Source organism: Molothrus ater, chromosome 28 (assembly GCF_012460135.2).
Source record: "Molothrus ater isolate BHLD 08-10-18 breed brown headed cowbird chromosome 28, BPBGC_Mater_1.1, whole genome shotgun sequence".
Taxonomy (NCBI): domain Eukaryota; kingdom Metazoa; phylum Chordata; class Aves; order Passeriformes; family Icteridae; genus Molothrus; species Molothrus ater.
The window spans coordinates 870,576-942,262 of NC_050505.2; the positions used below are offsets into that span (position 1 = coordinate 870,576).

Below are 71,687 nucleotides of genomic sequence, written 5' to 3' on the forward strand. Positions count from 1 at the left end.
TGAAGAAGGGTGGGAAATTGGAAAATTGGGTTATCCCAGAGATGTTGTGGATTCCCCTGGGTCCCTGGAAGTGCCCAAGGCCAGGCTGGACAGGGCTTGGAGCACCCTGGGACAGTGGGAGCTGTTGGGGCTGGAATTGGATCCTTCAGGGCCCTTCCAAGCCAAACCATTCCAGGATTCTGTGATTCTGTGAATTCAGAGGTTGAAAAGAAACAGGAAAAAAGACATTTTTGTTTTCCCATGGAGTGAGGGAGGAGGAGGAGTAGTGGAATATTCACTCAAACCAAAACCAACCTGTCAATAAATGGCTTTTGGGGGGCTGAGGGCAGGGAAAGGTGCAGCCCACGGCTCCTGCCCAGCAAATTCCAGCTGATTTGGGGATCTTTTCCTCCTGCAGTGGAGGCTTTTGAGCAGCAGATGTCACATTTGTACAACACAACGAGAGGTTGTGGCTACACACGGAGTAACCACGGGTGTCCCGGGGCAGGAGGGGCTGGAAATCAGAACCTGCTCTGGGTGGGAATAAATCAGATATAAAATGATAGAGAAATTATAGAAAAATAGAATATTTTTCTGAAGTTTCTACTCCCGGTCACTCTGAAGGAGAATTTTTGATCTCAGTCCTGGGCTCGCCCTCTGCTCAGGGCTGGGAATGGAGGAGTTCAGGTATGAGCAGGTCAGGATTTGGTTTTCTGCAGGAAAAGGCAGTCCAGGCTCCTGGTTTGGAGCTGAATCTCAGAAGATAATTAAGAAAAAAACAATTGTCTAGATTTGCTTCCAATCTCACAATTCTTGGAAAATTCTGGCGTACTCCCAAAGGTTGGAAATCAGGAAGAAACAGATTTGAAGATGGCAGAAAAGCTGTGTTGGAATATCCTGTGAAGCCTCATTATAAATGGAATTCAGCTTTCCTGGCTGACTTGGCAGGGCTGACAACACCTGGGAATGATCTTTTTGCTGCAAATTGGGAGTTTTAGGGTTCTGGCAATGTCAGAAATGACCCCACTTCACCCTGGTTTTCCTGTGCTTCATGATGGGTTTGAAAGGACACAACAATTACTTCCTGTTCAGACAGAACTTTAATACAGAAATCTCTGTAAATACATTAATTACAGCTCATAAAAAATAACTTCTGGATTTTTACACCCCAGTCAAACCCAGGTGGAGATTCCAATCTGTTCCTGGCTCAAATAAAGCAGCAGTTATCCAAAGAGGAAGGAAGCTCTGCTCTTCCAGTAACATCCATCCTCATCCAACACAACCTCAAAGGAAGAACTGAAATTCCATCACATCCCTGTTTTGCAGGGAATGGCATCCTCAACAGGGAATTTAAGGATTGTGGAGAGAATCCAGAGCAAAGGATCTTCCCAGAACCATTCCCAGTGTGTCTCATTACTTATTCCATGTCCAGCTCAGACCCTGGGGACACAACTTCTCTCCCCAGGGCAGGATGGGTTTGTTTTTCTCCATGACTTGCACATGAGGGAGAAATCTTTGTATTTCTGAGGGCAGAAAGGGCTGGAAAAGATCCAGAAATGGAGCCAAAAAAAAAAAAAGTTTGCAATTCCCAAACCTGCAGCAGCCACACTGTCCCTGCTCCCCTCAGCTCTGGTCCCAGAGGAGCAGAGGAGGAGCAGCCTCATCCCACAGTGCTGGCCCAGCAGCTGGGGGTGTTCAGCAGCTTTTGTAACTTACTCCCAGTTTACACCTCGGTGCAAGTGGTGACTCTGCTCTGCCTCCCTTGGACAGCAGCTCCATGTCACCACCAGAGCTCCTCACTGCCTGAAATCCCAAATCTTTCCAGGCAGCTCTCAGTCAGTTCTTAAGGAGGAGAGGGAGATGGTCCAGGATACCTTTGCCAAAAGTGGAGGAATCGAGGGATGAATTGTCCCTGGAAACTTCAGGTGGCCCACCCAGCTCTGCCTGGGAAGCCTCAGACTCTGGGATTCATGGGGGGCTTTAAAGCCTGCAGGGAAAAGGAGCAGTTAAATCCCAGCAGTTTCAGGGAATTCCATCCCCAGAGAACTGATGGGAATTCCACCCTCAGAGAATGGATGGGAATTCCATCCCCAGGGAACTGATGGGAATTCCATCCCCAGAGAACTGATGGGAATTCCATCCTCAGAGAATGGATGGGAATTCCACCCTCAGAGAATGGATGGGAATTCCATCCCCAGAGAACTGATGGGAATTCCATCCTCAGAGAATGTATGGGAATTCCATCCCCAGAGAACTGATGGGAATTCCATCCTCAGAGAATGTATGGGAATTCCACCCCCAGGGAACTGATGGGAATTCCATCCCCAGGGAACTGATGGGAATTCCATCCCCAGGGAACTGATGGGAATTCCACCCCCAGGGAACTGATGGGAATTCCATCCCCAGAGAACTGATGGGAATTCCATCCCCAGAGAACTGATGGGAATTCCACCCTCAGAGAATGTATGGGAATTCCATCCCCAGGGAACTGATGGGATTTCCATCCCCATGGAATTGATGGGAATTCCATCCCCAGGGAACTGATGGGAATTCCACCCTCAGAGAATGGATGGGAATTCCACCCCCAGGGAACTGATGGGAATTCCATCCTCAGAGAATTGTTATTCCCACCTGAATTACCTGGGGTGGAGGAGTGGGTTTGCCTTTGGGAACAGGCACAGGAGGAGCTTTTCTCTCTGGAGCCTGGAACAAAATGGGGTTTAAATGTCACTGGGGTTGTCTGAGCAGCTGCAGAACCTCCCCAGCCCCAGCCACCCTCAGCCTGCAGCATTTTCCTGCTGCAAAATCCCAGGAATTCCCATCTGTCCATGTGCAAGGGGGCAACAAAATACAAATACAAGGGGGCCAGGTCTGTTTCAGAAGACACTGAGCTATTCCCAATATTTAAATATCGATATCCAAGCTCACACAGTGGGATTTAAATGTGGCTTATAATTGATACATGGGGATATTTTATATCTTATATTTTATATATTACATTTTATATTGTCCTGGCCCATGTTTGTGCAGGCAGCACCCCAGAGTTGTATCACCAGAGTGAAGATGGATTTTACACCCTCCTGCTAGGGGGGCAGGGGGCTCAAATGCTGAGATGGTGAACATTTGAGGCAGGTGTTTTCTTTTAATTAGGATGGTTTGTGTTTATTAATGAGAAATAGAACCATTCCTCTGGGTTCTTACAAATGTAAGACCGACCACATCTCTGCCACATAGGAACCCTCACAGGCACCTGCAATAGCAAAGTTACTCATCATTTACATTGTGTTTACACCTGAAATGCCTCTTGGTTTAAACTCCAGCCACTGAGTTTGCTTCTGATGCCTTGGAGGACTCCCTGGCTGAGGAGGGATATTTGTGCAGTTTAGGATTACATGGCCAAAAAGGTGATTCCTACCCTAAAAGTCTGCACTTTGAATAGCTGCGATTTTAAATTTTTACTTTAAATCAGAAGCTGCAAATATGAATTGGGATCTGATAGGGATGTGGGAAGCTGCAGGGTTGTACTCACAAACTTCTCCTCGGGGTGGGAAGAGCCAGGTTTGGGGGCAGGAATGGGAGGTGGGGGACCCTTGGGCCTCAGGGCAGGCTGGAAAAAACAGAACATAAACCACTTTAACCCTCTGTGTGTGCATCCACGCGTTCCTTGGGAATGTGCAGGCTGGAGCTGGATATGAAAATGCTTTAACGGGCTGGGGGGGTGCAGGGATGCTGTCTGAGAAAACCGAGCCTGCTCTGGAGCTCAGGGATGTCCCTTTGGGATCAGGGGTTTGTGATGTTCCCAAATCCCGCAGGAAAGCAGGGACATTCCCAGAAATACTCACACTCTGACGCTGGGGTTTGTTCTCCTGAGGTGGAGGCACGGGAAGAACTTTCTTATCAATTACCTGCGAATGGGAACGGTCACAAATGGGGTGGAGCCCTTATCTCACCTCCTGCCTTATCTCCTGCCTTATCTCCGGCTGGCCCTGCCCTGCCCCGGCTCACTGGGGACTCAGAGCCCCCCTCGTGCCGGCTTTCCCAGCACTGTCCCTCCCATCAGCATTTTGGGAATTTGTGCTGGGATTCCTCCCCTCATAATTTTGGGAATCTTGTGCTGGGATCACCAGCCTTGTCCCCTCAGCATTTTGGGAATCTTGTGCTGGCATTCCCAGCACTGTCCCTCCCCTCATAATTTTGGGAATCTCGTGCTGGGATCACCAGCCTTGTCCCCTCAGCATTTTGGGAATTTTGTGATGGGATTCCCAGCACTGTCCCTCCCCTCAGCATTTTGGGAATCTCGAGCTGGGATTCTTAGCACTGTCCCCTCAGCATTTTGGGAATCTCATGCTGGTATTCCTCCCCTCATAATTTTGGGAATCCCGTGCCGGCATTCCCAGCACTGTCCCCTCAGCATTTTGGGAATCTCATGCTGGGATTCCTCCCCTCATAATTTTGGGAATCTCATGCTGGCATTCCCAGCACTGTCCCTTCCCTCAGCATTTTGGGAATCTCATGCTGGGATTCTCAGCACTGTCCCCGCAGCATTTTGGGAATCTTGTGCTGAGATCCCCAGCCTTGTCCCCTCAGCATTTTGGGAACTCGTGCTGGAATTCCTCCCCTCAGCATTTTGAGAATCTCATGCTGGGACTCCTCCCCTCATAATTTTGGGAATCTCGTGCTGGGATCACCAGCCTTGTCCCCTCAGCATTTTGGGAATCTTGTGCCGGCATTCCCAGCACTGTCCCTCCCCTCAGCATTTTGGGAATCTCAAGCTGGGATTCTTAGCACTGTCCCCTCAGCATTTTGGGAATCTTGTGATGGGATTCCCAGCGCTGTCCCTCCCCTCAGCATTTTGGGAATCTCATGCTGGGATTCCTCCCCTCAGCATTTTGGGAGTCCTGTGGAAGTGCAGTCCCTTGGGCTGATGGTTTGAGCCCTGGGGACAGTCCCCAGCTGTCCCTGCTCTCACCTTCTGGGCAGGTGGCACCAGCACAGGCTGTTCTCTGCAGCTCTGCTCCTGATCCACAAACACCTGGTTGGTGGCTCCGGGTCCCCTCCTGGTCTGGTGGCTGTCAAAGATTTCAAATCATGCTCAATTTTAGTTAACTGAAGAAAAAACTGTTGAAGCCCTGCCTTGCGCCTGCTGGTGTTTTGTACCCATGTCCTTGATTTCTTTCTTCCCTTTATTCATTTGGGATTATTAAGGATTTATCAAGAGCTCCATTTCAGCTCTTCCATCCCCTCCCAACCATGGGATTTCTGATGCCTCCACAAATCTCATGGACCATCTTCCTTCCCTTCCAGAGTCTAATTCCCCCCACCTCCACTGCAAACTCTGCAGTGTTTTCCTGGCTTTGGTTTGTGGGTTTTAGGTGGATGTGGGAAGGATTTACCTCTTGTGGAAGCCTCGGAAGCGGGTGAGCAGCACGGCTGCAATTGCAGTGACAGCCAGGACAGCCAGCACGCCAGCAGCCACAGCAATGCCTGGCAGGGACAGAAACAGCCCTTAAACACCAGGGATCACCGAGGGCAGGGACAGAAACAGCTCCTGAACACCAGGGAATCACTGTGGGCAGGGACAGTCCTTAAACACCAGGGAAACACTGAGGGCAGGGACAGAAACAGCTCCTGAACACCAGGGATCACTGAGGGCAGGGACAGAAAGAATCAAACACCAGGGATCACTGAGGGCAGGGACAGAAAGAGTTCTGAAACATCAGGGATCACTGAGGGCATGGACAATCCTTAAACACCAGGGATCATTGAAGGTTGGGACAGAAACAGTTCCTACAAAATCAGTGGGGACAGAAACAGTTCCTAAACATCAGCAGGGACACAAACGGTTCTTAGAACATCCCAGAACCACTGAGGGTGGGAGAGACCCAACAAGACCCACTGTTATTAAGAAGTTTCCCATCACCACTGATGAAGGAATTTTATTATCCCTGTTCTCATTTTACGGGTTCTTCTCCTGCCAGAAATGGTGATGGAAAGGGGTGAACTCCTGCTGGTTTTGCCATGTTTGAAGTCAGTTGTTGTTGCCTGAGTTAAGCAAACCCTGAACGAACCCTAAACCATCCCTGCCCTTTCCACTGACCCTCAAAAATCCTTCCCTGTCCTTCCTCTCCTCTGTCCCAGAGGCTGTTACCCAGAGAAGGGTGCAGACCTTCAAACTGCCCTCAAATAAAAATTCTTTCACAATTTTCAACAAAACTACTCCAAAGCCTCAGCCAAGCCAGAGGTTCAGAGCCAACAGTGCTCTGGAGAAGGTGAAGAGAGGACAGAAATATTCCATATTATAAATGAAATAAAGGCTTCTTTCCCCCCCTAACACGTGAAAATCTGGACACAAATTATTTTCCCTCAGAAGTGGATCAGTTAAGGACCATGTAGATGATAAATGAACTTGTCCAGCTCCCTCACAGCAAAGCCTCTGGGATCCTGGCTCCACTGAGCAGAGAACTCGTTATTCCAAGAATAAACAGGAGAAGCCTGTTGCTCTCATCTCCAGGGGGAATCACTTGTCAGCTTAGGGAGGAAAACACCTTCTCTACTCCTCCCTGCAGGACTGAGAGGGGCTCAGAAATCAGCTCCCTGGAGATACAGCATTGGGATTTAGCATGGATATGAAGAGAAATTTCTTCATGGAAGGGGTTGTCCAGCTCTGGGACAGGCTGGAGCTCCCATTCCTGGAATTGTTCAAACCTGTACCTGTGGCAGCTGAGGACATGATTCAGTGCTGCTGGGCTTGATGAGCTTAATTATTCCAATTAACAATTGTATGAGCCACTCTGGTGTATGAGCTCCTTCTGATACCTTTTTGGGCAGATTCACAGAATTCCCAGAATCACTGGGTTGGAAGAGACCTCAAAGATCATCGAGTCCAACCCAGCCCCAACACCTCAACTAAACCCTGGCACCCAGTGCCACATCCAGGCTTGTTTTAAACCCTCCAGGGTCTGCACCCAAAATGGATAATGGGTCATGGGTTTCACACTTTTATAAGTTTGGTCCATTTGCATATTGGGGTTAATCTTCCAATTACAGCTGCAGGTCATGAAGTCATTGACCCCAAGTTTGCTGCCCCCAACTCCCTTTTGTTGCCATCTCTGGGCCCTGAGGCAGTGAGGTGTCCTTGGTTGCCAGGCCTGGAGAGGAATTGTTGTGTCTGCCCAGAGTGGGAGAGCAGCAGCTCACACTGGGTATGGAGTTCAGAGTTATGCCCTAAAGAACTGCAGGATTCCAGAGAGATGGAAAATAGAAAAGCTGAAATGCTGGAGAGGAATTGTTGTGTCTGCCCCAAATGGGAGAGCAGCAGCTCACACTGGGTATGGAGTTCAGAGTTATGCCCTAAAGATCTGCAGGATTCCAGAGAGATGGAAAATAGAAAAGCTGAAATCCTGGAGAGGAATTGTTGTATCTGCCCCAAATGGGAGAGCAGCAGCTCACACTGGGTATGGAGTTCAGAGTAAACATTAAAAAATGCAGGATTACAGAGATGGAAAATAGAAAAGCTGAAATCCTGGAGAGGAATTGTTGTGCCTGCCCCCAGTGGGAGAGCAGGAGCTGACACTGGGTATGGAGTTCAGAGTAAACATTAAAAAATGCAGGATTACAGAGAGATGGAAAATAGAAAAGCTGAAATGCTCAGGGATCCCTTGCAGCCAGGAAAGGACACATTCCAAGGTGTGGCACTTACTGGTGAGGGCTGGGGAGCTGTCACAGTTGGGGGGTGCCCAGCCCTCCTCACACTGGCACTGCAGCTTGTGGTCACACACCTGGGGGCACAAACAGGGACACCAGTGAGTTTGGGTGCTCAGAAAGTTTCTGAGTGAGGATGCTGAGAGGTTTTTTTAATCTCTCTGTTTATTTGGGCTAAAATTTAGCACAGAAAGGAGCAGTTTGGGGTGTTAAAGGACAGTCCTGATGTCATGCACCTTTTGCTTCTGCAGGGAAAGCTTCTCTACAGAGTTAATCTATTTATCTGTAGGTCTCTGAATGGTCAAATATGAGCAGAATTCTCCTCCCCAAACCAAACTAATCTAAAAGAGAAGAGCTGTGATACCATGGCTCAGGGCAGGGTCAGACACAGGGGCTGTGTCCATCTCCTGGGCAAAAATACTGATGTTCCCTCAGGTGAGATGTGTTTTCATAAAAATTTTTTAAGTTTCTGACTCCTCAAATTGGACAGATTTGTATCAATGATTTAAACACTGTCAGCGAGGAGGTCTGAGGCCGATCTGCATCATTTTCTTGGGGTTTTAAAGTGAATAACATCAAACGCTGGTGTCTTACAGCATGGCCAGAGCACTTGGCAGAGCAGTTGGTGGATCTGAAGACCTCCTCAGCCTGGACACACTCCCCACGGCTGCACACCTGAAATGAGAGCAAACCACAGGGACTTGGAGCTTCCAGGACAGGCAGAGTTTGCACTTTATCCTGTGAGGGGATGGAGAACAGCTCAGGAAATCCCTCAGACCCCCTTTAGGAGTGGGAGATGAGGGGTTAATTTTCCATTTGGGTGTTTAGCAGAAAGGGGAGTGACAGAGATGTGCAGACATCACTGCTTCCCACTCAGTCCCTCATCCCTCCTTTCAGTAGGAGTATTCAAGGAAGTGACTGGAAACAGTGATGAGGGACAGCCATTATGGAAATAATTAAATACAATAATTAAATGCAATAACACATTAATAATTTCCTAACCTCTCAGACAAAGCTGTGTTTCTGCTGCCACACATCTTTGTGTCAGTAAAGGGAACGAGGCAGCAGCCAAGCCTAAGGAAATGGGAATGCTGCCAATTCCTGTTTGCTTTGCTGCTGGGTTGGGATAAAAGTTGGGAAAACAGATCAGCAGAAGTTTGGGGTGCACTCACTCCTCCCTGTTTAAAATCTTCCCTGTACAGGGCAGAATTCTATCAACAAGACTGAAAGAGGGGGGAGAATAAAGGAAGAAGTGATTCTGCACTCACCATCCCATTCCCACACTTGGTTCCATCCAGGATCATCCCCAGGTCGTCCTCCCCACTCCTGGGGAAGCTGCCTTTGCAGGTCCTGAAGGACAGCAGGCTCCCATCCCGAGGCATCTCCCTGCCTCCAGAACAGAAGAGCTTCCCACACATTCTGTCTCTGCAAGGAGAACAGGAGCAGTTACCCCAAGGACAAGGCCCAGCAAACCCCTCTGAGCTGGGCTCTCCTGCAGCCTGAATTCCAAGGAAATGGCTGCAGCAGGGAATGCTGGTGTGGCAGCTTGGTTTGAGCAGGTGACATGTTCTTAAATCCTGCTGAGCTTAGGAGGGAACACAAATTCATTCAGAGAAATGAGCATTTAACTGATATTCCTTCACTTCTGAGGTTCAAATTCCTTATCCCAAAATCCCTGGAGTTCCCTGCACACCCTCACACTCATCTTCCCCAGCAGCCCTGCACAGATAATATAATATAATATAATATAATATAATATAATATAATATAATATAATATAATATAATATAATATAATATAATGTAATGTAATGTAATGTAATGTAATGTAATGTAATGTAATGTAATGTAATGTAGTGTAATGTAATGTAATATAACATAACATAATATAACATAACATAACATAATATAATATAATATAATATAGAAATATAGAAATATAATATAATATAGAAATTACTTCCCACAGTTTTCAGACAGAACAAGAAGGAACACAGGGCTGTGCCTCTAAAATAGGGTGTTCCTGGCTTCTGTCTCCTGATTAGAGTAGGAATGGCCTCTCTTCCCAAACCCCAGCACATCCCATGGCCCAGTGCTTACTTTCTCTTGCAGGGCAGGTAAGTGCCATGCTCCTTCCTGCAGTACCCAAAGTACTTCCCCCTCTCGTTCACATTGTAGCAGGAGGCTTCGCCCACCGTGGCCTCTGCAGGGGGAAAACAATAAATGGGGTGAGATTGGGATCCCAAACCAGAGCTGGGAATATTCCAGCTCCTTCCTTTGCTCAGGAAATGGCTTTTCCCAGCCAAGTGCCCATGGGCATAAATGACTTTCTGGAGAAGGGAAAGCTGCAGGGAGAGCTCAGAGCCCCTTCCACAGCCTGAAGGGGCTCCAGGAGAGCTGGGAAAGGACTGGGGACAAGGGATGGAGGGACAGGACACAGGGAATGGCTCCCACTGCCAGAGGGCTGGGATGGATGGGATATTGCGAAGGAATTGTTCCCTGTTGTAATATAAGTTATAAAATAATTCGTGCTGAAGGAAATTAAAAACCACAGCATTTTGTGTACTAAAGGCAGTGTTGGGCAACAAGCAGTAAAATAGGCTGAGTGATGAGGATGGAGATTCAAACACCAGGAGGACACTGTCTCCAGGGATGGATATTTCAAGGGATTTTTTCATCTGACAAGACCCCAGCAGGAGGCATTTGATAGCATCATCTCTAAGGTAATATTCGACTCCAGATGTTTATCTCAGAACATTTTCACCTGACAGGATTTCAGCAATTATTCACCAGTTCTGAGAAACGTGGCAGCAAAAAAGAAAGCTATGACAATATGCTAAAGAAGGGCCCCTTCTAGAGCCCAAAAGACTGTACAAAACAAACTCTTTAGAAATAAATGACATTTGGAGACCGATGGGGATTTTGGTGCAATAGAGGCCAAATCTGGGTTTCCCTGACTCTGATCGCCTGGCTCAGAGTCAAATTGCTTGTGGCTTTTTCCAAATTTATGCTTTGATTATTTAATAAATTTCGTTAATTATTAAATTGGAGTATTCATTTATAACACCATGAAGGTGGGGAGGGGCTGGGATGGAATTCCCAGGGAGCTGTGGCTGCCCCTGGATCCCTGGCAGTGCCCAAGGCCAGGCTGGAGCCCCCTGGCACAGTGGGAGGATTCCCTGCCATGGCAGGGGTGGCACTGGGTGGGATTTAAGTCCCCTTTCAGCCCAAGCCATTCCCCAGCTCTATGAAATGCTGCTTTCAGAAGCACCAGACGTGCCAAATTTGGCTGTTAATTTGAAGGACAGACATTTCCTCTTCCTATCTGGCCAAAACCACTTCCCCAGCTCCATTCCAAACAACTCAGACATGTTCTGCGAAAGAGGAATGTGCTCCCCACTTCCCGTTTCTCTGGAAGCACAGAGCAGCTCATGAGCCACAGCCACTGACAGTGGGAAATATAAAAATCATCATTAATTACGCTACACACTGGAGTTTATTTTTATGGATGGGCTGTCACTGTCATATTTTCTGAAAAATCCCTTTGCCAGGATTTCTTCTCTTGGGAAGATGAGAAGCCTCAGAGAAAAAACAATATTATCTCATTTACTTCTTCCTGTTTTGCTGCTTTGGAATGTGGCTGGAGGTTGTTTACCAGCAGGTGAATGTTTGATTGGTTTCATGTGAATTGTTTATACTTAAGGACCAATCACAGCCAGCTGTGTCAGACTCTGAGGGGTCAGTCACCAGTTTTTCATTATCATTCTTGTAGCCTTCTATCTGTATCCTTTCTCTATTCTGTAGTATAGTTTAGTATAGTATAATATATAACATAACATATTATTATAGTAATATAATATAATATAATATAATATAATATAATATAATATAATATAATATAATATAATATAATATAATATAATATAATATAATATAATATAATATATTACACTAATTAATTTAATAATAATATAGATATTGTTATATATTATTATATTATTGTATTATTATATATCATATATTATATATTATTATACTATATATAAAATAATTTATTAAGAAATTGTTATTATAATATAATAATATATAATATAATAATATATAATATAATGTGATATAATATAATATAATATGATATTATATGATGTAACATAACATAATGTGATATGATATAATGTAATTTAATGCAATGTGATGTAATATAATGTAATGTAATGTGATATAATAATAAATTAGCCTTCTAAGAACCTGGAGTCAGATTCACTCATCTCTCACCTCGTCCTGGGGACTCCTGCAAAAACCGCAGGTGGTGCCCTCAGACCTGCAGCCTGAGCTGAAGATCAGCCCCACAGATGGGCTGTTCTGAGGTGCAATGGGTCTGAGGATTTGATGCAGAATTCCCTCTCCTGTCTCTCACGTGCCCAAGCCAAGCTGATTTTTCTGGTGCCACGGGGTACTCACCTGGCCCAAAGACATCTTTGCACTGGCTGTCGCGGGTGGGACAGGTGCCCATGTAGCAATATCCCTCTCCAAAGCTGCAGGGGTGCCCGTTGACACGGAACCGATCCTCGGGGCAGCTGGGGGAGTGCCCCGTGCACATCTCGGCCAGGTCACACTCGTCCTTCACCGCCCGGCACACCGAGCCCGACTTCTTGAACTGGGGAGGGAGAAAATGCCACACTCAGCACCCAGCTCCTCAAACCACCCAGCTGAGGGCTGAAAACAGGCAGGAAAACCTCACTGCACAGGGGTGGGTGCAACAGCCTGCTCACAGAGTGAGAAAACGGCTTTGTGTGCTCACAGGGGACTTGGGAGACTTTTGAGGGAGTTGGAGAAAAACAATGATCACTTGTTAGTATAAAGAACCTGCAGGTTGTGTTCTCCTACTCTTTCTGTTCTTCTCAAGGACTGGTTGTGAGAGGTGTTTTTGTTAATTAGCCAATCAAGTAGAATGTGTCGAATCTATCTATAAAAGAAGAGAATTTTCATATTAAAGCTGCTCTTTTGCAAACCAGCCTTGTAGTGAATCTGTGTCATTTCTTGCTCGACGGTGACACACAGGCTGTGTGAGGAGCAGGGTCCATATCTCCCTTCATGTTGGATCTGTCAGTTCTCAGGCTTTGCCTCCTGTGCCACAGCTTTTATTGCCAGGGGAAAATGGCCAACCAAAGGGCTCATTTCTGCAGGGAGTGGGAGATTGAGGGAGGTGATGGTGGAGGTTTGGGCTGGGCTGGTGGGCAGTGACAGCACCTGAGGGAATGGCTGCAGCTGGGCCAGGGGGTTTTAGGTTAGATTTTGGGAAAGGCTCTTCCCCCAGAGGGTGCTGGCACTGCCCAGGCTCCCCAGGGAATGGGCACGGCCCCGAGGCTGCCAGAGCTCCAGGAGAGTTTGGACACTGCTCCAGGGGTGCCCGGGGTGGGATTTTGGGATGTCTGTGCAGGGCCTGGGCTGGATCAGTGATCCCACGTGTCCCTTCCAGCCCAGGCCATTCCATGACTCCATGACAGTGCCCTTGGCAGTGCTGTTAAACACAGGGGACCAGTTCTGGTGAAAGGTGAGTTCCTGCTTTATTCCAGCTGGGGTGAGGAGCTGCAGAGTGGAGGGGTCTCACCTGGCAGTTCTCACAGGGGGGCTCTCACCTGGCAGTTCTCACAGGGGAGGCTCTCACCTGGCAGTTCTCACAGGGGATGGTCTCATTTGGCAGTTCTCACAGGGGGGCTCTCACCTGGCAGTTCTCACAGGGGAGGGAGGCTCTCACCTGGCAGTTCTCACAGGGGAGGGGAGGGTCTCACCTGGCAGTTCTCACAGGGGTGATCTCACCTGGCAGTTCTCACAGGGGAGGGAGGGCTCTCACCTGGCAGTTCTCACAGGGGAGGGGGGCTCTCACCTGGCAGTTCTCACAGGGGAGGGGGGCTCTCACCTGGCAGTTCTCACAGCAGTCCCCGTGGGCACAGGCAGCTCCTGAGCTCAGCTTGCAGCTCTCGGGGTCACAGCACTCATTGGTGCACTCCTGGGACAGAAGCAGCAGTCAGAGCTGGGGACAGGGACCCCACACCACTGTCCCTGGCTGGGATGGAAGTCTGGCACCTGCCCTTGGCTTTGCTGGGGAGCACCTTCCCTAAAATGCCTGGGTTTGGAGGTGGAAGCTGTGCAGGGAACTGGGGGTTTGTGTGGTGCTGTGGGGATGGCTTGGTCCCACTCTCAGTTCCTCTGTCCTCCTCCTGACAAAGCAGGGCTTCATCCTTCCCAGCACGTCCCCAGCCACCCCAGCTCAGCAGTTTGATGACCACAATTTCTGCTTAAGCAAGAGCTTTCAGACTACAAGGAATTCATTTAGAATAATGACAATTTGTGTAGAGTTTAAGCTTTCTAACTTCTGTGTCTGGAACTGTTTTTATATACTCCAGAAGGGCCTTGCCAGCCATTCTGGATTTGCTGAGCAATGGCTCAATAGCAATTAGCAATTGCTCAATAGCAGGGTTAATTGAGTAGTTGTAGACAATAGTAGCAGGGTTAATTGAGTAGTTGTAGAATCCTACTGTTGATGTCCATTTTACCAGGCTGGCATTGCCTGTGTGGCCATGGGATCATGGTGCTATTAATGGCATTAAGATCTAAACACAGCAGAGTAGTCATGAGCCTACTGAGTTTAGAAAAGAGAAAGATGACTTAACATTTACTTGAGCAGGAACTTTCATTCCAAGTCTGTATTTTTTATTTGAAACATTGTGCAGCTCCAAATCACATGCATTAACATGTGAAGCCAAAATTCAGCCTGTTTTAGTTTTACTGGGACACAAATTTTGCAGCAATAGTTTGAAGTCCTCATTCAAAAAAAATCTGATGATTAGAAATGCTCACTGAAACAATATATTTTATATGTATCATTGCACTTCAATTGCTTCAGGGCTACACCAGAAGAACAGAAATATCCAGCGCAGGGACTGCCAGGCAGCCGCTGTGCCCTCCCCAGGGTCCCCAGGTACCTCAGGAGTGCCGCAGTCGCACTCCTCTCCCCTCTCCAGGAAGCCGTTCCCGCAGGAGGCGGGGGCGATGATGCTGCCCAGCTCGGGGATGTCGCTCAGGCACCGGGGCATGGTGGCCAGCATGAAGGACTCGAAGCTCTGCAGGCTGCACGAGCTGAACTCCTTGGGGACCACCGAGCTGGGGGGAACACGGGAGGAGTTCTGGGTACGGGTAGGGAGGCAAAGACCCCTTGGGAGAGAACTGAACACCTGACTGTCCCCACAACTCTTGGGGTAAACATTTTCATAAATACACATTTACCATTTAATGCTTTATATATACATATATACACACATATACATATATATATATATATATATATATATACATATATATATATAAATATAGCATTATATATCTATATATAAAAATTTATTATTATATATTTAATTATATATACAAATTAATATTTAATAATATATATTTAATATCTATTATATAAGGGAGGCAAAGACCCCTTGGGAGAGAACTGAACACCTGACTGTCCCCACAACTCTTGGGGTAAACATTTTCATAAATACACACTTACCATTTAATGTTTTATATATATATATATATACACACATATACATATATATATATATATATAAATATAGCATTATATATCTATATATAAAAATTTATTATTATATATTTAATTATATATACAAGTTAATATTTAATAATATATATTTAATATCTATTATATAAGGGAGGCAAAGACCCCTTGGGAGAGAACTGAACACCTGACTGTCCCCACAACTCTTGGGGTAAACATTTTCATAAATACACATTTACCATTTAATGTTTTATATATATATATATACGCACATATACATATATATATATAAATATAGCATTATATATCTATATATAAAAATTTATTATTATATATTTAATTATATATACAAGTTAATATTTAATAATATATATTTAATATCTATTATATAAGTGAGGCAAAGACCCCTTGGGAGAGAACTGAACACCTGACTGTCCCCACAACTCTTGGGGTAAACATTTTCATAAATACACATTTAACATTTAATGCTTTATATATACATATATACACACATATACATATACATATACGTATATATATATATATATACATATATACATATATATATATAAATATAGCATTATATATCTATATATAAAAATTTATTATTATATACTTAATTATATATACAAGTTAATATTTAATAATATATATTTAATATCTATTATATAAGGGAGGCAAAGACCCCTTGGGAGAGAACTGAACGCTTGACTGTCCCCACAACTCTTGGGGTAAACATTTTTGTAAACACACATTTAACATTTAATGTTTTATATATATATATATATATATAAAATATTTATAACTTTATATATCTCTATATAAAAATTTAATAATATATATTTAATTATATATACAAATTAATATTTAATAATATATATAGAAATATATATTATATTATATTATATTATATTAAAATTATTTTAGCAATATATATCTAAATATTATATATATTTAATTATATAAAAATTAATATATATATTTAATTATATATACAAATTAATATTTAAGAAAATATTTATATATATATTATATATTTTATATATACAAATTATTTTAGATGTATCTATAAATAGATATATATTTAGATAGATATAAATTTAATAATAATATATTTAATTATATAAAGATTATTATTTAATAATATATTTCTATATAAATATAAATATATATAGAAATTATTTAGAGATATGTATCTAAGTATATATATAATATATATACAGAGAGAGATATCTCTAAATAATGATTTAACATTTTAAATGTTAAATGTACATAAATAAATGTAAAGAAATAAAAATAAATATTATAATATAAATATAAATATAAAATATACATTTAGATATATCTAAATAATAATTTAACATTTTAAATATTAAATGTACATAAATAAATGTAAAAATAAATAAATATATATAAATAAAGAAATGTAAATAAATATAGACATAAACATTTTTCTAAATATACAGGGACTAAAATAGCTTTGGGTTGGGTTTTTTGTGGGATTTCTGTCTGGGAATATCTGACAATGGCCTGGGATTTGATCCATTTTGTAAAGTTGATTTGTTTGAATAATTGAATGGAATAACCCCAGACAGCAGCCCTGTCCCGTCTGGGCGCTGGCAGCCTGTCCAGAGCCCCTCTCCAGCCCCACTGTTCCCCAGCCCCACCTGACAGTGTCGGTCATGATGCAAATGTCGTCGTTGCACGAGCAGGCCTTGGTGTCGTGGCTCATGCCCAGGTTGTGCCCCATCTCGTGGGCCATTGTGGCTGCCACTGCAACCTCGTTCCTGTTGTGGTCCTGGGGAGCGAGGAAAGCTGTTTGTTATTCCCATGTGTGTTTTAGAGCAAGCAGCAACAACAGAGAAAACAAAAGTGTGGTATTCACATGCCCTCTGAAGAGAGAAGCTGTGAGACAAGCAGAGGAGAAGGAAAACACAATTCTGATCTCGCTTGCTGTGCCTGTGTTGTGCCAAAGTAGAATGCAATATGGAGATTGGTTACCCAAAGTGAGGATGTTTGGTTTCCTTTTGTTTCCCTGTCAGGGCCAGGAGTGTGTGGGTGTGGGACTGTCATGGGACAGTCAGGAGAGAACCAGAGGTGAGTGCAGTGTGAGCAGTTGTGAGCAAGAGTGAGTGCAGGGCAGATTCAGTTTAGATACAATGTACACAGTACAGTATAATAACGTCATTAATTAACTTCTGATTTCCATGGAGTCAGATGCATCATCATTCTCTCTCATCACCAACGTCAGAGGTCAGAGTCACCTTCCATTCACAATAAAAAAACACAACAGTTTTTCTTTTACCTATAGCCTATCATAACTGCTATAATTTCCATATTCATGTCACTGTTCTCCAGTCACTCACAGTCAGTACATTGCAGTTGAAGCCAGAAGTTGGGTTTTAGTTTTTTTGCAGTGGAAAATTCTGAGAGTTTTTTCTACTTGCCACATTTGCTGCCTTGTTTGCCTGTGCTCTCTCCCTGCTTGGTAAAAACATCTTCTTGTTTGGGGTGGGTTTATCCTTTGCTCTAAGTCATAAAAATCCCTTCTAACTCACACACCCTTTGCTCCTTGGTTATCCAGTGAGACTGGCTCAGCAATTCTTTTCTTCTATATCAAAACTTGCTTTCATTTTATTCCATCTTCAGATTCTACATTTAAAGATCTTTCTGCCATGCACACACATCTGTGGGACTTTCCTGTCAAACTTTCATCCTTCCCAACACAAGCAGAACAATCCTCATGATGCATGAGGGGTCACGTGGTGCTCACCCCATCTGTGCATCTATTTGGATGATATTATTTAATATTTAAAGATATTTATAGATAGAAAGATGTTTATTTAAAATAAATATATTTATAAAATAGGCACCATGGAGGTGTGTACATCATGTGTTTGCTTTCTTTACCCCCCTGCACTTCATTTAAAATAAAATCCCAAAATCCCAGAATGGTTTGGGTTGGAGGGGACCTTAAATCCCATCCAGTTCCAGGGCCAGGACACTTTCCCCTCTCCCAGGTTGCTCCAAGCCCTATCCAGCCTGGTCTTGGACACTTCCAGGGCTCTGATTTTGAATTTTTACAGTCCAATAATGAACCAGAGAACTGAAAGTGCCCTAAACACAACAATATTCACAAAGGTTCTTCACTGGCAGAGCAAAAAAAAAACATAGGAAAGGCTTTAAAAAATGAAATAAAAATGAATCAGACCTGAATAATACCTGCAGAAAATGAATCACTGCATATGGATTTGAGGAAGGCCAATCCAATCGTGGTGCCCTCAAAGTCCAGGCCTCTGGAAGGAAGCACAAAGACACAGTGAGATCAGGGGGTGCCCAGGATGGGCTCTGAACTCAGGGATCTTCTCCAAACCAGGCTGGAGGTTCCATCCCCAGCTCCAGATGGAATCTCACATCTAATCAAATATTTAATTTTAAGATCCCTGCAAATAAAATTAAAAAAAAAAACAATTGAAGCACCTTTTGTATTAATATTTACTTAAATTCCGTGGTGGTTCATCAGATTTAAAGCATTTGTTGGAGTATAAAGAGGTCCAAATGCAGCGACAGCTGGGATGAGTCAGGACCTCTGGACACAAGACAGAAAAGTGAGGTCAATGCTGGTTTAATTTGGTGTTTCCCACATTTTTGGGGAAATTTAATTCATCACCTTCCTGGTAAACTTCATGTTATGACTCTTTAAGTTGTCAGACTTTGCTGCAGTGCCCAGGACACTCAACTTTACTGAGTGAGCAAAACCAGAAGAGTCTTAGACAAGGGAAAAATTCCCATTCCCTGTTTTTGCGGGGATTCTGTTGGAAGGATTGGATGCTGTGTCCTGGCAGGAATTTATTTGCACTCCATGACAGAAAAAAAAAAAAAGAGAAAAAAAGAGAGAAAGAGAATTTGGATTTATTTTTTTGTCCTGGAATTGGTACAAGCCAGTCTCAGAATGGGTGAAATCCAGGTCAGGATTGTGCCACTGATTGGTGACAAATTTTAAAGAATAAAAAATGCCTTGATTGTGTTTGGTGAGTGATTTTTAAGGAATAAAAAGTGCCTTGACTGTGTTTGGTGAGCAATTTTTAAGTAATAAAAATGGCCTTGAATGAGTTTGATTAGTGATTTTAAAGGAATAAAATGTGCCTGGAATGTGTTTGATGACCATTTTTTAAGGAATAAAAAGGGTCTTGAATGAGTTTGGTGGGTGATTTTTAAGGAATAAAAAGGGTCTTGAATGAGTTTGGTGGGTGATTTTTAAGGAATAAAAATGGCCTTGAATGCGTTGTTGACCAATTTTTAAGGAATAAAAAATGGGGAAGGGAAGGGAAGGGAAGGGAAGGGAAGGGAAGGGAAGGGAAGGGAAGGGAAGGGAAGGGAAGGGAAGGGAAGGGAAGGGAAGGGAAGGGAAGGGAAGGGAAGGGAAGGGAAGGGAAGGGAAGGGAAGGGAAGGGAAGGGAAGGGAAGGGAAGGGAAGGGAAGGGAAGGGAAGGGAAGGGACCCACGTGATGAGCTGAGCGTTGTCGTTCCTGTTCCTCTTGAGCAGATCCGACAGGCGCCACTTGGAGAAGGCGTCCAGGGTGAAGCCTGCTTCCCTGCTCAGGGGAATCTTGTCCCCATCTGTCCACACCTCCAGGCCAACCAGAGCCACGTGGGTGTTGATGGCTTTATAAACCTGCAGCAGAGAATTAATTAAAAATAAATAAAAATTAAACAAAGCCTCGCCCTGGTACTTGGTCAATTTTCCACTCCAATATCCACTCCGGACCTAACAAAGCCTTTCCAAGCTCTGAATTCCAAAAAAGTCTCACCAAATAAACTGAAAATCTGATTTCTCATCACATTTCAACTTTAGAATGGGGTTAAAAAAAATATGACTTGCCAAAGAAATGAAGAATCAATTTATTCTTTTTGCAACAACCTTTCACTTGACAAGTGATTAAAAAGCATCTTAAAGTATTGGTAGAAATAATTGAAGTAGGAGTGTAAATAATTAAAGTAGGAGTAGAAATAATTCTTATTAAAAATCTCATATCTGAAGGCAAAGAACAGGAGAATAAATTACCATGAAATTGAGCTTTCATTCATTCCTACATGTAATAATGGGAATTTATGACGTTTACAATAGAATTTATAAACCACTTGGATTTCAATGGTTTCCAATAGAAAAATATTTTAAATAATTTGGATTTCAACGGCTTTCAATAGAAAAAAATATAAATCATTTGTATTTCAATCTTTTTCAACAGAAAAAAATTACAAAACACTTGGATTTCATTGCCACTTGTTTGCTCTCACCGTGTTGATGTAGTTGACTATTCCAAATATCCTTTGTCTTATATTTTTAACATCTTCATCGTATTTCTTGTACTGAAAAGGCAAATAAAGCATGTCAGGAAAAGGAGAGGGAAAAGGGGATTTATTAGGAAATAAATATCCCACAGAAGATTGGTTTGCAAACCATGCCATGTATAAAAATTCATGCTTTATTTTATGTTTGATGCAGGATTTTATCAGATGTTGGGTTTCAGTATCAGCCCCTTCCAAAGTGTGAATTTCTGTGCAGGGTGCAGAGAAGGAGTTGGGCTCAATGATCCTTGTGGGTCCCTTCAAGGTCACGATTATCCCTTCCAAATCAGGATATTCCCTTCCAGCTCAGGATATTCCCTTCCAAATCAGGATATTCCCTTCAATTCAGGATATCCCCTTCAAAATCAGGATATTCCCTTCCAAATCAGGATACTCCCTTCAATTCAGGATATTCCCTTCAAATCAGGATATTCCCTTCCAAATCAGGATATTCCCTTCAAATCAGGATATTCCCTTCAATTCAGGATATTCCCTTCCAAATCAGGATATTCCCTTCAAATCAGGATATTCCCTTCCAAATCAGGATATTCCCTTCCAATTCAGGATACTCCCTTCAATTCAGGATATTCCTTTCCAATTCAGGATATTCACTTCCAAATCAGGATATTCCCTTCAATTCAGGATATTCCTTTCCAATTCAGGATATCCCCTTCCAAATCAGGACATTCCCTTCAAATCAGGATATTCCCTTCAATTCAGGATATTCCCTTCCAGCTCAGGATATTCCAGCAGGACAAGCACTGCAAGGTCTTTTCTGAATTCCTGTCATCTCCAGATGGGAATTTCAAATGAAATCCCCTTTAGAAATCCCATTTCCCAGCCAGGCCCTTGTAGCTCATGTAGGAGCCCAGGAATACAAGTTGGGATACCCTGGAAAGCTCCTGTGGGGCTGATCAAACATGAAATAATAATTCCCAAACTCACCAAAGCGTTGTCTGCAACGACGTAGAGCTCCAGGTACTTCCTTGCTTTCAGGTAGGCTTTCATCTAAAGGAATCATGGATTTAAAATTACTTTTAAGAGCTTTTCCTATCCCAACCTCTGCAGTTTCAAAGCTGTTTGTTAATTACTGAGGGGATTTCTTTGGCCAGGTCATTCAGAAGGGACTGGTTTGGGTTTAAATGATAAGAAGTAGGTTGGATATTGAAATTTTTATTCAGATATGGAAGATAAAATAGATATTAATGGGCATTTAGGTGTTAAAGGTGCACTAGGCACCTGTTAATAAAGGCAGGAAGGTTTAACTCAGCTGGTGACTCTGAAATCTCAGATCTGCAATATTTTGTTCAGGTTTTTAAGATCTTATCCCACTTCTCTGTGTTTAAACAGCTCCTTTGTGAAGGTGCCACCAGACCAAGTGGGATTTGGGCTATTTAGGGTTTTCCAGTGGCCACAAATTCCCTTTTTGTGATGGGACAGCCATGTCCTTACCTCTGGGCTGTTGCTGGACTTGAAGATGCCATTGATGGGGTCACTGTAGTCCTGTTCCCAGGAGTTGTTGACCAGCCCACAGGTTTTGATGGGCTCTTGTTTCAGGGCCTCGTATTTGTAAACCACGTGTTCATCCCTGTCCGAGGCTCCCAGGGGCTCAATGAGGAACTTCTGGCCACGGGTCTCAAAATAGCCACTAAAAATGGGTTGGAATGTGAGGTTTTGGATCAAGGCAGCATTTATCCTGAGCACAGAGACCCTTGGAATATTCCAGCAGCCTGAGGCAGCATGCAACACTTTAGAAAAAGAAATTAATTATGGAAGATTTGGGTGCTCTCAGTCAAAGAGAAGCTCGGTTCAGCATTAATTTGATTTAAATTCTGGGGGGGTTGTGCTGACAGAAGTGGTAGAAAAGTGGATTTCATTCCAGGGAGAAATTCAAAGATGTTTTCATCCTGATTTGAGTTGAAAAGCTGAAATGTTGTAAGGAACTAAGAATAATTACTTTTCTCCCTTCTCCCTCTGGTTTTTTTTTGGGAAACAAGTTTCCAAAGCCTGAATAAAAATCACATGACTTCTTTCCATCCTGATTCTCTCCTATTAGAACATTCATCCCAGAAGCTGCACACTCTGCTCCTGGGACCCAGCCCCTCTCACCTGAGCCCTGTGCAGGTGCTGATGCTCGCCACAGACTCAGCATCACCCTCCACGTGGCCTCCATAGTAACAATGATCCTGGTGGGAAAAAATCCTCAATGTCAGCTTGGGGTGTCCATGGGCTCCACTGGATCCAGGGATTTCAGAAAACAAACCATCTACAAATTACAATGAAGTGCACTACTTGAAGAAGTCTCACATTAGGAGATGCTTAAAAGGAATTTTAAAAGTTCATGACCATTTCCACGTTGGCTGTGGACCCATTTTTTTTGTCCTTCAACACACAAATTGTGACAAAAAACAACAATTCTGGGCTCTGGTCAAAGCACAGCACAGAAAAATAAGAATATTCCAACTCTCTGCTCCAAATCAAGTACACACTGCTGGGCTCTGCTCAATAAAGTCCACACCAAATGGTTTCCTTGAGCCCAAATTTCAAGAAAAGGCTTTTTAATTACCCATCAATTAAATGCATTGATTTCCCTGAGATTAAAATACAGATATTATATTAAACATGGGTAGGGGAAACTGTTTTGGGACTTAATTGGCTTAAGGATCTATGGTTTCTGTTTCTGTGTTCAAAGAGACTTCAAAGCCACTGAGGGTTTGTGGAGAATTTTACCCACAGCATTTTCCTGAATGGAATTCTTAAGAATCTGTATCCAAGCCTTCATTCCCTGTGCCTTTTGTTTCCTTGTGTGGATTTTGGTTTAACTTTATAATTTATTTGTCTTCCACCACAAAATACCAACTTTGTTACAGGGAAAAAGACATCCACAAAGGGAAAGTTACTGGGGAAAAGAGGAGGATTTGTCTCCATCCTTTGGGGATACAAGAGGAAAAACTCCTGATCACAATCCAATATCTCCAGGGTAGGAATTCTCTGTTCAGCACATGTAGGGCTCTTCGAGTTTGTCTTTATCCAGGTTTTTCACTGGATTCATTCAGGGAGTGGAAATAATTGGAGCACTCAGAAAAAAATAACCCAAAATAATCAACCCAGAGTTATTTATGCACATTTATTTAATTCAAAATCCTCCTAATTGCACCTAACAGAGAAAATTGGGCTTTGAATTCCAGACTGTGTTGTTAAAACCCATCTCATGAGCTTGGAGGAGAACTTCAGGTGGGAGCTTTGGGGAAGATCAGTGTGCAGTGAATGAAAAAATCCCTTCCACAGCAAGCCCCGTCTGTGTGCAGGTGCAGAAGTGATTTGTCAGGGCTCAGAGGAGGCAGCTGGGCTCACAGAGCGTGGCTGGAAACGTGAGCCGGGAGGAAATGGGGCTTTATCGGGCTGGGATCTCCCTGGGATCGGGCGGAACTCAAGTCACGGGGCTGGCCAGGTGGAGCCAAGCGTGCACACTCGGCAGAGTCGGGAGCTTGAAAGCTTTGGGATGGCCCTGGCTGCCAACAAAAGGCTGGAATTCGACCCAGACATTGCTCAGCAGCCACAGAGGTGCTGCCTTCCTGGAAGCCAAACCGTGGAGCTGATTCCCAACAGGCACCAGTGACCAACCCCAACTTCCCCATCCCTTCACCCTAAATGGCTTCAAACCTGGATTTCAAACCTTTCCTTTCTGTCTCATATCTCCCATGATTTCACAGATCCATGAATCTCATGTGGACCTCAAGACTGGAAGCAAAGGGGAGAAACTCTTCCTGTATTACCTTGATGCGAGGAGTTGTCGTTATCCGTCGGCCCTCAGCAGAATAAAGAGTTTCAGAGTAATCCCCAGCCAGGAGATCCCTGCAAGAGGCCAAGCAGTCATTATTCCAAGGAAATTGTTGCCATGTAGAAATGAGGTGATGACACAGCACAGGAGTATGTGGGGAATTCAAACAATTACTCAGGTTATTCTTAGTATCGGAGAAACTCGGGAAGCAAAAGCTGCAGGGAGGGGAATTCTGCTTGCTCATAATCCTTACTCAAACAAAAAGACTTTCCTAAAAGAAGAAAGCAATTAAAGTGGGCTGATGGCATTGGGATGAACTCATCTCCTGGCAGATCTGGATACAAATGTATAATTACATATTGATTTTTTTTTTTTGGTCCTTTTTACATCTTCCTAAAAGCAGCACATCTGCAGTGACTCCCATTTGGGCAAGTCTCTTCCACTGCCACAATCCCATTTCCCTTCAAAGAACAGAATCTAGTACAACTCATTTCCCTCCCCCCACCTCCAAATATTTGGATTAGATTAAAACAGGGGCAAGCAGTTAATTACAGGCTATCTTTAACATGAATTGATTATGGCACTACTGTATTTGCACAGCCTCTGGAAAAGCACCCATTAACCCAGGCTTGTTGGAGTGTGTGTTAATGTTCTTCTGGAGCCAGACTTTCAATTTCCAGGAAGATTTGGTCAATGCCAAATTATATTTGGTTACTCCAGGTTCAAGAGAAGTAGTGCTAAGGTAAATATCTGTATCTATCTATCTATCTATCTATCTATCTATCTATCTATCTATCATTTACCTTTCTATCATTTATCTATCTCCATATCTGTCTGTAATATAGGGGTATATAAATATAGAGCCACAGAATGATTAAGGTTGGAAAACACCTCCAAGATCATTGAGTCTGTCCTAGAATCATGGAATGCTTTGAGTGGGAAGGCACCTGAAGCTCTTCCACTTCCATGGGCAGGGAATCCTCCACTGTCCCAGATTGCTTCAGCCTGGCCTTGGACACTTCCAGGGATCCAGGGCCAGCCCCAGCTCCTCTGGGAATTCCATCCCAGCCCCTCCCCACCCTCCCAGGCAGGAATTTCTTCCTAATCTCTCTCGCTCCATTTAAAACCATCCCCCTTGTCCTGTCACTCCAGGCCACAATTCTATAACCCACAGACTCTTCGTGGTCACAGAAAACTTGTGAAATAATAGAAAAATATCAAATATGCATTGGATTCAACAATTTAGGAAGGAAATGGGGGAGCAGAGGTAGCAGGAGGGGAAGTCCCTCCATCATGGCAATGTCTCATCCCAAGCACTTCTTCCACATTCCCAGAACAGTGACAGGATGCTTTCTCTCCCTTTTTCTTTCCTTGCCATTGAAATGTTGCATTTCCCAAACCCCTTCTGTTTCTCAGGGCTCTGATTGCTGGTTTTTGGCAGGAACACCCTGCAGTGGCTCCCAGTGAGGAATAAGGGCAGAGCTGAACTGAACCTACCGATTTTTTCGGAGCTGCAGCACCACTTCCTCTCCATTGGCTTTGATCCCATACTTCACTATGTCATCATATTTGCTCTGTAAACAGATTTAAGTGTCAGAAAAAGCTCTGCTGCAGCTCCTGGCCTCACCAGTGGTGTTATTGGAATGCCAGGCGTGTTCTTTTCCTCCTCTCCTCACCAAAAACAAGGATTCTGCCAGGAGCAGGATAAGCAGGAGGTCGCTCTGTTGGAGGGGTTTTAATTAGAGGAGCAAATTTGACTTTGCAAATTCATTTCTGCCTCCATAAGCACAAATCCTGCGTGCTTGGGAAAGGGCTGAGGGGATGGCTGGGTTCAGACACTTCCATAACACCTTCTGGAATTGCACAGACCATGGCTGCTTTTAATTATTGCATCCATTTAACCCAAACTCAAGTGTCCACAGGTTATTAAAACTCTGAGTAGTATCAAACCCTACATCTTTCTTTGCAGAGACACAAGTTCAGAGATGGCCTTAGGGATTCTCTTCTCTGAGGACACCTCAGCTCCTCCTCACTGAACACCACCTCACTTCTCCACATTCTGTCTTTTGGAAGAGCAAATGTTTGTCCAAATTCTCTTAACCTTGGAAGCCAAGGGTGTTTTAACTCCACAAATCCTTCCTCATCTCCCAGAATCACCCAAGAAATGATCTCCTTTCCTACCTCTGAGCTTGTTCCTGCAGCTCTCCTGTGCACCGCGTGCAGTTTCTGTGGGTAAACGATTTCATATTGCTCGGCTCCAGAGAACTTCTCTCTGCTGCTCCCTGGGGATTGATGAAAACACAATTTTCATTTATTAAACACCCAATTTCTTGGTTGGCCAGGTGATTCTTTGGGTTCTTGCAGCACCTCGTGCTCCCCTGCTTTGCCTACATCCCCTGATCCAACACCAGAGGTTTTCACATCCTGCATTTTGGAGGAGATGCCCTCCCTGGCAACTTCCAGGTGTCCAAGCATTTCTTGCAATTCCCTTTGTGTTTCTTCCCCCAGCTCTGAGCAGTTCAAGTCCCAACAGGCCAGCCCAGCCATGCCAGGGCAGCCTTTCCCTCTGCATTTCCCAGTGACATGAATGAATGGATTTGGGTTTGTGGAATGAGCGATCTCCAAACCTCAGCACGTGACAGACAGGCCCAGACTGCCTCTGCACCAGCAAATAAACTTACACAATGCAACAAGAGTCCTGCTTTGGAAGGCTCTGGCATGTACATAACTGTGGCAGAACTCTAAAAGGGGGTGGTAATAAATAATTACAACTTTTACCTCTTGGATTGGGTTGAAGGAGGGACAGCAGAAGGTTGGGGGAGACATTTGGACATGGCCAGGTAAAATAATGGGAGATAGGGAGGAAATCAGGAAAATCTTGAAGGTGCAAGGAATCCCGGAGGCTCCTTAAGACCATTTTGAGCGGTCTCATAGGTCTGGAGGGGCTGTAAAGAGCTGGGTGAGGAAGTGAAAGGTTGATAAAAAGAATTTCTTTTTGTTTTCTGCTCTGAAGCTCAGCAAATGCAGAGCAAAGTTAATTTGGGGCCTGCCCTGGGTACACCCTGCAGTCCATCCTGGCAGCTGGGGGCCAGGTTTTGGGAAAACAGGGTCAGGCAAGGGAGATGTTGGTTTGCCCCAAGGCAGCAGCAGCTTTTAGATACCCCTGAACTCTTTAATCTCCTGCAAAAGGGAATTTCATCTGAATTGGTGAATTCTTGAAGGTCTGTATTTGAAAAATAAACCAACAACAACAAAAAACCCCCCTAAGCTGCCCAGAAAGGCAATGAGATCCCACAAAAACAAAGGAGCAGAGCACCTCCCATGGTAATTCCTGCCCCAGGGCCAGGTTTTTCCAGGAGAGAGGTCTCCAATTACTGTAATTTTCTCTCTGGAGCAGGAGAGCACATCCTCGTGCAAATTGTGGCAGTAAAACAAACTGATCCATTCTTTTATCACTGATTTATTTGATTCAACCCTTTCCAAAAGTAATTGCAGAGCAAACCTGGTTGTATCTTGATAAAGCTGTTGATTTAATGGTGCAGAGGGATCCTGTGGCAGCTGAGCTGTTGCACCAAGCACGTGCTGGGAGCAGCTACCAGGTGTAACTTTACTCCTGCCGCTCACAACCGTGGTTTATGGGTTTTTTTAAGCAACTAATTATGTTTATTTTCCAAAAAAAATCTGCTGCTTTTCAGATTTCTCTGCACAGGCTTCAAGTGTGTCCTTGTGCAGCAATCTCAGGAATATTTCAGGCCTCCTGGAACAGAGATCCCCAGTTTTATCTCTCCACACCCTTTGTGCAACTCCAGCCCAGAGAGTTCAAGTTAAGGCAAGGTTTAAAGGGACGCTCAGGACTAAACTCATCCCTTCCCTGCAGCCTGATCCAGACAGAATTTCGAGGAAAACTGGTTGGTTTTGTTTGGAATGAATCCTTTCTTCGAGGGAGTTTCTTAATCAGTGCATTGTCTTTGCTACCTTCAGGCTTTATTTTGAGCTTGAAGGAGGAAGGAAATTCCTCGGGCCTCCTACAACAACTTGTAATAAGGAACAAATAATTGTGTGCTTTTCCAAGGGCTTCAACCAGCAAAAAATCATTAGGGAGGATTTTATTGACAATGAAATTGTGGTTTTGTCAAGGTAAATAAGGTAACACTTTAATGGTGTGCACATTTTCAGATATTCTCTGCAAAAAAACAAATTATAGATTTGTGCCTGAATGCTAATTCTATGTTTAACTATGGATATAAATCCTGTACATGTTTGTGCAGGCCAAGCTCTGAAAAATTCCATTCCCTGTTGACAGGTATTAAAAGAAATTGTGGGGAAAAAAAAAGTGGGATCTGCTCAGGTGGAGTCACTTGACTATAACCTGAAGTATCATGCAGATAAATAAAGAGTGATCAATACTTTAAATCGGGTAATGTTGTAATTGAATTCATACAGAAATCTGTTATTTTATGGCCAAAATGCTGATAAATTGGTGTGATTGGGTAAATTGGCCTCTCACTTGCAGGGTAAGTATTGCTTTAGTGGCTTACAAAACCAACCAGTTGTGTGTCTTTAGGCAATTTATGGCCACTTTTCAAACAAGTAAATGCTGCTCTAACTAAAGAATTACAGAGAATCGCTTTGAACAGAAAATCCCAAATATCCCTAACTCCATTTCCCAAAGGCTTTAACTCGCTGTTCCTCCCTATTATCTACCAGTTAATAATTAAAACTTCATACAGCATTATCCACAGCAAAAGTGGTAAAGGACTAAAAAAGTGCAGTACCTTGTTGGAGGAGACGCAGCAGAAGAGCAGAAATGAGGAGGATTCTCATGCTCTGGGGTGGCTGGGGCTCCTTGGGGTGGAGATGTGGCGCTCCCAGCGTGGCCCTGTCCGCCAGCTGCTCTGGGCTGCGAGTGAGAGGCAGGGACGGGCTCAGCTTTATTCCTGCTCCTGCAGGAGGAAGTGTTTGCTCAAGGTGTTGCACAACACCCAAGGCACAGAGTGTTACAGCAAGGGGAGTTCCTGCTGCTGGGTCCGTGCCCCAAACATCGGGACAGGGATCGACCGCTGCTTTGGATCGGCTTCCCTAAAAACGGGGAAAAGGAAATGATTAACACCAATCAATCCATAAATCAATAGATTGGGAGATTGGAGCTGTCATTGAGTTATAGAATGGTTGGGCTGGTCCTAATTCCATCTATTCATGGTCTGGCTGGTAAAAGCTGAAATAAAACCAGTGGAATGTCAAGGAATGGGAGAGTTCCCAGGATGTTTGGGGTAAAACAGGTCAGCAGGGCTGGGGGCAAAGCTGTGCTTTAATTCTGGGTATTTACCCCTGAATCTGCTCAGTGAATCACTGACAGAATAAACACTGAGCAGAGCCTTTGCTGCCCTGTCACCTCTGTTAGTAATGTTTGCTTCGGGCTCAGGTGAGTCAGTGGAGGAGGCAGAGCAGTGAATGATCCAGGTGAGTTCTGTCCAATAATAATCCAAAAATCTCTGCCAGAAAAGGACCCCACTGACTCAGTCAGCTGTAATAAAGGAGTGATAAAATTGCTCAGGCTACAGGTGTCAACACACAACTGCTTTAGAGAAGGTGAACTTTTCCTGGGTTAAAATAGAGGTTACAGAGTACAGAGAACTGGAGTGGATCATCTCAATATAAATTTATATTCTTACATGGTAGTGTCAGCAATAAATATGACAAAGTAATTTATATATTCATAATTTTTGTTAGTTTATAAATGAGCAAATATATCTGCATAAATCTGCAGGGGAATTATATCCACAGGAGAATTTTACTGCCATTACTCTTCTCACATAAGCATTAGTAAATAACTATTTCTCCGTTGAAAAGTTCTGATTTTTTGAACATTCTTAAGCCAAACTTTCCCCTTAGATTTTTGCCGGATCTCCAGACGTTCTGAGACAGATTGGGAGCTGCAAACAGATGGGTTTGGGCTTTTATTAAGTGTAGGATGGTGCTAATGGATAACAATTTTTGGCAGCTGCTTGTTTGCGACACTTCAGTCAAATATTTCAACTCATGTTGGCATCCCAGGTTAGGAAAGAGGCCTCCAGGGAAATAATTCAGCAGGATTTGGACATCTCCCTGCCAGGTGCTCATCTGAGTTGCTCAAAATCAGACAGAAGTTGTATCATTAAATTTAGGTTGGTGCCTTTTAAATTCTGTGGAGATGAAAGGAGGACAATTCAGTGTTTTAAATGTTCTATGAATAAAAATAAGCTGGGCATTCTTGGACTGCATCCCTGCCTCGCAAAAAAAATAAATAATTAAGAGAAATAACTGTGAACAACTGGTTTTAAAAACAAGTGGCTGCTGGCCAAGCATTGATCTCAGCTCATTCTCTCAGCATGACGCACGTGAAAATGATGTGTGACCCCCCCCATCTCCAGAGTTAATGCTCTTAATAAGCTGTGCTTTCCAGCAGGATGGAAGGGAGAGTTCCATCCCAACAAAGGGCTGGCAGGAAGAAGGGAATGTGAGGGGATGAAGGTCTTAGGGAGACTTGAAAGGGAATGGGATGTAATTTCCTTTAGTGACTGGAGAAGCTTTTGATGTTTCTGCCCTCGCTTCAGCGATTCTGGAATAATCTGATCCTGGCTTCTTCCCCTGGAGTGTTCACAGAGGTGTCCTTGAGGTCTCAGCTGGCTTGGGATTTTTTGAATCCACTAAACAACTGGGAAAAGTCCAAGTGAACAGTTTTCATGTTCCGAGGGGGTAAAATTGGATGGAAAGTTTGTCTCAACATTTAGTAGCTGAATATTGGTGGGTTTAACCCAAGTGCTCCCAGGGCAATTAAAGAAAGAAGCAGCAAAGGGGGAATTTCACCCCTACACTGAGGATCTGCACTGCACGAGTCCTGCCTGGATTGGGGGTAAAAGGAGACTTGTATGGGCAGCACTTGGCAGAGCTCAGGACAAATGCAGGCCTGAATCACTTCTCTGCTTCTGCCTTGTCCCAAAGTTTGTGTTGAATGAGATTTGGAAAGGTACTGAGGCACCAAACAGGGATTTTCAGGAGTAACCAGAGTCTCCTCCAGTAGACCCACGTTCAGCCACCCTGAGACAGAGCTGAGCAGCTGAGGGCCAGGATTGTGCCTGGTTCTGTGCCTGGTTCTGCTGCCCCCATCCACCCCAGCACTGCACAGCAGCTGTGGGATTGCACAGGCAGCCAGGGCTCTATTGCATCACTGCTCAGTCGCCTGCCTTCCTCCTGCCTCCATTCCCTTCTCCCAAGCCCTCCTGCAGGTTATTTTTCTCTAGAATACAAATAAAAGCACATGGCTTTGCCTCTGTGTCCCAGCCCTTCGCTCCCCTTGGCTTCCTCCATCTATTCCCAGCTGCATTCCAGTGTCCCCACAACCTGCCTCTCCCTGGAGCCCCATCCCTTCCTCTCCACTTCCAGAGTGATCCAAAACCCATTGGAGTCAACAGAACACTTTCTGTGGCCTTCCAGGACCTCGGATCCGCTCTTGGATAAGCTCCGTTCCTCTTTAAAAGCTCTTCTTTAAATAAAGCTTTCCCTTGTGCTTGCCTCTGGTGTCTCACACATTCCCAAAGTGAATAATCCTCCTCTTCCTCAATGATGAGCCCTCAGTGTTTTGCTTTCTGGTGTTTTGTTGAAGGAAATGATCCAATGGTTGCTTTTGACCTGAGTGTTTAGAAAAGTTCTCTCCCTTGCAGCTGTTCGTTACCAGCTCCTCAGCTTAAATGCAATGTTTGTACTACCAGGCTTTAATATAAAGTAAATATAATCTTTTCTCACTGAAATGATGATTGAAACTACCTTAGTAAGCAGCAGCTGAGTTATTTTTGCTGTGTATTTAATCAGGTCACAGTCTGTCATCTGAGCCTGACTAATGAAACCTCATCACAAATATTTTACATCTTGGCAGCACTTTTCGCTATAAGATCACAGACGTATTTGGTGTTTCAAGTGTGTGGCTTCCTTCCTTCCTTCCCTTTTCTTTGAAATGAAAGGCCAAAAATCAGTTACTTCATCTTCCCCCTTCGTTAGCTCCGTTTTGCTTAATTACCCTGCCCCAGGGTGATGGAGGCTGTGCAGCTCCAACCACTGCAGGCTGCACGGAGTTAACTGAAGGCACGGGACCTTGTCATGGATTTCTCAAGAGTCACGAACTTCTTGTAAGTTCTTAACTGGATTAAAGTGATTTTTTGAAGGTTGAATTCTCATCAGAACACACCTGCAGCCCATTTCTGGCCGTGGCTCCTGTTGTGTAATTGTGTGCACACGTCCGAGCTGTTTAATGTTCTCCACAGCACAAGTGACAAAGCAGATCATGGTGAATTAAGGAGCCTTTTTTTTTCTTGCAGGTGTTGCTTCTGGTATTGTTTATCCTGGTCCTACGTGAGGGCTGGCTCCCTTTTCCTAAGGGATGGGGAATTCTGCCTTCTCCTACGTGGGGCTGAGCACAATTCTCTGCTGGCTGGAATCCTCCAGGGCTCTGCTGGCCAGGCATGAGGGCTCCATGCTCAGAGTTCAGAGGGGTGTGGGCAGACCCAGAATCATGGAATGGCCTGGACTGGAAGGGAATTTAACCATCATGCTGCCCCAAACCCCCTTCCATGGGCAGGAACACCTCCCACTGCCCCAGGGTGCTCCAGCCTGGCCTTGGACACTTCAGGGATCCAGGGGCAACCACAAGTCCTCTGGGAATTCCATCTCAGCCCCTCCCCACCCTCACAGCCAGGAATTCCTTCCCAATATCCCATCTAAACCTACTTTCTATCAGCTGGAAGTCATTTCCCCTTCTCCTGCCCTCCAGGGCCTTGTCAATAGTCTCTCCTCACCCTGTAGGCCCCTACAGTTAATCATGGGAGGCCACAATGAGGCCACCCTAAAGCTGCTCCTCTCCAGGCTGGACAATCCCAGCCCTCCCAGCCTGTCCTCCCAGCAGAGCTGCTCCATCTCTCTGATCACCCTGGTGCCTCCTCTGGACCCTCTCCAACATCTTCAGGTCCCTCCTGTGCAGGGCCCAGGGCTGGACCAGCTCTGCAGGTGAGGCCTCACCTGAGTGGATCCAACCCTTGGCCTCCATGAGGTGAATCTGGCCAGGCTGGATGTGCTTGGAGCACCCTGGGACAGTGGAGCTGTCCCTGCCCATGGCAGGGGTGGAATGGGATGGACTTTGAGGTCCCTTCCAACCCAAACCATCCCATAATTCTGTTTTCACATCTCTCAGCGGATGCTGCAGGAACAGCCCTGAACTCTGGGAATCTGCTGGGCAGGAAGGCCTGGAGGGACAGGACACAGGGAATCACCTGAATGGATCCAACCCTCGGCCTCCATGAGGTGAATCTGGCCAGGCTGGATGGGCTTGGAGCACCCTGGGACAGTGGAGCTGTCCCTGCCCATGGGAGGAAGTGGCACTGGATGGGCTTTAATGTCACCCCAACCCAAATAATTCCACGATTCTGCCCATCCTCTCCTTCTCTCACCCCCACATTGCCATGGAAGGTTTTGAAGCTGCTTTTTCCCCTCACATGGCTCTGCCTCAGTCAGGCCCTGAGCTCCTCTCTGACCCCTCACAGGAGCTCATGGAGGGCAGCCCAGGGTGTTTTGTGTCCTGGCAAACAAGAAAGGGGAAGCAGAACCCTCTCACCTGGATAATCTCAGTCTCCAGCCCAATGGACTCTGCTCTTCCCACACGGAGAGCAAACAGAGATCACCTCACTGAGTCATCCCTGCCCGTGCTCGAGGCCAGAGCAGAACAAAGGAACGACTGTCCAGCCTGGGCTTCCTCTGCAGCACGAGGCTCTGCCATGGCCATCAGTGACCAAAACCTGAGGCTCTGCCATGGCCATCAGTGACTAAAACCTGAGGCTCTGCCATGGCCATCAGTGACCAAAACCTGAGGCTCTGCCATGGCAGTCAGTGACCAAAACCTGAGGCTCTGCCATGGCAGTCAGTGACCAAAACCTGAGGCTCTGCCATGGCCATCAGTGACCAAAACCTGAGGTTCTGCTCTGCCATGGCCATCAGTGACCAAAACCTGAGGCTCTGCCATGGCAGTCAGTGACCAAAACCCCCTGTGCACAGGGAGCCACCAGCCAGGCTCTGCTTGGAGCAGCAGAGAAGGTGCTTGAGGAAAACAACCCCTCAGGTCCAGGTGTCCATGGGGGAGTGGGACAGCCCCTGAGTGGCCCCAGGGATTCCTTGACATCGTCCTGTGAGATCTGGGGAACAGCTTGCCCAGAGGTGTCCAAGGCCAGGCTGGACGGGGCTTGGAGTAGCCTGGGATGGTGGAAGGTGTCCCTGCCCATGGCCCAGGGTGGAATGGGATGATGTTAAGGTCCCTTCCAACCCAAATGTTCCAATATTTCAAGATCATTTGCACTGAGCAGGTGCCTCCCCTGCACCTCCCTCTTATTAATAAAACCAGACCCCAGACTAACAGTACCCACCTTTAATGCAAAGCCTTATACACTTAACAGCAACACTTAAACCACTTGGACGATGGGGTGAATTTGAATATTTTGGCCTGTTGGAGCATTCCCACCTTAGGGATGAGTGAACTGGATGTGCAGATGAGGTGGCATTCTCTGCAGTGCCCACCTGGCCTGGTGGAAGCTCCTGAAGCAGAGCTGGGGCTGTGTGGAACAGCGCCCAGGATAAGCTTCACCCCTTGAGAGGGGACACGGACTCAGGGAGGCCTTTCCCAGCTGGGTTTGCTGGTTTGCCATTTTACTGAGCTGCTGGTTTGATGTTTCAATGAGAGCAATTGTAATGAAAGCAAAATAAATGTTGAAAAAAAATGAGAAATGTAAAACTGAGAAAGCAAAAAGAAAAAAACCAAATGGATTATGTATTTTTTATTTATTTATTTATTTATTTGAATCTCCTGGTCCCTGTTATTTTTGAGGCCTGGTTGATGGCTGTGAAGGCTGGGATTTGGCAGTCCTGAGTCCTGACCTGAACATTCCTTTTCCCAAAGAGGCTGCAAGCTGTCTGAAGACAGGAGGGGAATTAAAGCAGGTTTACTGAGTGAGTGAGTTAATCCTGGTTTACTGGAACAGGACTTTGGAGAGCTCAGGACTAAAGCATCAAAGCCTCCCAGGAAGTTTGTAGAGGCATAAGGAATTGTTCTCAGGCCCAAAGTCTTCTCTTCAATGAAGCAGCCTAAGGCCTCCACTGATGATGGTGTGTTGCTTCTGGACACCTGAGAGAAAACTGGTTATAAAGGAAAATAGAACAATGAAAGGAAAAAAAGAAAGAGAGAAAGAAAGGGAGAGAAAGAGAGAAAGAGAGAAAGAAAGAAAGAAAGAAAAAGGAAGGAAGGAAGGAAGGAAGGAAGGAAGGAAGGAAGGAAGGAAGGAAGGAAGGAAGGAAGGAAGGAAGGAAGGAAGGAAGGAAGGAAGGAAGGAAGGAAGGAAGGAAGGAAGGAAGGAAGGAAGGAAGGAAGGAAGGAAGGAAGGAAGGAAGGAAGGAAGGAAGGAAGGAAGGAAGGAAGGAAGGAAGGAAGGAAGGAAGGAAGGAAGGAAGGAAGGAAGGAAGGAAGGAAGGAAGGAAGGAAGGAAGGAAGGAAGGAAGGAAGGAAGGAAGGAAGGAAGGAAGGAAGGAAGGAAGGAAGGAAGGAAGGAAGGAAGGAAGGAAGGAAGGAAGGAAGGAAGGAAGGAAGGAAGGAAGGAAGGAAGGAAGGAAGGAAGGAAGGAAGGAAGGAAGGAAGGAAGGAAGGAAGGAAGGAAGGAAGGAAGGAAGGAAGGAAGGAAGGAAGGAAGGAAGGAAGGAAGGAAGGAAGGAAGGAAGGAAGGAAGGAAGGAAGGAAGGAAGGAAGGAAGGAAGGAAGGAAGGAAGGAAGGAAGGAAGGAAGGAAGGAAGGAAGGAAGGAAGGAAGGAAGGAAGGAAGGAAGGAAGGAAGGAAGGAAGGAAGGAAGGAAGGAAGGAAGGAAGGAAGGAAGGAAGGAAGGAAGGAAGGAAGGAAGGAAGGAAGGAAATAGTGGAATAGCTGAGAAATGAAGGTCAATGGGAAGAGCGCAGAGATTTGGCCATGGAGGGTCAGTTGCACAGGGACAGCTCCTGGACTCCAAACTCCCACAGAAAGTGATCCCTCACCTTGTGATCAGAACTGGTTTCGTGTGGCTCACGTTCCTGGGCCACCTCCCCGTGCCCTGGAGCAGGACAGGCCTCGGGCACCAGAGGAGGAACAAAGGCCAAGCTCAGCCCTGTTTGCTCACTCCACGCACTGTTGTCTTCCATCAGATAAGCCCCTGGCCAGAGGATGGAATATTTCCAGATCCAAATCAGCCAGAAAAGAAGTGAGACTGCCAGACAAACAGCAGAGGTCTCGAGTTTCATCTGTCTGAGGAATGTTCCTGTCATATGATGGGGACCAGGCTGCCATTCCCAGGCACTGGGAGCCTTCTGGTTCCATCCTGCTCCAGGCTGTGCCTCTTGCTGCAGGTGCATTTTCCTGCAGCAGGATTTTACCCATGAAACAGCACAAGCAAGGGAAACAGCAAGGGAAATTTAGGTTGGATGTTAGGAAAAAGTTTTTTACTGGAAAAGTGATAAAGTTCTGGAATGTTCTGCCCGGGGAGGTGGTGGAGTCACCATCTCTGGTGTGTTTAACGAAGCCTGGATGTGGCACTGGGTGCCAGGGTTTAGTTGAGGTGTTGGGGCTGGGTTGGACTCAATGATCTTAAAGGTCTCCTCCAACCCAGTGATTCTGGGAATTCTGATTTTGTGATTCTGTGAAACTGGCAAAGGGGGATGAAGGAATCAGGTGCTGGGAGGAAAAGCTACCCCTGCCCCGTGGTGGCTCTGGAAATGCCATGACAGGAGATATGGGAGGGCTAAGGTGGCAGGAGCCAGCCCTAAGGGGACACTCTGGGGGCTGGAGACTGGCAGGTGACAAAATCCTGTGGTGGATCTTCACAACCACACATCCAGAGAGGAGCAGGAGGTTATTCCATTCACATGCCCTGTCAGAGAAACAAAAACTTTGCAGCTTTTGCCTTTATTTTGCTTTCTAAGCTGGAACAAAGCCAGGATTTAATGGATGTCATTCAGCCAAAATATATTTACCTGCTTTTCCTGCTTTCCCTGTGACTTTTGGCCAGTTGGAGTATTTTAATTGGAGGCAAAGCAAAGACTGCTTTAAAGTGCTGTGGGTACAGGAGCAGTTTTTAACCAGCCTGTCCAAAGAGTGCCTGTGCTGAGAGCCAGCCCAAGTGTGCACAGGGACCTTCCAAAGAAAATCTCCTCCCCAGTTATTACCTGCAGAAGGCAAAATTCTGAAAATTAAATGGAGTAAAACAAACTTTTAAAAGCATTTAATTGAATTTGGCCGATTTTACAGAATACCACATTTATTATCTGGCTGCTTTTAAGCTGCAAATCCATTTTTTCCTGTTATTTTTGCTGTTTCACTGGAGAAAACAATGAAGACCATTTTTAGAGGGCAGAGTTAATGAAGGATTTCAAAGAGAAGGCAGTGCACAGCAGGAATTTGACTCCAGCTTCACACATCTCACCAGCACTGCAGGGGATATTCCATGTGCTCCATGGCAGGAATTCCAAGGTCAGTGGCTCGTGCTGTCATTGTCTTTCCTTGTTTTATCCCTTGTTTTATCCCAGCTCGTGGCTGTGGCTTTGTAAAGCCACCACTCTCCCTCAGCTCGTTGGTTTGAGGTTCTGACAGCAGCAGGAAAGATTCCCAAATCCCTGCTCTGGATGAAGGTACTGTCAGCAATCACTTGGCTTGGCAAAAAGTTCTTGGGGTGTTTGCTAATCCCAGTCTAACACGGCCATAAAAGCATTAATACAAAGCAGAGAGAAAACCTCAGGAATTCCTTTCCTGCTGCTTCCAGTCCAAAGCAGGGATGGCTTTGAATTTGCACCGCTCTGAAGGAGGAACAACAGAGGCTCTGCTGGATTTGGAACTTTGAATCAAATCAAAAAAGTTGGAAAAGACCTCCAAGTTCATCAAATCCAACCTTCAACCAAATCTCACCATTCCTGTGAACTTTGCCTGAGTTTTGGACACTTTTTGGATGCTTTTTGGACACTTGTTCCCTTGGTGCCACCACTGTCCCTAAATTGAGCTTTTTAAGGGTTTCCTGCTGCCAAGGATGAATTTCACACATCCACAAAGCACATTTTTCACATCCAGCCCATGAACTGGTTCTGTTGGCATTCCCACCTCAGGGGAAGGATTATGGAGAACATTCCAGGAGAAGGGTGGAGCCAGGCTCTTTCCCAGGAAGCAGTGTCAGTATAAGAGGAAATGGCCTCAAGTTGCCCCAGGAGAGGCTTAGATTGGATATTAGGGAAAATTTCTTCATGGAAAGGGTTGGAAAGCCCTGGAATGGGTGGTAGAGTCCCCATCCCTGGAAAAGTTCCAAAAATGTGTGGATGTGGCACTGGGAGATGTGGTGCTGGACTTGATGTTCTTAATGGTCTTTCCCAGCCTCAACAATTCCGTGATTCAATGGGCTTTGACTTGTACAGAAAGACAGAATGAAATATCAAAAGAAACCAAAGAAATATCGAAAGAAACCAAAGTAATAGCAAAGTCAACCAAAGAAACTTTAAAATAAACCACAGAAACACCCCTGAAATTCTGCTGTGAACTTGAACCTGTGGCTTCTCACCTGAGTCTTGGTTTCGCTGGATCCAGAGCCAACATTTGGAGCCTTCCTGGTGTGTCTGTGTTGATAAGAGAGGAGGAGAATGGCCCAGAGAGGATTAAACCCCTGAGCAAATACCCCAGGCAATCTCTGCTTTGTGCCTCTGGCCATTCTGGTTTAAACATTTCCAAGCTCCTTTCTTAAAATAAATCAGGAAGAGATTTCTGAGCTCGGATCCGATTCCCACCAAAATTAATGTGGTTTTTTTTTCCTCTTGTTTTCAATCATAAAAATGTGAGAAGGGCACGGTAACCTTGGAAGCTTTTTAAGTTACAAATCTGAAGCCAGATTTTTAATTTTTTTAAATTTCATAAATCTTCAGGCAAATATTTTTAAAAAAAAATATATTTTGGTTTTCTTCTGAGCATCTTGGCCTTGGGCAGTCCTGGGCTAAAAAGTGCCACAATGCTCCAAGAAAAGCTGATTTTGTTGTATTTCCACGTTTACTGGTGCCATGAAGTGGTAAAACAGAGTTAATGAGAAAGAAATATTAAGGAATAAGATGTTTGGAGATGCAATTGCCCAAGTACTTACTAAATCAACCCTGTAACTTTTAAGGACTCTTGTCAGCTATGGAACGCAAAGAAAATGAATAAAAATTTTATATTGTTTATTCATGTTACAGGCACCCAATTTCCTTATAGATTCCAGGGTGAGTCCAATAAGGACATGAATAAAAGTAGAAAAATATCAGAGGAAATTCTGTTTTCTTGAATTGCAATGGGTTCTTACTCTTTAATACATAAATAACTCCTAGGACTTTATTCCTCAGTATAGGCTTTGATTTATTTTGCACTTAATTTCATATTTATATTACATTTAACTTTTTATATTTTTATTGCATTTTAAAAGCAAATAAACCCCGCTTTTTAAATTTCCTGAGTATGAAATTCTACTGCATGTCATGAAATAGCATCAGCAAAAGTTCCTCTGTGTGTTTAACCATCGTGACTATCAGCATTCAGGAGAATTTGCAAGCAAGGTTTGGGATTTGTTATGGCAATTCCTCAGAAACTGGGATGTGGCACTGGGACCCTTCAGGGGAATTGCTGTGGCTGAGCTCAGAGGGGACCCAGGCACCAAGAACTGGACTTGGTCATGTTGGAAAAGGGGCTGGATCTGGGTCAGCCCCTGAGGACAGGCCAGGATGGAACTGAAGTGGGAAAAGTCAAGGGATGGTGGAAAAGATGGATCTTCTGGGTAATTTATATCCATATTTGGGAAAACTGGTGTGATTTTTCATCCCCAACTCCCACTCATTTCTGCGACAGCCAGATGTGTCACTCCCAACCACAGAGTTCTCTAAATTCTCTGGTTTCTGCTCTTTGAGGTGTTTTAATCACTGCTGGGGGAGCAGTTTGGGGTCACCGAGTCACCAAGGCTGGAAATGACCTCCAGGATCACATCCCATCCAAGCTTTGCCAAATCCCTGTTCCAAAGCTCCACATCTGCTCCTTTTGGTGACTCCAGCACCACCCTGGACCAGGCTTAACCCCTCCTCAGTGAAGAGATTTTTCCTAATACCCAGCCTGAACTCCCCTGGCACAACTGGAGGCTGCTTCTTGTTGCACTAAGCCCTTTTCTGACCCAGAGATGGGACAACTGAGAGGTATTTTAAGAACTTTTATTCCATTTTCAGTCTCATGAGAAGGATGAGACAGTACAGATGTTATAATTCAACTATTTCCTAATTACAATACATTGTAAGTGAAAGTATCCCACACCTCATCTCCTAGAAGAGCCTGACCCCCCCTCAGCACAAAATCTGGTTGCAGAGAGCAGCCTGGATCCATCCAGAGCTCTCAGGACATTCCTGCTTCCAGGGAATGGGGGATGAACCTGAATTAAGAATTGATTTCTATTGTATTTGCTAGGAATGCCCCAACAAAGGCAGGAAGGATGAATCTGACTCCATGTTCTCACAAGGCTAATTTATTACTTTATGATACCATATTATATTAAAGAATACTATACTAAACTATACTAAAGAATACAGAAAGGAGACAGACAGAAAAAGATAATAATGAAAACTCCTGACTCTTTCCAGAGTCCTGACACAGCTTGGCCCTGATTGACCAAAGAGTGTAAACAGCTCACAGCAGAGTCCAATGGAACAATCACCTGTGGGTAAACAATCTCCAAACACATTCCACAGCAGCACAGCACAGGAGAAGCAAATGAGATCAGAATTGTTTTCCTTTTTCTCTGAGGCTCCTCAGCTTCCCAGGAGCAAAATCCTGGCTTGTGATTGTTTCATTGGATTCTGCTGGGAGTTGTTTTCACTCTTTGGCCAACCAGGGCTAAGCTCTATCAGGACTCTGGAGAGAATCAGGAGTTTTCATTATTATCTTTATAGCATTCTGTAAGTATCCCTTCTGTATAGTATAGTATAGCATTCTTTAATATAATATAGTATCATAAAGTAATAAATTAGCCTTGTGAGAACATGGAGTCGGATTCATCATTCCTCCCTGCCATGGGGATCCCTGCAAATACAACACACACTTCCTGATCTATGCCTTTGTTTTGCTCCCTTGTTCTCTGCCTCCATTTCTCAGCATCTGTCATTGGTCACACTCCGGGTCTTTCACAGGCCTCTGTTATCCAGGTCTTGCAGTCCTGGTATTTGGTTTCTCAGCTTCTTCATTCTTATTTTAGCACAGATTCTGTCTTAGTAACCTTGATCAACTCCACAGAGCCCTGAGAAGATCCTGATTAAGGACAGTCACAGACGGTATTATTGAATTTGCAGGCAACCCCTGATGAGGGGAGAGAGAATGATGCATCTGACTTCATTTTATCAGAAAGTTAATTACTATATTATAATATTCCATACTATATTACATTTAAACTGAATCTGCCAAGCACTTTACTCTGCACACACTGCACAGAATCTCAGCTGACAGTCCCAACACACACACACACACACACCTGGCCCTGACAGGCCAAGGAAACAAAACACCATCACTGTGGGTAAACAATCTCCATATTGCAGTCTACTTTGGCACAAACACAGGCACAGCAAATGGTAAGAATTGTTTTTCCTTTCTCTGAGGTTCAGAGAATGTGAAACCCAGAAATATTCTTGGGAAGAATTGTGCCTTGCTTTTCTCTGTGAGGAGAAATGTGGTGACATGGAATGGCTGGTGCACACTGAGTTGTTCAGATGCATGGCTGCAGTCTGGCATTCCAGGGAATGCTGCAGCCCTCAGTGGCTTTTCTTGGAGCATTCTGGCACTTTTTAGTGCCATCCCTGCCCATAAGCAAGCCCTGCCCCAGCAGGCAGCAGTTATACAGTGCCTGGCCTGGGCTGTGGACAGGCAGTGGAGCTCACCAGACCTGGAGTTCTCCAAGAAACCTCATTTCCACTGTCAGCTTTCCCTGATAAACCCCCTTGGAATGGCAGCCAGCCTGTGATGGGAGGGAAATGAGCAGCCAGGTCACCCAGAGAGCTGCCAAGATAAGGATTTCTCCAAACAGCTCTGTTTGTCCTGCAATTTATCAGTAAATTGCCCTGTCTGAATGGACTTGATGGGATATGGATCACAGCTTGCAGCGTGTCCCCAGCTGCCATGTGTGCCCCTGGTTGAACCAGAGCAAACCTGAGCCTCAGGAGGTGATATTTAAAATACCTGAAATTTATTCAGCACAGCTCAGAAAATCAGTGCTGAGAGCAAACTGTCCTGACAGCGGCATTGGCCAAAAATTTGGGCCACGACTTCTCTGCCACCTCGTTGTTATTTGCACTTGTTAGAGTGTCTTTGGATTCATAATTCCCTGGAGAAGTTTTGACAAGAAATAGTGAGGTCATGGAGGTCAATATCTGTCATTCTTTTTGTTAAAATCTTAAACTTTAACCCCCATTCTGTGCCCTTTTTAGAATGAGTCTCAGGATTTTATCCTTCCAAAACTTTAAGGAATGGGTGGAGTTATTGTAGGGGATGAAGCATTAAAGAACTTTTTGTTCCAATCTGGTGTCCTGTGCTCCTGCCTCATCCTCACAACCACTGCCCATGGGCACACCCACCCAGATGGCATCAAAGGTCCCTAAAAATCCATTTTTGAGGGCTGGGATGCATTTCCTGAATGTTTCCTTCCCAGTCCTTACTCCCATACACGGCAAGGACACACAAAGGCACCTGCCCTCCCTTCCTCACTCACACTCTGCTCTATTTCTCACAGAAACTGAGCTTTTTCCATCACTCCGTGAGAGGAAACATCTGAATTACATCAATTTTTTCCTGTGTCTGTGCATTGGTGCCACCTGGCACAGAGCTGAGGTGGCAGGGAGCCTTGGGGACACACAGGGGACACACACCTGTGCTTGGAGGTGCCCAGGGACACGAACAGGTGCACACAGAGAAGGGATTCATCATTTTCAACCTGAAAGCTCTCATTTCTGGGGCAAAAATAGAATAAACAGCATTTTTCTTCTGATCAGGAATGTGTGTTTACTCCTTTCTGTGAGCATTTCTGAATCTCTCCCTCACCCATCCATGTTTTTCATCCAAGAACAACCAGCTAAGCATCAAACTCCATGTTTTACCCAGGAGACTCCAAATGTGAGGCTTTGGTACCAGGCTGCAGCTTTTAAAGACCTTTAAAGCAGTTTTGGAGACATTGACATTTTCCCTGTGACACCAGAGCGCTCAGGCTGAGCTGCCTCAATTAGCAGTTTAGTAAATGATTAATTGCATGAGGCTGGCCAAGGCATTTTAAGAGCTGCATAAATATTAATAAATCTGTTTTACAAGGTGGGAAACAGAAGAGCCAAGCAATGACAGAGCCATGGGAATGGGCTGGGGTGGGGATGGTGTGGGATTGGTGCTAAATTCCAGGGGCAGGTCCCAGGGGGGATCTGGGAGTGAGGATCAGCAGGGATCACTCGCCGAGTTCCCTGGGAATACAGAGCCCAAAAGGAGGACAAGCCAAGTTTTACGGAGTTGGGGGAGGAATTAGGAGAATTAGGAGTGATTCAGAGGCCACATCATCCTTCTCGTGCCCCGAAGTGGAAGTGGCATTTCAGGCTTCTCAGCACATCACGCTGTTCAAAATTTAGAAATTATTGTAATTTGAGGATTTCAGCGTGGCCGAAGCACTTCAGAGAAGTTTTGCAAAACTGAAATTCACCCTTGCAGATATTTTGAACATCAGCCTGGACTCCAGCTTCCCTTTCACACAGGGCTTTGTTCACCATGGACCAGGACAAGGTGCAACAGAGGAAAACAGAAGTTTCTCATTACCCAGGGGCATCTAAAGCCCCTGGAAAGGTCTCTCCTCCCTGGGATATTTCAGGCATGGAGGGAGGGATTCATTGACTGAGGGCAAACTTTGGTTCATTTCACAACAGCCTAAAATTTAAGCAAAGAAAGTTGAATTTCCAAACTTCAATGGTTTTGTGGAGAGTGGGTTTACCTTAAAGCATAAATTAGGAGAATTAGGAATGATTCAGAGGCCAAATAGTCCTTCTCATGCCGCAGAGTGGAAGTGGCATTTCAGGTTTCTCAGCACATCACCTGTTCAAAATTTAGAAATTAATGTAATTTGAGGATTTCAGTGTGGCTGAAGCACTTCAGAGAAGTTTTGCTAAACTGAAATTTACTCTTTTGAACACCACTCTGGACTCCAACCTCCCTTTGTTCACCATGGACCAGGCCAAGGTGAAACAGGAAAAGCCCAGGGGGAGAAGCTGAAGTGATGGCAGAGAGTGAAGGAAGGCAGGCCCCGCTCTCCACAGCTCCAAACAGTTTTATCAAGTCCTTAAGATAAGGATTGATTGCAGCCCGGGCTGTGGGCTGAGCTGTGCCAGCTCTCACGTTGCTGACTAATTCCCCTCGCTGGTTCCAAGCCAGCGGCTCCAGATTTGCGTCATCGAAGGCGCTGAGTCCGAACGAGCGCGGAGGAAGCGCGGCTGGAACTCTCCCCATGTCAGGAGAACAGGAGGAGGCTTTGCTGCTCTCAGCTCTATTTATCTGCCCCCATTCCCACACCACAGGCCCAGACCCACCTCCAGCCCCTGGGCCTGGGCAGGATTAGCCCTGCAGAGAGGAGAACAAGGAACACCTGTGTGCCCCTGGCATCGCCGTGTTCCTCTTGAGCAGGGATGAGGAACTGGCCTTGAATGGCTCCTTTAATACCCTTTGAAGTCAGCAGGTATTATGGCAAGAGGAATCTTGTTTACTTTACCCTCCCTGCATCTTGGGCAATTGTCTCTGGTTTCCTCAGTTTGGGTGTCTGACAGTGCTGCCCGTTTTCCTGGGGGGGCAGGAAAGAGGTACAGGACATTTCATTCTCTTTTTTGTCATCCTGCTGTCCTGCAGTGAGAAATTCTGCTGTTGACAACTCAGCTGTGCTGTTCTTGATGCAGGAGATCCCATTGCTGTTGTTTGCCAGCCTAACTGTGCTCAATGTCATCTGTCACTTTCAACAGATGCCAGGTTTTTAACCCTTGATTCATGGTTTTCCTGTCAGAAAAGCAGATTTCATGCACATCTCGCTCTTAAATATTGCAGATTTTCTGATAGTAAACTCTAGGAGCGTCAGTTATTGCAAAGATGCGAGAACAAAAGTAATAGTGCTCCACTGTACCTATAATTCTCAGTGGATGCCAGGTTTTTAACCCTTTATTCATATTTTTGTGGCACTTTCAGAAAAGCAGATTTCTTGCACATCTCATTGTTAAATATTGCAGATTTTGGTAGCAAACTCTAGTCAGTTATTGCAAGGATGAGAGAACAAAATTGTAACTGGGCTCCACTGTATCCATAACTCTCAGTGGATGCCAGGTTTTAACCCTTGATTCGTATTTTTTGTGGCACTTCAAGAAAAGCAGATCTCATGCACATCTCACCCTTAAATATGCAAATTTTCTGACACCAAACCCATTGCAAGGCTGAGAGAACAGAACAGGAACCCTGAGAAATGACTGCTAAAAATAGAACAGTCGGGAGAGAGGAAGGATGTGGGAGGACAGGAGATGAAGGAGACATTATTTCAAAGCTTTTAGTGAGGCTTTGAGAATGAGCTGTGAAAACCCTGCACAACAGAAGGTGAGAGCACCTCCTTGGATGAGTCAATCCAACGGAGATTTGTGCCCTCAGGTTTGGAGGGAGGTGAATCAGTTCCGTTAGAAAAAGCCATGGAGCCACCAAATGATGCCTGAGGATTTCAGCTTTTGTATTTTCCCTCAGATCCTGTCCCTGCCCACCAAACCACCACCATCAACTGCCTCAATCTTCCACCACGCTGGAGAAATGAGCCCTTTGGTTGGCCATTTCCTCCTGGCAATAAAATGGTTTTCCCACTCTGGGCAGACACAACAATTCTTCTCCAGGATTTCAGCTTTTCTATTTTCCATCCATTTGTAATCCTGCAGTTCTTTAGGGCATAACTCTGAACTCCATACCCAGTGTGAGCTGCTGCTCTCCCATTTGGGGCAGATACAACAATTCCTCTCCAGGCCTGGCAACCAAGGACACCTCACTGCCTCAGGGCCCAGAGATGGCAACAAAAGGGAGTTGGGGGCAGCAAACTTGGGGTCAATGACTTCATGACCTGCAGCTGTAATTGGAAGATCAACCCTAATATGCAAAAGGACCAAACTTACAAAAGTGTGAATCCTGTGACCCATCATCCATTTTGGGTGCAGCCCCTGGGAGGCTTTTTCTGCCCTAAATGTCCCTGAAGGCCCTTCAATAAATAATTTTTTATTTATTATTATTATTGTTATTTATTATTATTATTTTGAATAAATTTTTATTTATTTCATGCTTTTTATTCCCTTAATTTTGTCTGGCCTCTGTTTTCAGGTAGCCCCAAAAGGCATCACCAAGCTTCTGTCCCCTGGCTGTGACAGTGCTCAGAGCTGAGCAGGGACAGCTGATGGCACAGGAGCCGCTTCCCAACTTCCCAGCTGCTCCCAGTTTCTTGTTACCCAGGGGGATCTAAAGCCCCTGGAAAGGTCTCTCCTCCCTGGGATATTTCAGGCATGGAGGGCAAAATTTATCATTGGCTGAGGGCAAAATTTATCATTTCATTACAGCCTAAAACTTAAGCAGAGAAAGTTGAATTTCCAAACTTCAATGGTTTTGTGGAGAGTGGGTTTACCTTAAAGCATAAAATCTTGGATTGCTGGAATGGTTTGGGTTGGAAGGTGTTGGAACCCTGGTTGCTGAGAATTTGAGACTTTCTGTGCTGACAGGCACTGACCCCCAGGAGAACTCTGCATTTGACCTGAGGCCATGGGGAATCCTCCAAAATTGAATAGAAATGGGATTGTGGGTGTGGAGTTTGGATAGAAGTGTGTGACATCACATGGTGGGAAATGGAGAGTTTAGAGTTTTAGAAAATAATAATGGATATAAAGCAAGATGGTGGTTTTGGGGCAGAGTCTGGTCCTTCTCCTTCTCCTTCACCTTCTTCTTCTCCTCCATGGCTTTGGGTGGTTTTGTGTAATTGGGTAAAAAGTCCCCATTGCAGGCCATGGGTGGTTGGTTATTGGGTTAAAAGTAAAAATAATTTCAGTGTCATTTCTTAATTGGACAGTTTATCCTTAAAAGGCCTTGGAGAGAGAGAGACAGGGTTCCAATTTTACCTTGTTAGAGAGAAGTGCTGCAGAACTCAGGGTGTGTGAGACTGTAATTTAGATAAGAACTAATCAACATCTGAGTCCCAACAAGAAAAACCGTCCTGATTGAATCCCAATCTTGGCAGAAAAAAGAAGCAAAAGAATCAACAGGAAGGGACCTTAAATCTCATCCCATTCCCCCCTCCATGGGCAGAGACACCTCCCACTGTCCCAGGGCGCTCCAAACCTTGGGCTCTTGCAGGGATCCAGGGGCAGCTCCTGTGGGAGAGCTGTGCCAGGGCCTGTTGTTTTGATTTTTTAAGGTTTTTTAAGCTTTTTGATGTTTACATTTGTGTAACCGACTTTTTTACGTGCTTTATGTAAATACCTTATTGTTTTGTATTTTTTTATGGAGGAGGAGAAATTTGATAGCCTGTTAGTTTGTTTAGTGTCACTGGAAAGGTGGCACTGTCACCCTCCAATCTACTGTTACTTTTAGAAATTTATACATGTTAGAATCAAAAATTAAAAATACTCTTTTTACCTTGAAAGAGCTGTGTCGTGTTATTTTGTGTCCTGTAACTACAAGGGCCCATAAATCAGAGATAAAGGAGAGCACAGGGCAGAGATCAGGATCCAGCCCTCGCTCTGGACCGTTGTGTCCCATGTGGGAGTGTCCCATGTCACTGTCACTGCAGTTCCAACTCCATCTTTATTACCTGCTAATTAGGGCTAGACAGGAACTGCTGTTCCTGAGAATCCCGTGTTCCACAGACCCGCCCTGCAACAGCCGTTGGACTATGTTTGGGAAATGTGTGAAAAAATCAATTAATAATATAAAATTATATAAATAAATATAATAATATGAAATTAAATCGCTAATCAAATAATAAATAATTTCTTTTTCGTATTTGGTTCAGCTGCCTCGAGGAACAGGGGATACTGGAGCAGAGAAAATCCCCTTTGAGCAATTAGTGTGTGATTACTGTACAAACCCTTCAAGGTCTTTTTCAACCTAAACAATTCCATTTTTCCATGTTAGTTTTGGTAGGTTGGGACAGGTGAGGTGCTTGGGAGGGGAGCATTGGAGCTCCTACTTTCAGAGGTGCCTTGAAAATGCCTTTTTTTGTCTGTTCATGCCTGTGGAAAGGAATCAGAAGGGGTGCAGGCTGCCCCTCACTGTAAGATCTGGTTTTGATGGATTAATTAATGAATGTGTGGATCAATTAATGCAGGTATGGATTAATTATTGAGGGTATGGATTGATTAATTAATCCACCTGCTGGTGGTGTCTTCCAGCAGGTCGGGAAGAACAGGAAAAGTAATGAAGTGAAACCTCCTGTGTCCATTGGCCCTTCAGTGTCAGAAAGGTGGCCCAGGGTGTGTGGGCACAGCTGGGTCCCCTCAGGGTCCCTGTGCTGGGGACCTGTCCTGCCATTGTCCCTAGCATTGTCCCCATGCTGGGGACCTGTCCCAGCCTTGTCCCCAGGTCGTCCCTGTGCTGGGGACCTGTCCCAGCCTTGTCCCCAGGTCGTCCCTGTGCTGGGGACCTGTCCCAGCATTATACCCCCATTGTCTCTGTGCCAGGTACCTGTCCTGTTGTTGTCCCTCTGTTGTCCTCGTGCTGGGTACCTGCCCCAGCCTTGTCCCCATGTTGTCCCCATGCCAGGTCCCTGTCCCAGCCTTGTCCCCAGGCTCTCCCTGTGCTTGGAATCTGTCCTGCCATTGTCCCCATCATTGTCCCCATGCAGGTACCTGTCCTGCCATTGTCCCTGGGTTGTCCCTGTGCTGGGTACCTGTCCTGCCGTTGTCCCTTGGTCATCCCTGTGCTGGGGACCTGTCCCAGCATTGTCCACTCAGTGTCCCCATGCCAGGTCTCTGTCCTACCATTGTCCCATCGTTGTCCCCATGCAGGTCTCTGTCCCAGCCTTGTCCCCAGGCTGTCCCTGTGCCAGGTCTCTGTCCTGGCATTGTCCCCAGGTCATCCCCATGCTGGGTACCTGTCCCAGCATTGTCCCTTTATTGTCCCCATGCCGGGTCCCTGTCCTGCCGCTGTCTCCAGGCTGTCCCCGTGCCAGGACCCTGTCCCAGAACTGTCCCCAGGCTGTCCCCATGCCGGGTCCCTGTCCCTGTCCCATCGGCAGGGATGGAGGGATGGAATTCCCCCCGAGCTGTGCGCTGGGCGCTGCTGCCATCCAGAGCCTGCTCAGCTCAGCTGCACTCGGGGCTCTGCTGCTGCCGCACCTCCAGGCAAAGGCAGGGAATGAGAGGAGCCGTAAATGAGGGGTGAGGGCCCAAAACAGCTCCAGTTCCCAGCCACAGCTGGAGCAGGAATGGTTTCATTTCATATTTTCTGTCCTCTCCTCCCCCAGTCTGGCTTCAACGAGGGGAACGTGATCTCATCAAAGAGAGCTGCAGGACATCCCTGCTCACAGAGTTGCATTTTCATCACCTTATTATTAAATATCTCATTATTATTAAACCTATTATTAAATGTAAATTAAATGTCTCTTCTTATGAAATGTATTATTATTAAATGTATGAAAAGCAGGGAAGGGAAGGGAAGGGAAGGGAAGGGAAGGGAAGGGAAGGGAAGGGAAGGGAAGGGAAGGGAAGGGAAGGGAAGGGAAGGGAAGGGAAGGGAAGGGAAGGGAAGGGAAGGGAAGGGAAGGGAAGGGAAGGGAAGGGAAGGGAAGGGAGCCCAGAGTTACTGCTGGTGTCATTCCATGACACTTCTGTGCTTTGGTCCATCCCTGCCCTCACGGTGCCCTGTGCACGTTCCTGTGGCGTTCCTGGTAATCCCAGAAAATCCCTGTGAGCCCAGCGAGCCCCGGCTCTGCCAGGGAGGGGGATCCAGCAGTGCCTGCTCTTTCTGCCGTGTCCGATCAATGTTGGGGAATTCACAACGCCAGAGCCACAGGAGGGAGCCAAATACTTTGTTCTCAAGGAAGAAGAAAATCACCTTTGTGTGCGGTGTCTTCATCGGATGTTCAGAGGTGAAAAGGAGGGAAAAACGATGGCAACGTTTAAAAACATCAGTGGAGCTTCATGTGGAGGCAATTCAGATTCCCCCTGGATATTACCTGAAAGAATTCAGGGACAAAAGATCATCCTGAGATATTTTATACAATCACATCATGAAACCATGGAATCCCGGGATGGTTTGGGTGGGAAGGGACCTTAAACCTGCCGAGTGCCACCCCTGCCATGGGCAGGGACACCTCCCCTGTGCCAGGGGCAGGGAAAGCAGCCTGGGATCTGGGAACCTCCTCCTGGGCCTTGTTTTGATTTTTTCCCTCTGAACAAAGCTCCAGTTTGGTTTGTGGCTGTTGCTGGATGAGGAAAGTACAAAGCAAGGAAAGCTTTCAACAGGCTAAAAATAAACTCTGTTATTGTAATTTTTTATTGCTATTTCACAGAAGGATGGGATTTCTTCAGCTTCACTGGAAACACTGGGCACAACTTTTCCATATTAAAAGAAATCCACAATTTTTTTTTATTTTTTTATTTTGTATTTGCTGAATGCTGTGAGTTTTTCAGCTGTTTGCTGATATCTGACATTGCTTTGGGATCTTCAACAAGATTTGGTTTTGCTTTGGGATGGAGGGACCTTCCCAGCTCAAAAGCTGATCCCTGTTATCTGCATCCCAAAGTGATAACACCAAGGGACAATCCATCCATCCCTCAGCCCCCAGCTGGGACAACCACAAGGAATGACCTCTTCTTGTTTGCTGTCACCATTAAAGAGGTGGTTGGAGCTGGAAGTTGGCAAATATCACCCTTCCCTCCCATCTCACTGAGTAATGCCAGTGGGATTGAATTCCAAATCCATATTTCCTGAAGTGGATGGAAAATGGGATTGTGCCTCTCACAGATTCTGCTGGAGAACAGAAAAAGCATCCCAGCTCCTCCAGGAACACAGCACATCCACGGGATGCTGGGGAGACAAAACAAAGGGTGTTTCATCCATTTGATCAGTGATAATGAACTCATTTGGGACAGCCAAAGTACCCCCACACAAAAATGCACCAGAACAAACAACCAGGGAATATTCTGTACATAATTCAGAACAGCCACGAGATGGAAAAGAAAATAGACATGTCCTGGGCAATGTTTTTTCATATGTACAAGGAATACATTCCTTTCCCCTGTGCTGGAGTTATGAATTTGTCAGGGTTCACGTTTTTCCTTTTATTATTTCTCATCCTTAAAGGTCATCAGGCTCTAAAAGCCCAGCCTGGCTGTGTCTGTGCTCTGATCCAGGAAACCCCACGTGGCCAAGGACTCAATCCCCTGAAAGGGCCAGGGGGATCCTCCTGCTCTGTCCTCCCCTCAGGATCTGGGGTGAGGATTCCATCCCCTAAAAGGACCAGGGGGATCCTCCTGCTCTGCCCTCAGGATCTGGAGTGAGGATTCAATCCTGAACAGGACCAGGGGGATCCTCCTGCTCTGCCCTCAGGTTCTGGAGGGAGGATTCAATCCCCTAAAAGGGACCAGGGGGATCCTCCTGCTCTGCCCTCAGGTTCTGGAGGGAGGATTCAGTCCTGAACAGGACCAGGGGGATCCCCCTGCTCTGCCCTCAGGATCTGGAGTGAGGATTCCATCCCCCTGAACAGGACAAAATGGATCCTCCTGCTCTGCCCTCCCCTCAGGATCTGGGGTGAGGATTCCATCCCCTAAAAGGGACCTGATGGATCCTCCTGCTCTGCCCTCAGGATCTGGGGTGAAGATTCAATCCTGAACAGGACCAGGGGGTTCCTCCTGCTCTGCCCTCAGGTTCTAGGGTGAGGATTCAATCCCCTAAAAGGGACCAGGGGGATCCCCCTGCTCTGTCCTCACATTCTGGGGTGAGGATTCCATCCCCCTGAACAGGACAAGATGGATCCTCCTGCTCTGCCCTCAGGTTCTGGGGTGAGGATTCAATCCTGAACAGGACTAGGGGGATCCCCCTGCTCTGCCCTCACATTCTGGGGTGAGGATTCCATCCCCTAAAAGGACCAGGGGGATTGCCCTGCCCTGCCCTCAACTTGTGGGGTGAGGATTCCATCCCCCTGAACAGGACCAGGGGGATCCCCCTGCTCTGCCCTCACTTTCTGGGGTGAGGATTCCATCCCCCTGAACAGGACAAAATGGATCCTCCTGCTCTGCCCTCCCCTCAGGATCTGGGGTGAGGATTCCATCCCCTAAAAGGGACCTGATGGATCCTCCTGCCCTGCCCTCAGCTTGTGGGGTGAGGTCAACCCCCTGAAAGGGACCAGGGGGATCCTCCAGCTCTGCCCTCAGGTTCTGGGGCGAGTGGCAGGATGGATTCTGGGAACAGCAGGGCTGGGATTTCATGGAACACACAGCATCATTCATGGCAGAACTGTGGGATATCCTGAGCTGGAAGGGACCCCTGGGATCATTGATCCCGCACAGACACCCCAAAATCCCACCCTGGGCACCCCTGGAGCAGTGTCCAAACTGTCCTGGAGCTCTGGCAGCCTCGGGGCCGTGCCCATTCCCTGGGGAGCCTGGGCAGTGCCAGCACCCTCTGGGGGAAGAGCCTTTCCCAAAATCCAGCCTGACCCTCCCTGGCACAGCCCCAGCCATCCCGGGCTCCTGTCCCTGCCCCACAGAAGGAATTCCTCAGCTGCTCCAAGGCCTCCCATGTCTGGAGCTCTCAGTAGGGTTGGGAAGGAGCTCTCATGTCCCAAATCCCTGAGCACAGAGTCCCCTCAGCAGTGTCACAAGCCTGGCACTGCAGGGATCTGAGGACTGTCCTGCAGCAGGTGCTTCTTGCTCAAAGAAATGAGTCCACAGGGACTTGCTTTATTTTAAAGGCACATTAAAGAGTCAAATTTGATTTTTCTCTGAGCAGGAACGACTTCAGCCTGCACAAAATGTGCTCCAAGACTTTAATTAAGAAGAGGGAGTGAGTTTAAATGAGCTCTAATCACCCAGTGCACCCAGAGCAAGTTTTCCTATTGGAAATTTCACCAGGCCCCTTTGTGGGAGGAGCCTTTCCCAAAATCCAACGTTTCCCTGCTCTCCAGCCTGACCCTCCCTGGCCCAGCTGCAGCCATTCCCTCAGGTGCTGTCACTGCCCACCAGCCCAGCCCAAACCTCCACCATCACCTCCCTCAATCTCCCACTCCCTGCAGAAATGAGCCCTTTGGTTGGCCATTTTCCCCTGGCAATAAAAGCTGTGGCACAGGAGGCAAAGCCTGAGAACTGACAGATCCAACATGAAGGGAGATATGGACCCTGCTCCTCACACAGCCTGTGTGTCACCGTCGAGCAAGAAATGACACAGATTCACTGCAAGGCTGGTTTGCAAAAGAGCAGCTTTAATATGAAAATTCTCTTCTTTTATAGATAGATTTGACACATTCTACTTGATTGGCTAATTAACAAAAACACCTCTCACAACCAGTCCTTGAGAAGAACAGAAAGAGTAGGAGAACACAACCTGCAGGTTGTTTATACTAACAAGTGATCATTGTTTTTCTCCAACTCCCTCAAAAGTCTCCCAAGTCCCCTGTGAGCGCACAAAGCCGTTTTCTCACTCTGTGAGCAGGCTGTTGCACCCACCCCTGTGCAGTGAGGTTTTCCTGCCTGTTTTCAGCCCTCAGCTGGGTGGTTTGAGGAGCTGGGTGCTGAGTGTGGCATTTTCTCCCTCCCCAGTTCCCGAAGTTGGGCTGGGTGGTGGAACACGCCTGTGGCCTGGCTGGGATGTGCACGGGGCACTGCCCCAGCTGCCCCAAGGATCCATGCCAGGTGAGAAGGGAGCTGTGTGAAACCAGGCCTTGCTGCTGCTCCAGGAAAAGCCCTGCATTAACCAGATTTTACCAATTCATTGGTGGCCAAGGGTGATTTGCTGTAGATGAGGTTCCTTTGCTGACACTAAAAGAGGTTCCAGGCTGCAAGGCCCCATCCTTCCCCAAGGGCCTCAATCTACAGCTCCAGCCAGGGGAGGTCACACAGGTGGTGCCTTTGTCTTGGAGCTCCATCTCCACTCTTTATGTTCCACTCTGACACCAGCACTTGGCCACTGATTTTTTTTTTTTTTTAACATTCTCAATGGACATTAAGACAATTTCTAGGAAAATGTGGGTGCTCTGAGGATCTCCACAAAGGCCAGACCTCCCAGCTTGCTCAGGTCCTGTTTGTAGCTTTATCCTGGAGTAAAACCTCTTTACTAAACTTTTTGTGAGGCCCAGAGTCCTCCCCTCTGACTGGGAGGGAGGAAAAGGGCTTTTAAACCCCTTGCATGGTTGGATTGTGCTTTTCTCCTAACTATAACTCATTGATTTTGCTTTCAGCTCCCTGCTGGGAGGTTCTGTGCTGAGGGTGGCACCAGGTGGGGTTGATCTGCAGGTACTTCCAGCCATCCCCAGTAGTGCAAGATCCATCCCTGTGCCCCTGGAGTTTGCTCTGTGGTGCTGGAGGGGGAATCCACATTTTCCAGCGAGGTCTGGATGCACCCCTGGGCCCCTGGCACAGCCTGGCTTTGCTGAATCCCCTCTGGAGAGAAATCTGTGCTGTGCTGCCCCTCACTTGTAATTAATCATCTGCCTGAGTCAGAGCTGCAACCCTGAGCCTCTGCTCTGACAGCAGATAGAGTGAGCAGCCTTACAAGAAGGAGCTTGTGTAAGAGGAGGAGGGATCTGGGAACCTTTTGGCCGAGTTGATTTGTCCAAACAATGCTTTGGACCAGAAGGTTTCAGGGAAATGGCACCTTCTGGCCCAAAAAAAGCTCAAATCCCTCAGCTGGGAACTACAGCTGGCTCTGAAATCCCATCCCAACCTCTGGAATGGCTGAGCTCAGGTTCAATAGTAAATCCCAGGTCCAGGAGTCTCCATGTTGCTGTGATTTCCAGTGAGACACAAACTGGAGAGGGAATTGTGTTCCTGTGAGCAGGGTCATGTTTGTTATTTGAAGCCAGCTAGAATGTGCTGTAATTCATTTGCTTCATTGTTCTGGGCTCTGTTTGCCCTCCTTTTTTTATTTTATCCTCTCCCCCCAAAGCAAAAGCAAACACTTGCACTGCTGTGTGAGGCGCTGGGAACGTCCTGTCCCCTGGAGGCACCAATAAGACCAAGATTAATTTTTATCCTGACTCTACAGAGCCAGAATCCCAAAAGGCATCAGCTGGGGAGCCACACTGGGCTTTTTTCCCAGTTTAAGGAATAACAAGGTGTGTCCAGACCTAAAATAACTCTTTTATTGCAGTTCTAGAGCACGAAACCAGGCTCAACCCTTCTTGCTTTGGTTTTGAGGCTCTCCCAGCGAAACCATGGCTGGCCCAGGTTTGGATATTGGACAGTGCAGTGTCCAAGTTTTTATGGAACATCCCCATGGAAGAACTGGGGATGATAAAGGACATTAAAGCCAACTTTTGGTTGATGGCAAAATGCCCCAAGAGCTCAAGAATTGGCCCTAAATTGGTCACAGCTGAAGAAGAGATCTGAGTTGGAGCTACAGAAGGAAGGGAATTGGCTGGAAAGGGGGTTTGTGCTTCCAGAGTGGGGGATCCATCCATGTGCTGAAAGGCTCTTTGCTCCTGGGAATCTCAGATATTTCAGTGATGAGGGGGAGGCAGGGAAGCTTCTGGTCCTCCCCATCATCTGTTGGGAGACTGGGAATAAAACACAGCCAAAGTCACTCAGAAAACTGGTGACAGCAACTAAATTTGGGTTGATTTTCTCCCTTTTTGGTTTAAAACTGGTGAAGCTCTTCAGAAGTTTCTCCTCTGCTTTAGAACTTGGGGTTGGGAGGAGGTGGAAAATGGGAAGTCAGCAAGGAGAGGAAAGAGTTCTGCCTAAATCCCCCGGATTAATTGTTGGGCTTCTCTGTGGGGTTTAAGTCCGTGGTTGCAACTAAAAGCTTTTCTACTGGAGGCCAAGATGTGAGATAGAAAGATGATCCAAAGCATCAAAAGAGAGGATGGATTAAATGGAGAATAAAAAGGGAAAGAAATGAGGAACTTCTGTGGTTGCGTGCTAGGAGCTTCGGAAAATCACGCTCAAATTGGAAGCATGTGCTCTAGAAAGTTACAACATAGGTATTGCAAAAAATGCATTTTTCCCAGAGGAAGGGGAGGAATTGGGAGTCAGAATTATGAAATGATCTGGGGCACAGCTCTGGCCTTGTGCACAGGAGAGCAAAGTGTGGATGGAGATGGAGGAGGGGATGGTCCAGCACAGAGGTAACCTGGGCTGGGGAGGTGGCATCACTTCCATGGAACGGGAGAGAACTGGGATGGAGAAGGACTCGAGTTCAGGGCTCAAGGGGGCAATTCCTGGTCTAATTCAGAGTTTAGAGACATCCCCAGTGTCTGTTTGAGTCCCTGCTGAGGCTGGGAGTGGCTCCCACACAAATGAGGTTCAAGTGATTGTGGTTATTCCTTTGGTTCCTTGTGTGCAGGAAACTTCCTGCCCGTGGTCAGGGGGTGTATCAGTGAGGAGAGAGGGAGCTGGGGCCTTGGGGATGCAGAAATCCATGGCTGGGAAGGGCCCTCCCCTCCTTCTTGTCAAGGAAATGACCAAACTCAGCATTTCCAGCTCCAGAACCAATCCTGGGCTAAAATTTGGAGGCACTTGTAGCAAGTTCCGAGCAGGAGGATTGAGGAAGGAGGAGAGAATCCAGAGCTGGATCTGGAGATTGAAACCAAGAATTGGGAACATCTGGAAGGGGCTCTCCCATCCCTTCCCCATGAGCAGAGCTGGAGCAGGAGCTCCTGTCCGTGTCTCTGTCCAGCACTTCCCTCCAGCACAGATATTCCTGCTGTGCTTTGGCAGCCAGGATTCCCAGGTAATTTTTGCTGTTAAAAACACCACAGAAGGCTGTGTCCGTGCTATTCCCAACCTGGAAGAGGCAGCTGACTTGGGAGGAATAAGGAATGGAAAGTGGAAAGCAAAATGGAGAGATTTCCTGGAGAAATGCACATTTCAGGATGTCAGGAACATGTCATGAACGGGAGCTCATGGAACCCCAGGTTTGGGTAGGAAGGGACCTTAAATTCACCCAGTTCCACCCAGGAACACCTTCCACTGTCCCAGGCTGCTCCAAACCGTGTGGTTGGGTCCAGGTCTTTCTAATTTTAGCCCAGTGGAATTCCTAGAAGCCAGAGAGAATTGACTTTCACACAAGAATCTCCTTTGTTTACACACCCGGCTTCTCTGTTCGGTCAACAAAACCTGGTTTTTATTAAGTTCCCCTGGAAAAATTAAAAGAAAAAAAAGAGAGAGACATTTAAAATTAAAGGAAAAAATGCTTGGTTTGAGTGTTTGGGTGAAATCTGGGGGTGGGATGTTGGTGAGCTCAGAATGTTAATGAGAGATCAAAGCTTTTTTCTTTATAAATAAAAGGTTATCAAATTCCATAGAGTTTTCTAGGCTGAGAGTACCAGAGGAATCCAGGTGGGAAGGGGCACATGCAGGGTTCTAATCTCACATAAAAAGGATAAACTGAAGAGTTGCTCAGGTGGGATTCCAAGTTCAAGTCCAAATTTGATTTTTCCTTGTTTTCTGTGACCCATATGACTTTTGCTCTAGCTTTAACTTACAGTGGAGTCAATGTATTCCCGTTAATGGGATTTATCTGCCTCAATCCCCATTAAACAGTGGGGTTTTCTTGTGGCTCCTTCCAGATGGATAAAAAGGAACTATAGAGGAGAATTCCCAGGGATCTGCCTGGCTGTATAAACCAGGAATTTAAATCCTGTTACACTGGATTTGAGCAGAGATGGCAGAAGTCAAAGGGGGGCATCATTATGGGATCATGGGATTAAAGATGATCCCATTCCCAGCCCTGCCATGGCAGGGACACCTCCCACTGTTCCAGGTGCTCCCAGCCCTGTCCAGCCTGGCCTGGACACTGCCAGGGATGGGGCACCTATTCCATTATTCCATAGGAAGCAAGAAAAGGAAAAAAAAAACCAAATCAAAATGGAATTATCATTCCCAAATATCCAGGGTGACCCTGGGATCAGCCATTCCAAGGCAAGGATTTGCTGTTTCCACTTTCCCTTGTGGAAGTGAAATGAGCTGGGGCAGAGCGGTGCTGGGAGGGAGGGAGGAGGGAATAAAGAAAATAAATAAAATAAAGCACTGGAGGAGGAGATTCAAAATCCAAACAGAGAAAATGGATTTTGGTTTAAACCTGATGATTCCCATCTGGGCTGCTGGAGCATTACCTGAGTTAAAGTTTCACTTTCACAAATGTCCCTTTTGTGACATCAGCAACTAAAGATCAATTACCTGAGTGTGCCTAATTGCAGGGGTCACCCTCAGTGCTGGGCTTTCATTTTCCACCCAGCTGTTACTTCTGTCTCTTCTATTTCCCCTTTCTCCTTCAGCAATGGCATTTGCATTCCTTTTAGCCAAATACCAAGGTTAAACTAAAAATAATCCTGCCCATCAGTTTTAGATTAGGCCTAGGGCAGGCCCAGCTTTACAGTAAACGTGGGGTCAGGATTGCTGCTGCTCTGCCAGGAGCTGCTCCAGTTTCAGGAATGACATTAATGAGCTTTTTAGCAGCATCTGCAGGCATTTCTGATTGCCAAGTGGTGACTGCCAATAATCATTGCATGAACCCACCTTCTTTCAGGAAAAATGAGGGTGTTTAGGAATGGTTTCCTTTCCTGAAGCTGAGGAGGGTTTGAGACTTGTGCCATTCTCAGCACATCCTCAAATCCCAATTCCTTTGAAAACAGTGGGATAATGCTTGTTATAATGCTGGAAATATCCAGGCTTGGACAGGGCTTGGAGCAGCCTGGGACAGTGGAAAATGTCCCTGACCATGGCAGGGGAGGGATGGGATGATCCTTAAGGGCCCTTCCAGCCCAAACCTTTCTGGGATTCTGGGATTCTCTGATTCTGGGATTCTGAGATTCTCTGATTCTGGGATTCTCTGATTCTGGGATTCTGAGATTTTCTGATTCTGGAATTCTCTGATTCTGGGATTCTGAGATTCTCTGATTCTGGGATTTTCTGCTTCTCTGCTTCTCTGATTCTCTGACTATCTAAATCTCTGATTCTGGGATTCTCTGATTCTGGGATTCTCTGATTCTGGGATTTTCTGCTTCTCTGCTTCTCTGATTCTCTGACTATCTAAATCTCTGATTCTGGGATTCTGGGATTCTCTGATTCCCTGATTCTGAGATTCTCCGATTCTGGGATTCTCTGATTCTGGGATTCTGAGATTTTCTGATTCTGGGATTTTCTGATTCTGGGATTCTCTGATTCTGGGATTCTGAGATTTTCTGATTCTGGGATTCTCTGCTTCTCTGCTTCTCTGATCCTCTGACTATCTAAATCTCTGATTCTGGGATTCTGGGATTTTCTGGTTCTGGGATTTTCTGGTTCTGGGATTCTGAGATTTTCTTATTCTGGGTTTCTCCAATTCTCTGATTCTGGGATTCTCTAAATCTCTGATTCTATTTATCACCTTTGTGTTCCCAAGGTTGGAATCTCTCTCTTTAATTGTTGTCAATCTGAGTCACCTCCTGCAGGTTTATGAATATTCCTTTCCCTTTTCCCAGTGCAAGCCCAGATTTGGTGCTTTTGAAGCTCAGCCTGCAGGGCTGGATGTTAAATTTTAAACTTTCTCTACTAACAAACTCTAACTCCCAAGAGAACACCACATTTGACCTAAAACCATAGAGAAAGCTTCCAAAATTAATTGATAACACTAAGATTACAAGTGCATAGCTAATTAAAAATATGTAATATCACAGAGTAAAAAATTTAGAGTTTAAAGTTTTATAATATAGTAATATATATAAAAAAACAAAATAAAAATTTTAGAGCAAAAATCAGTCCTTCTTCTTAACCTTCTTCCTTCTTCTCCTTGGGTTTGGGTGGTATTTTATAATTAAATAAAAAAGTCCACATTGCAGACTTCAAGTAATTAGTTATTGAGTTAAAAGTGAAAATAATTTAAGTGTCATTTCTTAATTAAATAGTTTAACCTTTAAAAACCTTATAAAAAATAAAAATAGTTATATATGCTCTTACTATATATTATATATACTGTAACCATATATATGGTTAACTCTAAAAATAGTTAACCATTTTATACCTTGTTAACAAATACTAGAAAACTCACTACTTTGAGACTTTAACATGAATTTGAAAAATAAACATCTAAAAAAATAAACAGCCAGAAAAAATAAACATCTGACTATAAAAATAGTTAACCATTTTATACCTCGTTAATAAAATACTAGAAAACTCACTATTGTGAGAGTATAACATGAATTGCAAGAAATCAACATCTAACTATAAAAATTATTAACCATTTTATACTTTTTTAATAAATACTAGAAAACTCACTATTGTGAGAGTATAACATAAATTTAAAAAAATAAACATCTGAATATAAAAATAATGAACCATTTTATACTTTGTTAATAAATACTAGAAAACTCACTATTGTGATACTATAACATAAATTTAAAAAATAAGCATCTAAACCTAAACACAAAGTCCTATCTCAAGAACTTCAATCCCAACCTCAACAAAAATAAAAAATATAAAATAAAAAAATATATAAAAATTAAAAAAGAAAAATACAAAATTAAAATTAAAATAAAATATAAAATATAAAAATAAAGAATTTTAAAATTAAAATAAGAAATAGGAAATAAAAATTAAAAATAAAAATAAAAGATAAAAAATAAAACATAGAAAATAAAAGATAAAAGATAAAAGATAAAAAATAAAAAATAAAAAATTAAAAATTAAAAATCAAAATATAAAATTAAAATATAAGATATATAAAATAAAAATAAAAAATAAAAGATAAATAATAAAAAATTAAGTAAAAAATAAAAATATAAAAAATAAAATATAAAAAAAAATTAAAAAAAAAAATTAAGCCTAACAGCTGGGCACAGGAGATTCCATAGGGAAGTGCTAATCCTCCCTCCTGCAGAGTGCAGGGGTTCAAAGGAAGGTGTCACCAGGTGTAGCCCCACAAGGGAATTAAAGCCAGCTCCAATTCTGAAACCAGACCCTCCTTCAAAGGCCCAGGGGCCCGGAAGGCCGGAATCCATGGGAAGGAATTGGTTTCACTGGGACCCTTTCAAAAGGTCTCAGGATCCAAAGGATGAGATTATTTCTGATCCCTGGGGGTGAGAGAAAAGCTGAAACCTGGCTCTGGTTTAAAGGGGCTCTGTCTGTGAGGGAGGCCCAGACCCGTCCTGGCCCCTCGGGTTCTGCCCTGGAACCAAACCAACCCATCCTGGTGCTCTGGCATCCAGGGGATCACAGAATCACAGAATCACAGAAATCACAAACCAACCCATCCTGGTGCTCTGGCATCCAGGGGATCACAGAATCACAGAATCACAGAATCACAGAATCACAGAATTGACAGAATTGACAGAATCACAGAATCACAGAATCACAGAATTCACAGAATTCACAGAATCACAGAATCACAGAATCACAGAATTCACAAACCAACCCATCCTGGTGCTCTGGCATCCAGGGGATCACAGAATCACAGAATTCACAGAATCACAGAATCACAGAATTGACAGAATTGACAGAATCACAGAATCACTGAATCACAGAATCACAGAATATGCAAAATCACAGAATTCACAACCAACCCATCCTGATGCTCTGGCATCCAGGGGATCACAGAATCACAGAATTCACAGAATCACAGAATCACAGAATTGACAGAATTGACAGAATTGACAGAATCACAGAATCACAGAATCACAGAATTCACAGAATCACAGAATCACAGAATTGACAGAATTCACAGAATTCATAGAATTCACAGAATCACTGGGGTGGAACAGTCCCCAAGGCAGCTCTGACTCTTTAGATGGGCTGAAACATCCCTGATCCAGAATTTTGGCTGAATATTTTAAATGAAAGGAGCCCCAGGCAGCCCAGGCTGAGTGTGGAGAGCCCAGTCTGGGCTATGCTTGCTGTGCTTTCTTACAGAGAGAGACAGGAAAATGTGTCCAACATTTCTTGGTGTGCCTGGAAAAATTCATCTCCTCCATCTCCTCCATCTTCTCCATCTCCTCCATCTCCTCCATCTCCTTCATCTCCTCCATCTCCTTCATCTCCTCCATCTCCTCCATCTCCTCCATCTCCTTCATCTCCTCCATCTCCTCCATCTCCTCCATCTCCTTCATCTCCTCCATCTCCTTCATCTCCTTCATCTCCTCCATCTCCTCCATCTCCTTCATCTTCTTCATCTCCTTCATCTCCTCCATCTCCTCCATCTCTTCCATCTCCTCCATCTCCTCCATCTCCATCTCCTCCATCTCCATCTCCTCCATCTCCTCCATCTCCTCCATCTCCTCCATCTCCTCCATCTCCTCCATCTCATCTCCTTCATCTCCTCCATCTCCTTCATCTCCTCCATCTCCTCCATCTCCTCCTTTGGCTGAGGGCAGAGGAGGTGTCAGAGATGTGGGGACAAAGGCTGGGAGATGTTCCCTCACTCTCTTGTTTATTTTAAATCCCCTGTAGCCTTGCCTTTCTTTCACTGAGGTGCAGGATGTTTTTACAAGTACTTGCTAAAAGATCTGAGTAATTCAATGTATTAAATTAATGTGGAAATCTGTGAATGGATTTCTCTACAATAAATGCACTGCAGAGCCCAAAGTGCCTGCCCAAAATCCTCTCTGGGACTGTCTGACCTGTTCTGCATCCTCCTTCCCTCTGAGGCTGCTCCTGGACCCTTAAAACCTTTCACATTTCTATTTTGAGTTAATTCATGTCATCCCTTTGTGATCCTCAGTGCTTCCAGTGTGTGTTTTTATCCAGGGCCTGGAAATATCGATTATTGAAGGGTTAGAAAGAAATGCCAACAATTGCTTGAGTAATTTTAAATATTCAGGCAATTCCTTGCCTGGCAGTGCTTCCAGCAAAGTGTTTATGAGCATTAATGACTTATGGAAGGATGTGTTCAAATCAGGGAATGAATATTTCTATTTTTAAAATTCTCTTCCTCAGTTTTTAACCTTTTACAAATCGCTTCTCCATGCCACTGCAATATAAAATAGGGCTGAGATAATTTCCAGTCAAAATCACCTCCTGTCATTTGTCCTGGGATGAGCTCAAGTATTCTGTGAAATGGAGCTTTTAAAGAATTCCCCACTTCCTTTGGCTGGGAGGAAGGGAAGTTGTAAATTGGATTTTGGAGCTGTTCAGCTCTGGAGCTTTTAAAACGTTTACTGGAGGTTAAAAAAAGAGTTTTGGTGTGGAGTTATTGTGATTGTTTTTACATCCACTTTGCATCTATTTCTTCCTTAGGGGAGTGGATTGAGAGCAGAGGAGAAAAATCACAAAATTAATTTATGTTGCAAAGTTCCTCTGCCACAATACAGGAGCAGAAAAAAATGACCTTAAAGAAAACAATTCCTGAAAAATGAAAACAGTTCCTGAAAAAGGAGAAATCTTTCCATTCTTTCAGGATCCAACGTGTGTTTGCTCATGTGCTGCCCACAGCTGACGTTCTCTCTTAGCTAATTACCACTGACATTTAATTCAAACTAAAAGGAGCCCAGGGGTCTAAAAATAACCCCAAAGCACAAGAGAACAAAGCACTTGTCTGCCTCTGACCCTGGCAGCACCAAAACACTCTGGGAATGGCAGGGGGGGCAAATCTCTGCATTTGGGAAAAATCTCTGCACCTTTTTGGGGCCATTTGCTCATTTTGGTACCTTGGGATTGAAGGGCTGGAAGTGTTGGTGTCAGACCAACAAACAGAGCAGTCCAGGAGTTTCAGGCATTAAATTCCATTTTGGGTCTTGTTTGAATCTTCCCTTGGGTTCTGGAGGGGGGATTTGGTGTCCTGGAGAACTGGAGCTGTTTGTCCATGTTGTTACCTGTGCACAGGGAGTTGTGCCTCGTGTTTATTTGGATTAATTCCAATTAATTAAACACAAGAGAGTTGTGCCTCGTGTTTATTGGGATTGATTGCTGCCCTGTTACATTTCACAGGATCACAGCTAAGTGCTGAAATAGATTCTTTGTCTCTTTTTTCCTCCAGCTCTAAAAAATACCCATCTGATTTCTAAAAAAAAATCACAGCAAAGTCTGCTGTGAGAGATGTTCTCTCACCCTCTTGTTTATGTTCAATCTCCTGCAGCCTTGCCTCTCCTCATTGAGGTGCAGGATGTTTTCACAGGTACTCGCTAAAAGATCTGAGTGATTCAATGTATTCCAGTGGGATGGGCCATGTGGAAATCTGAATGGATTTCTCAACAAAAAATGCACTGCAGAGCCCAAGGTGCCTGTCCAGAATCCTCTCTGGGACTGTCTGACCTGTTCTGCATCCTCCTTCCCTCTGAGGCTGCTCTGGGACCCAATCAGAGCCTTGAAAACCTTTAACATTTGTACCCTGGGAGGGTGGGGAGGGGCTGGGATGGAATTCCCAGGGAGCTGTGGCTGCCCCTGGATCCCTGAAGTGCCCAAGGCCAGGCTGGAGCCCCCTGGGACAGGGGGAGGTGTCCCTGCCATGGCAGGGGTGGCACTGGATGGGATTTAATGTCCCTTCCAAACGAACCATTGCAGGATTCTGTGACCCCCCCACCCCTGTTTTGATGGAGTGGGGTGTGGGGTCAATCCTTTGTCATTCCTCAAAGGCAATGATGGCACCTCCAAGGAGAGGCTGCTCTCCTGGCAGGGAAGGAATGACACTGGACCATTTCCATAACCTTGGTCTTCATCCTCGTTTGATTTCTGAGCCTGGTCTGAATTTGGAACCTCAAATTCTCTCTGACTTTTCCCATTGCCTGTTAATCAGAGAATGGGATCAGCCAGCATTATGGGATGGCGTTGGTTAAATTCCCAATTCCTCCTGGATGCAGAATCCATTACCGAGAGGATAAGGGAAAAGGAAACCTTGTGTTATGTGGGATGAGCATCCCAGCCTGGAGACATGGACACAGAGCTTGGAACGGCTCCAGCTTGAGCTGGAATCCACCAGGGATCAGTGGCAGTGGATCTCCAGTTCTGAGCTCCTGCAGAACATCCTCTTCCACGTCCTGCAGCACCTCATTGCAGGTCTGATGCACGAGGAATTTCCTGCTGGTCACATCAAACCAGCTGGCAGAGCCTTTCCCACTCCAGGCTCCACCTTGAGCTGGAATCTCCACCAGGGATCAGTGGCAGCAGATTCCTGGCAGATCTTGAGCTCCTGCAGAACATCTCTTCTTCCACGTCCTGCAACACCTCACTGCAGGTCTGATGCACAAGGAATTTCCTGCTTCTCAGGATTTCTGCTGGTCACAGTGACTCTGAGATATGTACAAGTCTCTTCTCCCAGCCCAGCAGTCAAAGGGGTCAGGATTCTTCTCTTCTCGTTCTCAAGGTTGTTTATTGTTGCCTGGTGTGATGTCATGGTTTGTCTCAGATACCCCAGGTCCCTCTCTGATAATTCCCTGCCAGGTGTGTCAGTCACCTCTCCTTCCCCTCCCAGCACTGTCTGTCAGTCCTGGCATTCCAGAAGGGCCTCGAGTGATTGGGCAGATCCAAAGGATGCCCTCTACCCCTGGGGGGCCCTGGGCCATCCAGGTGTCCTTTGTCCCTTTGTCCCTCCCCTCCTGTCCCTGCTTGGTGGCTCCCTGCCCCTTCCCTGCCCCTCTCCCCGGGGTTCAAAGGAGCAGCAGCCACGGGCTCAGGGAGTTCTGTGGGAGCTGGTGCTGCATTCAGAGGCCTGAGGGCCAGAATAAAGCTCTGGATCCAAAGCCTCCCTCAGAACCGACTCCTTTCCTTCACCATGGCCTGAAAGCTTCTCCACAGAGGGAAACCTGAGGAGCAGCCCCTGTTATGGGGGGAAGCTCCATCCCAGCAGCACCAGAGCTCCTGCAGGCCTGGACTTGTCTGCAGGGCCCAGCTGCAGCACCCAGGCAGGCAAAAGTGTCTGTGGGGTGAAACACCACACACCCAGGCAGCCCAAAGTGTCTGTGGGGTGAAACACCACACACCCAGGCAGCCCAAAGTGTCTGTGGGGTGAAACACCACACACCCAGGCAGCCAAAAGTGTCTGTGGGGTGAAACACCACACACCCAGCAGCCAAAAGTGTCTGTGGGGTGAAACACCACACACCCAGCAGCCAAAAGTGTCTGTGGGGTGAAACGCCCCAGTGCTGCTGTTTGGTTCAGCACCAAGGGCCAGACAAGCCAAGGCACGTCCCATCTGGCAATATTGGTAAATATTCCAATAGTTTATTATTTCTTATCTATAACATTCTTCCCTGGCCTGCTGAGGTCCATTCAGCAGGTCAGACAGAGGCACACTGCCCCCCCTCAGGGCAGTGTTATCTTTTGTACTAAAAATTATGTGTGCATTATTTATAATAACTTCCCAATACCTATCACCTGTGTTAGACAGTGAGTTTCTACCTTAAACCAATCCAAAAGTGTCACCATCACAGCAGAAGATGGAGGCCAAGAAGAAGAAGAAGGACAGGATGCACCCAGATTCCTCCATCTTGCCTCCTGAACCCACATTCTAAAAACCCCAAAATTCTACATTTTCACCCTGTGGTAAATTCACTATCATTCTACTTAAACTTTTGTGGCTTGCAGATCCTCCTATAAGGTTGGTAATTGTTTTTTCCATGGGCTAAAATCAAAGGCACAGGGGTCTTGGGATCTGTGCCAGGGTCTCTGAGCCCCCTGGCAGGGTCTCAAGTCCTCCAGGGCACTCAGAGGAATTTCCTGGGTTCTGACACCTTCTGGTCACATCAAACCAGCAGGCAGAGCCTTTCCCATTGCAGGACCAGGAACGTTTAGGTTGAATTGTTGGGGACACAAAGAGTTATGGGAATTCTGCCAAACCTCGTTCATGTCCCTGCCCTGGACTCAGGGTAGGGATGTTGTCCATTTCAGAGGCTCCACATGGCACAGCAATTCCAGAGTGCCGTGGAATGGAGCTCCAGGCGTGTCTTCCCAAAGGGCTCAGCCAGTCCTCGGTCGTTTTAACCCCTGGCCTTTGGTAATTGTTGTTTGTGGATCAGATTTTCCTTGGCCCATTCTCTGAGGGATGTGAGAGTGGTTGGTGTCTCCAGCCCAGTTCAGGCTGTGTCTGGCTGCTTCTATTCCACAATCCAGATGTTTGTTTGACCATAGGCATTTTACAAAAGCCTAAATCAAATAAATACCCGATCCTACCCCTTCACCTCCCTTTGGATTGAGCATCCCCAGAGTGTTATTGAGGTTAATGAGGGTTTTCCTCTCTTCAGCAGCAAACTCAGATCCACTGCAGGGCTGGACACCACAGAGCCAGATCCACCTGGGGGTCCTTGGGACCCTCTCCCAGTGCTCCTAGCACAGCTGATGGAAGGGACCAGGGGGTGAGGATGAAAGGCACCCCCTCCAGAGCCTGGCATGTGCAGCACAGAGAGCAAAACCAGAGAGAACACAGCTCTTCCCTTCCTCCTGCCCCCTTCCCACCCCAACCACCATTTACAGAGATGACTGTTAGTGAGTTGATTTGTAGCTCCATCCGTGGAACTTTCAAACAAGCCTTTCCCTGGCAGATTCCTTTGAAATTCCGAGTGGTTTTTTAATGGGAAAAATGAACCAAGAGCTCTTCCATTTGTGTCCTGTTGTTGTTTATAATCAGGGCTGGCAGAAACGTCAGCTCCTAATGCTTCGCCCACTGCTCCTCCACAGGATTATTCATCCCAGGAGTGGGGATGGGAGGCAAAGAGGTTTCTGTCATGGTTGTTTTGTAACCTTCTCCTATTTTTAAAAGGGACACAGTCCAGAACCAAACTGATGAGTTTAACTGAGCCCAAATCACCTCATGGCCAGCAGGAACTTTGTTCCTGCTCCCAGGTCCTGAGTGTGTGGCTAAAACAACCTGAGCTGTGCTCCCAGGGAAGCCCTGGAGCATTCTGCTGCCCTCTCCAGCCAAGCTGAGCAGGGATCAGGATGCTCTCCATCATTTTCCTGTTTGCTGGAAAGTTTAGTGAAGTGAACTGTGAGTTGCTTTGAAGTCTGGCTATGTAAATAAACATATCGAGAGAATTATTTACCACCATGACTTTTAGGAATTTGCAGAATCCCAAGCTATTCAAAACACACTTCTGTCACTTTAATATTGTTTATAAATGTCTCCAAGAGCTCCCAGGACAAATCAGGCCCCAGTGACAGAAGGCAGTGGTCACCAGACAGGGTCACTGAGGTGGGCATGACCTGGGAGAGGCACCAGGCTGGTGAGATGAAGTCACACAGTTAATGAGCTGCATTAATGAGCCTGCAGGAGTGCCTTCCTGTTGGGGAAGGTGAAACAGGAAAGCCTTACAAATATGATTGTCTGGCAAAAGATTTTGAGAATATGGAAACTATAAGCGAGACTGAAATGAAAGCAAGCTTTGAGATCCCTCAGTTACTGAACAACTGGAAAACAATGGTGTGGCTGGCTGAAGGTGATCCCCTTTTGATGGAACAACACCCTCTGCTTGCAGACAGCTCCAAGGCTCAGAGCAGACCCTGCCAGCTTGGCAGAAGGGGCCCAAAGAGGAGTTTGTAGGGTTTAAAATGTAACACAGGATGGTGATGTAATGATTCTATAGGCTGTGTGTAAATGCTGTAGGATTTGTATCTTGTACTGGATTGGTTGGTGAGAATCAGAATATTCAACACAGAAGAAGATTTATTGTATTGGAACAGGAACTTCGCTCTCTTACCCCTTTTACTCTCTCACCTTTTTACTCCTTTACTCTCTTACCCCTTTTACTCTCTCACCCTCTCATCCTCTCTCCCCCTCTCTTCTCTCAGTCCTGCTCTGAGCTGTGCCTGGCAGCTCCCAGCAGGGCCCTGCCCTTGGCCCTTTGCAATAAACCCCAAATTCCACACCTGGCTGCAGAGATCTCTCGTCTCTGTCCGTCCTGACCATCCTACCCCCAACGCTCCGACACCTTCCCATTGGGAAACTCTCCTTGGGGCTTCACTTGGAGCCCCAGCAGCCTCCAGATTCCATCCCCTGGGTGCCAGCACTGGGTGAAGCTGTGCAGAGCCAGCTGTCCTTGGGAGCTCAGGGACACGGGTGGTGTGTGCTGTGATATCCCCCCAGGAGGACATGGTGGGGCTGCCCCCAGGGCTGTGAGGACCTTGCTGTTGCCTCTGGAAAGAGAATAATCCCTGTTTTCTGGGCTGGAAGGGTTCTTTGCCTGGGATTTGTGCTCTCTGGCAGCTCACAGCCCTTGTGAGCAGAGTCTCTCTGGGGTGGTTGCAGGTTATTGCAGCCCTGAGACACGTGAAAAGTCTCTGTTTCGGCCCACACATTTGAAGAATGAGTCAGAGCTCTTCAGTTGTGGGTCTCAAGGTTGTTTATTGTATCTTATCTATCAAAATTTTTCTCCTGCCCTGCCGAGGTCCATCCAGCAGGACAGTTCCAGGCACTCTGCCTGCCCCCAGGGCAGGGTTATGCCTTTATACTAAAAACTACATGTACAATGTTTACAACTCCTTCCCAATACCTATCACCTGTGTTAGACAGTGAGCTTCTACTCTAAACCAATCTAAAAGTGCCACCATCACAGCAGAAGATGGAGGCCAAGAAGAAGGAGGTAGAGAAGAAGAAGAAGAAGAAGAAGAAGAAGAAGAAGAAGAAGAAGAAGAAGAAGAAGAAGAAGAAGAAAGGAAGAAGAAAGGCTGGACATGCCCAAGTCCCTCCATCTTGTCCCCAAAACCCCTATTCTAAAAACCCCAAAATCTACCCCTTCACCGAGTGATGATTTTTTTATTACACTACCTAAACTTCTGTGGCTTTCAGGTCTTCATACAAAGCTGGTAATTTTCTCCACAGGTCGTAACCAAACCCCCAGGTGTTCTGGGCTGTGTGCCGGGGTCTCTGAGCCCCCTGGCAGGGGTCCCAGCAACTCTGGACACCCAGAGGGCTGCACTGAGTTCTGACAAGTCTCCTTCACCAATAACTCATTGGAGGCAGCTCCATGGTCCTGCAGCTCCTCTACACCTGGTAATTATCCCCAGCAGCACCATCTGCACTGGGGCTTAATGGCTGGGCTTTCAATTTGTCTTTAAATTACACCTTGGAGTAAGGATCACAGCAGGCATTATGGGATGCTGTGGGAAGGATGGAGTGGATGTCTGGGGTGACACAGAGTGACACAGAGCAGCCACTAATGGGGCTTCCAGAGAGGCACAAGGAGCCAATTAAGGGAATCTGGAACAAATCCTCCCCAGAGGAGCTGCTGATGGGATGGTGACTAGGCCAGCAGAGCAGCCACTGGAGCTCATCAAAGGTCTGGGGTTATTGAATTAAAAACAACTAAAGGTGAATTTTCACCTGCAGCTGATAAGGAGATGGATGCTCTGCCTAATTACCCTGCTTGTTTGGAATAAAGAGATAAGCTCTCGTGGATCTGGAGTTCAGTGGGCTGGAGCCTCTGCACTGATGATCTCAGAGGTCTTTTCCAGCCTAATCTGTGATTCTGGGAATCTGTCACCAACATCTTGCACATATCTGGCTTTATCTGGGCTGGGAGCTGCTTCAGCTGCAGCGGGAGGGGCAGAACACCCAGAGCTGATGGCACAGCAGTAAAACTGGGCCTCCCTCCTCGCTGGGATCCTGCCCTGTCCTTCAGCATCAATTCCAGTGCAGAGATGCTCCATCTGCTTCTGCTGTGATGGAGAAGGGACAAATATTGGGGTAGAGAAAGAAAGAGTGACTTCAATAAATGACAGCTGACAGTTCTTCCATTCCTTCACGAGTTCAACACCCACTTTCTCCTCTGGGGGAAGGAGACACAAACACCCCAGCAGCTCATGAAATGAGCTCATGAAATGATCATCTGAATGGAAAAAGGGGAAAAACAGAGTTAAAAATGTATAGGTCTGTTTAGACCTGTACTAGGTACAGGTCCTTGTCTGGTCAGCTGTCTGTCTCTGCCCCGACACGGGTAGGGTGGTTCTGGGGCGCCCGCGCTTCAAAGGACGAGTCTGGACTCTTCAGTTTTTCAATCTTCAGATTGTTTATTATTTCTTATCTACAGAATTTTCTTTCTGCCCAACAGAGGTCTGACCTGCAAGGCAGCCAAGGGCACTCTGACCACCCACAGGGTGGTCGTGTCTTTTTATACTAAAA

General features: G+C 45.7%; 1 protein-coding gene across 1 annotated transcript; it reads right to left on the minus strand.

The window, feature by feature from the left end:
• Positions 1–1,933: 1,933 nt before the first annotated feature.
• Positions 1,934–29,197, minus strand: ADAM28 (ADAM metallopeptidase domain 28). The gene is made up of 24 exons (XM_036396789.1): positions 29,149–29,197; positions 26,555–26,655; positions 25,871–25,947; positions 24,369–24,447; positions 22,702–22,778; positions 22,045–22,240; positions 21,538–21,600; positions 20,542–20,613; positions 19,749–19,918; positions 18,455–18,539; positions 16,911–17,041; positions 14,666–14,843; positions 13,600–13,689; positions 12,141–12,336; positions 9,780–9,882; positions 8,949–9,105; positions 8,275–8,355; positions 7,679–7,757; positions 5,373–5,463; positions 4,949–5,048; positions 3,822–3,884; positions 3,509–3,586; positions 2,620–2,682; positions 1,934–1,966 (listed from the first exon to the last, which is right to left on the minus strand). Exons 1-24 carry the CDS (start codon positions 29,195–29,197, stop codon positions 1,934–1,936), a joined length of 2,412 nt encoding a protein of 803 aa, XP_036252682.1.
• Between the last annotated feature and the right edge of the window lie 42,490 nt (positions 29,198–71,687).

Coding starts and splice junctions, on each gene's coding strand:
- ADAM28 (XM_036396789.1), bottom strand. CDS start 29,197: ATGAGAATCCTCCTCATTTCTGCTCTTCTGCTGCGTCTCCTCCAACAA. Junction 25,948..26,554: donor CTGCAGGAACAAGCTCAGAG/GTAGGAAAGGAG, acceptor ATCTGTTTACAG/AGCAAATATGATGACATAGT. Junction 12,337..13,599: donor ACTGCTGTGAGAACTGCCAG/GTGAGAGCCCCC, acceptor CTCCCTCCCCAG/TTCAAGAAGTCGGGCTCGGT.